The sequence below is a fragment of the Xiphophorus maculatus genome, chromosome 7 (genome assembly GCF_002775205.1).
Source record: "Xiphophorus maculatus strain JP 163 A chromosome 7, X_maculatus-5.0-male, whole genome shotgun sequence".
In the NCBI taxonomy this organism is placed as follows: Eukaryota; Metazoa; Chordata; class Actinopteri; order Cyprinodontiformes; family Poeciliidae; genus Xiphophorus; species Xiphophorus maculatus.
Window position 1 is genome coordinate 28,250,444 of NC_036449.1, and position 72,089 is coordinate 28,322,532.

Here is a 72,089-nt window from a genome sequence, read left to right on the forward strand (position 1 = left end):
AACATCAGCATGCAAACACTGCAGCGTCTAAAAGCACGTTGGTGTGTACATGTTCTGGATGTGTATATTTATCTGCCTGCATGTATGGATGTGTGTCATTTCCGAGCAGCTTGCTTTTTTGTCCCAACCCCAAAGCTAAATAAATAGCTCAACACTTTTCCTGCCTCTCAGGCTCAGTGAAAGACCGCTCTGTGGGGGTTTTCTTGCTGTGGGGTCTGTCGTCTGAGCTGAGTGTTGCCTCGCCTTCACTGTTCCCCGCAATGCTGCAGAAATTAGTTCCTACGCTGCATTTAAATAACTTGTTAGGGGGGGAAAAACTGCACGTGTGAGTGCAAACATCAGTGTAGCACTTGTTTAGACTTGATATGAAATTGATTTTTGCTGCAGAAATGTTGAGACTGAACATATGTGTGGCTTTCTGCATAAATCTCTGAACGTTTACTGAAACTACCAGATTTGCAAACAGAACAAAGTCTGGTCAGGTAGTATAAATCACAGCATTGTGGGGGAAAAAATGCAGACACCTTTTTATTGAAGTTTATTTCTCCTTATTCAGTCAGAGGAAAGTGACTTCACTGCTGACACAAGCTAAACGACGCATGCTGAGTGAGTCCACCTGTTCACAATTAAAGGCAGAAACCCACCAGTGAGTCTGAGGAATCCTCTGGTATCACCATGAACCAGTGGGTGGTTCTGTTAGGGAATTATGAGTCGTCAGACAGAATGCGCGATATTTTGTAAAACAGAGTATACTTCAGACACAAAAACATATTAAAATTCAAAATGTTCACATGAGGTAATGCTATGTTAGCTGATCAAAGCTAATCTTTCAAGAAACAGTTTGTACACCTCTCTCACATCTATTATAAATCCTGCCACTGTTGAAAAATGACGCTCAGACATCACTTTAATGACCATTTGAAATAACCACATAAAAAGTTATTGATGCTAACCCTATAGCGCTAATTATAGACAACAACACCGCATTTAGCAGAAGCTAATGCTAAAGCACTAACTTCAATTCAACTCATTTCTGTACCTGAAAGACTACAAATCTCAAACACCAATTTAATTCTGTCAATACAATTGACATGTTATTGTATTTATGTTTGCATCTCTACTGTCTTACTGTGTTGTATTTTGTTTCTGTATGTTTTTTGTTTGAAATAAAGTAATTGGGGAAAAAAGAGAGAGAAGTGAGGAGAGGAAACAGAAAATAAGAGCTTGAATATAAACATCCAACTATTTTTTATCTGTCATTAAAATAAACATCAAACCAGATGCTGAACTTTATTCAATTGAAAGTTTAAAAAACAGTCAAATAAATTATTGCTTTAGAACTCATCTGGAAAAACTAATCGAGGGTAAGCTAACTGCGCTAACTTTTTAACGTTAGCAAAAGCGTTAAGCAGAAAATTACTCAAGACCAACCAAACTCTCTTTAAACTCTCGTTAGCATTATACAAAGCCCTGACCCCTTTATGAGCTTTAGCATCTCAGCTGCTAACATACATCTGGTGTATGGAGCATCGAAGGTAATCCAAGTAACTACATTTATTATCATCCAGAGTTTGACCGCATGACACTCGTTTAGTACCATTCTCCCAAATATTGCATCCAAGAAGTCCTTTGCAATTGGGATATTGCGTTCTAACACATTGTGTATCTAGAATGTCTGCAAAACCAAAAACCAGGTTTTCCGCTCTAATACCCCAAATTATTGATTTTGCTATTGCTTCAGTTTAATTCATATAATGTGATGGTCTACATTCAAAACAAAAAGAGACTGAAGACTCTTCCTTTTTTCTGCTGCGTTTGGTTTATTTTCTCTTGGCCGGTAATTTTGGGGTCGGGATCTTCCTGAAGGACACTTTGAACTTGTGAGAAAAGAGCAGCTGGGTTTTCAAACCTTCGACCCCGACTCTAATGGCTGGACCCTTCTCCCACCTGAGCCCCTCTGCGGCACGAGCTGCATGTTTTATTGAGCAGCTGACCGAGTGTGTGTGAGGGTGAGAGCGGAGTGCTTCAGTTTCATCATGAACAATCCATATTGTGCAGAATATTTAACATGAAAAGTTCATATTTTGTCCTCTCATTCAGACAGAATATACACACAAACACACACATGCAGAAAACCATCCGCTCACTCCTGGGGCCAATTAGTCAAGTTGAAACATCTTCATTTTTCATTTGAGTGTTCAATGATCAGTATAATTGAAATTAATAAGCCAATTTTGTTTGGCGGAGCTGGGAGTTTTTTGGCACTTGTTTTGAGCCCCATCACAGTTGGTTTACTGGGGAAGAAACCACAAAACAAGGGTCTCATTAACTGGGTCAATTATAGCTGAAAAACATCACCTTATTAATCTTCCACCGCCTGACATAATAAAGATGCTTTGGTATGCTTCTGAGGCTGTGTTTATGATGTATGGTGTTTTCTGCATCCCAAGCCATATGCTCACTCCAGCAAAGCAATTATGCAGGTTTGGATCTTAAGTGGATTTCTTGGTTTTTACAGTATGCATCAAACAGTAGAGGCACGTTTATGGATTTCAGGGCGATAACGGTTTATGGAATGATTCAAGTACCTCGATTTTTAAAATTCCTCGAGCAAATTGTCTGCCTTGATTATATTTTACTGTTTGGGAATGATTATTTGTGTTGCACAACTCTCTCACTTCCACCACTTAGTTGCTGACTGTTAGCATAAAGTAGGTTGACGAAACATCCTCTTTCCCCCAGACATGATCAGTTTCCACATTATGTCAGAGGTAACAGGAAAGATTTTATTGACTGATGAAAATGTTTGGGTTATTATCATTTTTCAGGAGATGAAAGGGATTTCTGAAGGTGACCTCTTATGTGCTTCCTTGCACAGGTAATGGTGGGTCTTTGGGCTTTACAAAACATGTTTGTTACATTTTTTGCACATAATTTTTACATAATGAGATTTTAATCGGCTCACATTTGCCTATTTTGAGCTCCTGCAGGGAGGTTTTTTAGGGCCTCTTGTCACTTTAAAAGCCCCAACTCAACATTTATGCCAACAAACAAAAATGGCTGCTAACAGAAGCACAATTATGCAACCATGTATATCTTTTGAAAAGCAGAAGTGGAGTCTCCTGCACAACCAACAAGAATGCAGCCAGTGGTTTCTGGATGATATGTCAACAACAAAACACTTGTCTTTTCCAGCAGCCATTGTACAGCACACACAGAGGTCAAACCAGCTGACCAAATGTTGCGATGTGTGACGTTACATTCCAAAGGTTTTGAAACTAATTATTTTCAAGACACATAAAAACATAAACCTTTTGTCATTGGCTGCTTTTAGAAGCAGCAGAAACTCAAATGGAAGTATAAAAATGGGTGAATTTTGCATAACATGTCCCCTTTAAACTGATGACACAACAAAATTTCTCCCATAATTTCAGAGTAATTTTTGTTCACGTTGACTTCTAAAGTGAACTATTATTGCTACAGCTTAATTTTCTAAGCTACAGAAGAGTCTGTTAGATATGCACAGACATGAACATTTGGGCAAAAATGTGGACGATTATTCATCCAAATAATCAATTAATTGTGTCAGAAGACTGATCAGAAACTTTCCTTAGCTTTAAGAAAGGTTTTGTTATCAGTCAAGTATTGATTTCAGCTGTTTAATTCGTTGACATCAGTGGCAGGCAGGAGTTTGTTCCAGCAGTCAATGGTCTGCAACCCGAGTCAGATATCAACGAAGTAATTTTAGAAATTGTATTTGGACGCCCCGGAGTCATCCTGTTTGTTTTAGGTAAGTTAGCTCTGATGAGACGGGATGGCGTGGATATGAAGAGATGTTTTAGAGACGAGATGTTGTCGTTTCTACTCTTCCCTCGTTCTTTCATCCTCTTCCTTCCCACACTCCTGCCAATGAAGAACGTGTATCCTCTCTCTTTCTCTCTCACACACACACACACACACACACACACACACACCTGCACTCCCAACATATCTCGGCTCCTACGTCTTTATGAACACATACAAAGGGCGACACACATGTAGTGAAGCACAAACTGTTCCCAGCTCACAGTAATAAGAACAGACATGTTCGCGCTGCTTCTCATTTGGATGCCTCTGCGCGGCCTGGCCTCCTTTGCTTTATTAAAAACTCAATTCCTATCATTGTCAGAGCTACAAACAGATGGCGGCAAATCTGCTTGGCTCTCGCAGAGGTCATGTGAAAGCTGCTTTTTTTTCTTTTTTCTTGCTCGGTTTATTTTGGGGGCTCCAACTTGAGTCTCCTCTCTCTGCATTAAAAATGATGCCTCTCATGTAGAGTGTGACATCTTTGCGAGGGTGCAAGATTTTTTTTTTTTTTTTGCCTCTTCACACCATATTTCTTCGCGCTCTCAGGGGTGGTATTTTTGCACTCTCAAAAACATTATAAATAACCCGGTTTGGAGTGAGTGGATCATTTGCCCATCTGTTGAGTGATCTCATTGAAGACTCTGTCTCTCAACAGTTGGAACTCAAATAAACTCGCGAACGTGTAAATGCACTGACTGTGGCGCAGTGCATTTAAACAGGCATGTTTGTGTGCATGAACCATGCAAACATGGGCAAACACGTCTAAACTGTGACCATGTGGGTGTGATGTTATTGTTTCAGTGACATTTGAGTCATATCTGTGTGTGGTTCATTCGTTTTCACAGTAATGAATCATGAGCAACTCCTTTATATTTAAGTATAGTTTAGTTGTTAACAACTCCCCCGTCGTTGAGGTCGTGCAACCTTGAAGAGGTTTCTCAGCCTGACCAGCTGTGTGAAGAAACTCTGGAATAACTTTGGTGAAATCTGACTGCAGAACTTCAGTGATGTCCGGTCAGAGGAGGCTGGTGATTCAGTGTCATCACTACCAGATACTAACTTCACTGTTCTGTCAATATGTTTTCTGCATGATTTCAACCATTTCAATGGTCAAAATTGCTGTATTTATGCATTGCATTGCATTTTTCCAACGATTTCTGGTCTAATTTCTAGTGTAATTATCATAATTCACTAAATAAGACAAAACTATCTTACAAGTAGCTTTTCAGCATAAGATAGGAAATTATTTGATGTAAATAATGAATTAATATTGATGAAAAGGTAGTGATTCTTTCACTTATCACATGGGAAAATGTTAAACAGTGGAACTAGTTCTTTTTAAAATCTATATTAAGGAATAACTGAGTTAAAATATGTACCTAAATCTTGCTGAAAAATAACTTGTAAGTTAGTTTTATCTTATTTACAGGAAACAAAGGTATTTGCACTAGAAACTAGACCAAAATTGCATGACAAGATTTAGTGTTTTTGCAAATACGTGTTGAAATACAGGGGAGAACGGCGAGGTGAAGCAGTGCACACAAACGTTATGCACTCACATTTATTATATTTCAATCCTGTTTTTTTATCTCTCAAAACTGGAATTATTTAGTCTCCTGAAGGTTTTGCCTCTCAGAGCTCAAGAAATGTTTTGATACTAGTCTCTGCCTCAGTTATTCTCTGTGTTTCTGTCTGCCGGTGGGATGAATCGTGCTTCGATGTGGTCCCAGCGCTGCTCCATCCGTAATGTAACAATCACCATGGCAACCAGCTATTCAGCATTTTCTTGCTCTCTGTCTTGTCTGTGTTTTATGATTTCTTTCTTTCATGTAATTAATCATTAGGTAAGAAGCATTTCAGTAACTGAATTGAAGGAAGTTGATATATGTTGGATTTTGAAGTAGCAACTTTGGCTCAGCTTTCAGAACTCTTACAAAATAGTTATAGGTGAAATAATCTGCTAGTGGAATTAGTATTTTTCCATCAATATTTAGAAATTATTTACTCCAGTGAGCTACTATTTCTTGCTGGAAGTACTTCTAAAATTGTTTTGTCTTATTTCGGGGGAGCTAAGATATTTGCACTAGAAACTAAGTCAGAATCACTTGACAAGTATACTTTCCTTTCCTCATTTCTGAAAACAACATTCAAACTGGTTTTCTCATATCGTATTGACAAATTAGCCAGTTGTAAAAATGCAAAAACTCAACAGGTTGAAGTCACAACTACTCATTTTTACACCCTATATGAAGGACATCTTGTAAAAAGTTGCTCTTATAAATGACATCAACTTAAAACTTAACCCATCAAAGGCCACATTTGCCAAAAATACTGAAAAAATATGAGAAACCACAGTGCTGCAGGACGTCTGAGAGGACAGATTCTGTAAAGCTCTTTGTTCCCATCAGCAGACATTTTGTGGTAGCCAGTGTCTGTGGGAAGCTGTTGCTTTTAGCTGAAAGCATGTCACACTTCATCCACTCGTACTGGAAAACATTCAAACATTCTCGTCTATCTCCACGCTCCTCTGGTCGACTCCTCCAGTCAATATGCATGCCACAGTTTCTCCTCTTTGTTTTCTTTCTCCCCTGGTTCAGGCCTGCCTCAGCTGTTATTGGCAGCCAGGGCTAATCAGCGGCCTCATTGTAGACGATAGCAACATAATGACCACTTCTGAGTATGAAAGAAAAGTATTTTTTTTCTGATTTGAAGGGAGAAGATTGCAACGTTATACAGCACTTAGCAAGAAAAGCACTTATGTCTGATATTTCACTGAGAAAATGACAAGATCATTGTTCCTATAGAAGAGGGGGAAAAATACATTCCTGTCTTTAAACCAACTGATGTAACAGTTTTCAAGTAGAGTTATATGAATATCAATATAACTAAGAGACCAATACTTTAAACATTAACACAAAGTATTTGTTGATTCACTTTTTTAAATATCTTTCTGATCAAATTATTTTTTAAGCAAATCGTAACCACTGAATAATAAATACAACAAGCAAAATCATTTTATCCAAATGACATTTGACAAAGTGAATCAAAAAATACCTAGTGTTGTATCTAAAGCTTTCTTACCCATACTGATATAAATCTACATGAATATTTTATATTTCTACAGATCTACAAGTCTTACATCAGTTTTATTAGTTTACAGACAGGACTGCGTTGTTTTCTTTTCCTTCTGTAGAAACAATGATGTCTTCATTTCTCAGTAATCTTCCAGATCTTTCAGAGAAGCAGAAAGTTGATTTGACTTGGTGAGGTATCTTGATGTGTCCTGTGATTTTGTTGGGCTCTAACAAACAGAGGTCAGTACTCAGACGTATTGATCCGAAGCGAACCCTCACGCTTCCAGACAGCGGTGGCCCTGCTGCAGAACACACAGCTAATAAATATAAATGACAGTATTAATAAAAGATGACCTTTTATTGATATTCTTTATTATGCATGCAAATAGGTTTTAAAAGAGAACACGGGCAAACCGTGATCTAATGTGAAAACTGTAATAGTTACATGGCTGCTGACCTGAGATCATTAATATTAATTAGAGAGATTGTTTGAGTCTCCGCTGCAGCCGATGACCTCAGATACAGGTCAGTTTAATTTCACTTTTCATCAAGCGCAGTCTTTGAACAGATAAAGATGAAGACATGCACAGCTACTCTTTAGAGTGCGACTAAAATTACAACTCTGTAATATTTACACTTATTCAGAAAGACTTTGAGGTGGAAGACGGTAAAACTGATATTATTTTAACCCACCGGTGAACACCGCAGGTGCAGAGAGGACATACATGTAAGCTCAGCAGGCGCACAGGTGAAGATAAATCGACCTAAAGTGCTGCAGATGCAGAAAGACTGTAAAGCAAACGCGTCGCTAACCCCTGGCTAACATGAAGAGAAAGCCAACAAACACACAACAAAGGCCACAGAGAGGATCTAAGAAGAAAGAAAGAGCCAGGAGGTACAAAGACTGATGGCTGTGGTGATAATTGCTGTTCAGGTGGGCTCATTAGAACCAGGTGTTTCACACTGAAAGAATAAAGGGGCTCAGGAAAATTCACAAGGTAAATGCATAAAAAATAAATGCAACAGGAGGTAAAATTAGCTAAAGGGCTGAGATTAATGTACGAGAAATATATATGAAAACGTAAACTCGCTGCAGACTCTGGAAACAAATAAGGATAAAGTTTAAAATGCCCGGCAGAGGCAGATCCTCAGTCCTGGTCGTTGGAAACCTGCTGGTCTGCAAGCTTTTGATGTTTCCCTGGTGAGTTGGAGCAGCAGAGCATCTGAAACCTGCAGCTCCCCAAGGAAAACTGCTGCGACACTCTGAGAAAGCAACGACAAGTCTGAGCAAAAACATATTTGTATTTCTCATTCCAGGCTGCAGGGTGGAGCTCTGGCTGGTGACGTTTCCTCTCAGGGAGGTCCGGCTCCAAATCAAGCTGGATGTTGGGCTGATTTCAGGATCTAAATTGTACGTTTTTAAATGTGAATACTTGTTAGTGTAGTGGATACTGGAATGGACAGATGACATTCACCCACTCACCACTGGTTTTGAATAGGCATGAGTCACACAGCAGCTTATATCATGAACTAATGTTAGGATTAAAATGCTTTGATTGTTTATGTGGATGATTTGTTCTGAGGTAAGGAGGGATGTAAAGAAAAGGAAGAGTTTGGAGTCAAGGATATGATTGGATAAATGGTTTGAACTTCTTTCTTCTCTCTGCGTCAGTGAAGCATTATTTTTGACTCCTCTGGGGTTTGGGGTCAGAGTTCAGGCATTATATGAGCTTTAAAGATGATAATCCACCACTTCCAGTTGTAAAAACAATACCTTACTGACACGGTTGTGTATCATAACAAACGTTCAAGACTAAAAAAGAGCAAAAATCATTTCAGCTGAAACAAATCCAAAACATACGGAATAGGATTAAGGCCTCCAGAAGAAAAGTTGAATTTTGACTTTTATCTCAGAAGATTCAGATTTTTTTTCTCACAGTTTGGAGTCTAAAGTCATAATTACGAGAAGAACTGTCAAAATCCTGAGATTAAAGTCAGAATTCTGACAAAAAGTCATAATTATCAAAAAGTTTTTTTTTTTAAAATTCCAAGTCTAAATTCAGGATTATGAGAAAAAAGTCTATTTTTTCAGAGGCGCTGGTCCTAAAAACAAAAACGTCTTACAACCAGAGATTAATTGTCCTAGCTTCCAACGTCTCATGCAAAATAAATAAATAAAACTACAAATCAGAAGTAACAGAGCTGAACTACATTGTAGAAAACATATCTGTCCAAACATCTGACGGCTTTTCTTTGTTTGGGTTATTTGTGAATCATGCAGATTATCTCAATTTAACGGTCGGGAGGGACGGAGTATGAGCTGCCGCCTTTTCTGCAAGTGTTTACAGAATTCTTCTCGTCTATCTTGCCAATCTTTCAGTCCCACAAAAAGTAGTGACATAACTCCCTGATAACATCAACAAGAAGCTGGAAATGTCTCAACAGAAAAACCTATCAGCGGCAGTAGCAGCACTTTATATGACGTCTTGGAGAGTTTCTGAAATCTGACGGATGATGTTAACAAATCCAACACAAAGACGTTCAATCAGCCTGTTTGAGGAATGAGCAACACAACATGCTCTCAATCCCAGTTTTATTCCAGCTGCTTTCATCATCTCTGCTGGAATGTGATAATGAGCAAACAGAGCCTTCCTGCCAGTTAAGCGACAGCCGCACTCGCACCCACGTTTCTTTTACTTGTACGTATCAATTTGATAATTGGGAGTTTGATGAAGCTCAACACCAAATTCATGTTGGAAATGTGGTAAGCTCCTGCTCTGCATCATGATTTTTACTTTGTTTTTCTATATACCACCTGTCATATGTTTCATGCATGTCAAAAACATTTCATCAGACCATTACCTCACTATTTATAGACTGTGAGTTGTAGCTGACCAGTTCATGAAATTTCAAATGAGTCTAGATTTAACCTCGACTCCTTCTGTGCCTCCAGTTTGGTTATTTTTAACAGCTAAAGATAGAAACCTCAGTTATTGAGTTATCTCCTCATCTTACAAGCTTTGTTTGCTGAATATACTTTGAATGAATGTGTTTACACTTCCTTTTACCGTAACATCAAACAGTCGCCGGTTGACATCATCCCTCAGAAGCAATCCACTTGTTCACAATTTTATCTATAATCAATATTTTATATGAAAAAGACTTTGTAGTATCTATTCAGAAACACACTGAACTTTTCATTATCTGTAAGTCATAACGATCAAATATGCATGAAGTAAAGAGTTAGAATAATTCACTATGTGTAAGGACTCAGAATAATATTTGAGTTTCTCTTTCTGGAATAAGTGACAAAGAATACAGATGTTTTTCCCATGATGTTAAATTTTTTGAGCTGACCTTGACTATTCGTTTTTTGTAACTGAAGACTTTATAATAAATGTATCATGATGAGAAATTTTGATTCCTTGTATAACTCTTATGTTTATTTTGTATCGTTTTTGTGAAAACTATTTCTGGTACCTGACATTTTCATTCTGAGCTTGGTTTCTTACTAAGCAGCAGATATTTTTAAACTATCTATTTTCAATCTGGTTAATTCTTTGAACATTATTTTGTTTCATGTAAAGTGATTATTTTGTTAATTATTACCATGGCGTAGCATGGCCATTGTAGATAGAAAAAAGGATTAAATTCCCACCAAAAATTCAGAAATTTAGAGGTCATCTCAGAAATTTTCTCCCCACAAAAAAAGTATTCAAAAGCTGTAGATTTGCAAAGAAAACATCTGAAATTTTGAGATTAATTTTAAGAAAACTTCTAGAAATAGTTGAAAATTTTTGCCTTAATGAACTCTGACATGCATGATTTTTACGTTGTTTTTTTATAAAACCACCTGTCATAAGTTACATGCATGAAAATTTCTAGAAAATTTCTGAAATGAATCTAAAAATTGTGAAGTTTTTTTTTCCTTCAAATTTTGACTTTTGTACCTCAAAATTTTCCTTATTTTTCCATAAAATGTTTGAGATAAATCTAAAAATGTTTGAGTTTTTTGTCAGAAATGTTCTCCCTTTCTTTCTCTCTACAAAGACCATAATTCACCGTCCTAAATTATTCATCTTTTAAACCCTCATAAATCTTCCAGTGGTTTTATGTGCTTACTCACCAATCAGGTTTTGTATCCCGTTAAATGTGGCCAGAGATTGAAATAATGCGAGTCCTGTGCTGAGCAGGATTTAACAATGCCGTCTGTGCAGATGCTGCTCGACTTCCACCTCCTCAATGAAATATTAACATCTGCTTTCACTTCGATGGCACTCCAGCTCCTGTGAGGTTCACTTAAAAATCTATACTGCCACTAACAGACTGAGGAAAGTCGCGGAGCTGCCTGACCTGCATGCCAGTCTGAGATCTTTGTGTCTGCATCTCTGTCACAGGGATCTTTAACACTGTAGTTGAATTATTCATCAGCTGAGAACTGGATGTGTTTACTGCTTCGCTTCTGTGTTCAAAATATCGAACAAGATATTCGTTGCAAAGTGTTTTTATTGCACTTCCAGCTGCTTTCTGGCTCCAGTAAAAATAACAGCTAGTGCCTCAACAACTAGTTATAATTTCCTCCTAAAATGCCATCATTTACTTGAAGTTTTAGGTAAATGTTTTCTCTCTAACAAAGGGAAAATATGTTTAAAGAATTGCTGCAATGCATTCTTAGGTCGCCTCGACGTTTTCTTGACAAGAGCTGCAGAAAGCCACACACTCCACAACCTGATGAGTTGGATAATAACACGTAAATATGACGTCACAAGCTTTATTTTAAGTGTAGTATATCAAATACCACAAAAAAGAGAAAAAGTCAACTAATCGTCAAGGTAACAAAGAAGCACAATACCACAATTTTACCAAATAAATATCTGTCTGGTATGCTAGCAATAAATAAATTAAAGCCATTAAAATATACAAGTACATGTTTGTATTGGCATTTAAGTTTTGAGCTTCATGTTTTTGTCTATTTTTTCTGACAGATCCATATTATTTTTCCATCAGATCCTCAGACACTTTTAGGACATTTAGACACACGCGGTATGTCATCTGACATGGCTTCAGTCAAGCTGACTGTCACTGACATGTCTGAGATTTAATGCGTCCATCCATTGTCTGCACTTGCTTATCTTTGCAGGGTTTTTTGGGGGTGAAAACAGAACACAATATGGACATGTACAAATATTTTGTCCAAAGTTAAAAGATTGGAAAAACCTTCAGGTATGAATTCTCCATGAACGTGTTCTTCATAACTAAACTCTCACAACTGAATGCTGGCCTGGTTTTTTGTTAGACCTCGAAACATAAAAACGTATTTTTTTTTTCTTTTAAAGGTTTTGTTGGCTCTAGTGGCCTTTATTTGAAAGTAGTTTGACAGGAAACAGGGTAATCAGAGAAGGGGAAGACATGCGGCAAACGTCGCCAGGCCGGGAATCGAACCTACGACCACCGCTACAAGGACCAAGGCCTCAACGTGGGTCCTGCTTTGCCCCTGCGCCACCACAGCACCCTAAAAACGTATTTTTAATCAAATGTTTGAAACTTCTCTGTTTTAAAATGCTTAAATGAATGAGTTCCCTCTCCTGGAAGAAGAGCCAGCTCCTGAATCGTTCGTGCGCAGCCTCACAGACGTCGTCGCAGCAGGTTTAGAGCAACTCAGAAACTCACTAAATGAGAGATCACTTCCCCCTGATACTTCCTGCGTTTTGATGGATATAATTAAGGGGATTTGTTAATGTTCCAGACCACCAACGTACATTTGATCTCTCGTCAATGACTCCAACAGCAGAGCGAAGCGGGAACAACAATTGTTGTTTTGTTGTTCTTGAACATGCTGCCAGAAACCTACATTTTCCCCCCCAAGGACAGATTCCTGCGCCGTCTGCCAGAGCTGTGCTTCGCTTTAATTCACTTAATCAAAACTCTCCCTCAGCACGCTCCTGACTGTGGGAAGAACAGGGATTATGAAGTCAAATCTGAGCTTTGTGGATGCACAATTTTTTTTCCAATTTCCGATAAAGGGAATTACTGTAAAATGTTTCTTTTTTTTTCCTCCTCTGCTTCGTACCTTTTGTTTTCAAGACAATGCAAAGTAATATCCTGCGAACATTGTTCCTGAGGCTAAATCTTTTCACACAGTTGTGTAATCCTCATACCTTTGCAAAAAAGTATCTAATATTTTTCTATCATAAGGATTGCATGTGCTAATCCCCTGTGTAGTACACTCTGTTTACTACAGTTGGAGGGATTCATTCTGACCTTGAAGCCCAAGAAGTCAGCATCTCTCCCCACACACACTCTTTCTCACACCCCTTCATGCGGCCTGCGCTCACTTGCCATCAGTCCACATAAACAGCCTCATAAATGCCCGCCCATATTCAATAAAAACCTCCTGATGAGAGCAAACATTCCTGCTGGACCCCATGCGGCGCCGCGTTGAATAGAACCTGGGTCTCCTGTCACTGCTGCAGGGGAACCTGGCACCTCTTCTGTCCCCGCTGTCAGTGAGGCCGAAGCTTTGGGTCAGAGCCAGAACAGAGCCGCCCTCATCTGGGCTGAGCTGTTCTCTGTCCCAGCGTCTCACTGTACTCTACTGTCCCAGAGTCCGTCTCAGTTCATTCAAATAGCAGACATACATCTTTAGAACAAATTTACAAAAAATAAGATTGCATCTTCCTGTGCATGTTGGCATTTTGGATCATTTCGCTCGGTTTGTTTCAGTGGAGGACTTTCAATCTCCCCAAATCCAAATCACTGTTTGTCTTTTTCAGAAACTTTACAGAGCAGATTAACAAAGACAAATAAATAGAAACATAAATACACCATGTGGTGAGCATATGATACGTTAGCTTTACTTAAGCTAGCATAGAGAGAATGGGAAGGTGAAAAATAGCCCAGACCAAGTTATTATAATTAACTGATAAAAATACTTTTTTGCAGTGTTCGTTCCATGGCTGCTCATGAACTTGTCATTGTCACCTTAGACCCCTCTTAAAAATACAGAAAAGCTGTGAAGTGCGAACAACCTAAAAAAAACTGTGGTTCTTATGAAGTTCTGACGGAGTCGTTTAGTGGCACAATTCATCCTTTGTAAATCACTCCAATCCTTATTTTTGCCAATTCCTCCTACTTTTAACATATCCACGTTCAGGACAAAATGTTCATTTACCACCCAACGTATCCCACCCACTAACGGGAACTATTAAAGACTGAAGAAATGAAAGGAAACCAGCGGTTTTCGCCTGATATACCTGCAATCATCATGCTATGACGTAGTTCTGGAACTGCTCTTCCAGTTCCACCGGAGATCTTTCAGAAACACAGGAGGAAATTTGGTTGCACTTTGGTGATCCAAATAAATGGGCTACATTGGCGGAGCTCCACTTAGCTACAAGGCTACAACTTGGATCTGGAAGGGACATCAAACCCAAATTAACCCTGTTTCAGCTCCAAGTTTAGAAATCAGTGTTATTTACTGATTGTTATGTTCTGTTACCATTCTAACCACTACTGGTAACACAAACTAAAACCCAAGTGTTAGAGCAGTTTGTGAAGTACTCTGTGTACAAAAGGTTTAATGAGATTTAAATAGCCAAAAAGGTCATATACCGTCACTAAATTTTTACCACATGGAAGCGGTTCTGCATTTTTAAGTCCAAGTTCCCTGGAAACTCTGAGTTTTCAGCTCGAAACTGTGACTTCAAGGGATCTTGCTGCTATTCTGTTACTCGCAAACATTAAAACTCCCACGGTGTGAAAGTGAAACACATTATTAAAGCATGTCGTTCAACCAATCAATTAGTGCTTAGAAGGCTATGTATTCACAGAAGTGGTACTTGCTGCTCTGGCGGGTTGGGGCGTGACTGAAACTCCTCCAAAGCAAACATGTTTCTGCTGAGAGGCTTTTCTCCAGAAAGTCGCTGTGGCTGTAGCGAGCTTTTAGAAACGATGAAGGTCACCATATTCATTCCTCATTCATTCTAACTCCATTAACTTAAAAACAGTCGTAATTAGCAGCGTTGGCTCCTGATTGATACAGTACAACTCAATAATGAAAAATGTAAATGATTTTTATGTTTTAATGAGTTAAGACTAAGAGCTGATGAATCCTCATCACTGATTCTATCCAGTCTGTCTGAATGAAGTAATACGATTTTTAATCTCATTCATCTTTAATCGTGAAGGTTTTTCAATTCAATTATCTTTGTCAAAAGCATATTTATAGTGTGTCAATATTTGGCACAGAGTTTTCTTCGACCCTTCCCAGAATGAAGCATTGAGTTTAATCTAAATGCACGTGTGAAACGATGATAGCCGCCCTGCTTGTGGTGGATCTGCACACCGACTCTGCAGCAGCAGAATCGAGTGGACAAAATGGTCTGGTTCCATTTTATCTGATGAATGTGGCTGGGCACACATGGCCGAAATTCTCCTTAATGATAGCAGTTTGTGATGAGAATAACTTACAGCATGTGCAGCCGCCACTGCACCACCAACAAGAGAGAATCTCAGCAAACACCTTTAATAGAAAACTAGAGATCATTACGTTGTTTGGACTCAAAAGTAAATGACTTGCACAGTCTCATCGCAGCATAATCTATGTTCTTAATTACCTGCACAAAGAACAGTACTTTTGCTAAACTTCAAAACCTAATTGGTTCTGTGATGCGGAATTTTCTGCGTACCATGACGAATGGCTAAATGGCCAGCGTATGTCTGTGTTTTAGGGAGAAAAAAGAGGAAGAAAGGAACACAAATGAATCGCAGGTGTTGATCTTGTTCTGGATAATTCAAATGACAACCTCAGGAGAATAGTAATAATATAAAAAACTTCAACATGTCTCTTGAGCTTTCCTTCCATGCGGATGACATTGTCAAAAGACCCGCTGCAAAAGTCACAGATAAGTGCTTGGCATGCTGGGAAGGCCTCTGGCCAGTCAGTTGGCCAAGCGAGCGGTCGGCTCAGAGCGCCCCTGGTGCCACTTAAGAATCATGGGAAAAGAATGTTCTCAGCTCTTTTTGTCCTGATTATATCAGATGTGGAGGAAACGGAGGGACTCTGGGTGGATGCCAGCACCACAGGGCCCTGGGGACCAGGGCAGGAGGAGTACGGGGGAAGGGCAGGGCAGCTGGGAAAGGTGGATGGCAGGGAGGGAAGAAGGGCGATGTGGGGACAGTAAGCATGGGAATGAGAAGACAGTGGTGCTCCGGACCTCCAGGGACCGGAGCAGCATGATTCATCAAAACTACTCAGAGGGATGATCCCTGCACACAGCCGAGGGCTGAAGATGGATGCAGAGGAGGTCTTCAGGAGTGAGACGCAGAGGAACAGATGATAAATGACCTGGTAAATATGTTATATATCTTTTCTTAACTCCTGAGGTCATTTTGTCCTTATCAAGTAAGTCCACAACACCCTGCTCACTAAAACAAGAGCTGAGGAAGTAGTTTAGGAAAAACATAATGGACGATGTGTCTAATTATAAGATTCAAGATAACAACCTCCACATTTTAGATAGATTTTTTTTATTTTTAGAAAATATAAGTACTTTCTGAATTAAGAAAGCAAAGGAAATCAGGCACTCTGTTCTCCCACCCATGAACAAAATCAATAAATGCTTGATTTATCTTTTCTAAGTCTGTGAGGTTGCAAGAAGGCATTCACAAAAAACTTTACCTAAAATATTTCAATATGCTATCAATGCAAAAATAGAACCAAATAATTTTTGTCTAGTTTTGTGCAAATGTCTTTATTAACAATTAACAATATTAGTAATACTGTTTGAAATATGTTTGAAATATGTGCTTCCAATAAGTTGACAGGTCCTGCACTGCAAAAACGAACAATTTCACCAAGTAGTTTTGGTCTAGTTTCCGCTCCAGTTATCTTAGGAACCTGAAATAAGACAAAACGAACTTACAAGAAACTTTTCAACAAGACGCAGGAGTTTCTTTTAAGTAAATAAAACTCACACGGAGGGAAAAGCAGTAGATCCACAGCTAGATCATTTCACCAATAGAACCAGCATCTTTTGTTAATAATAGGGATATATTGATTTAAAACAAGCTCTATTTCTCACTGAAAAGCTACTTGTATGTTAGTTTTATTTTATTTCAAACGTTCTAAGATATTTGTGCTAGAAATAAGACAAAAGTACTTGGTAAGATTTTATGTTTTTGCAGGGATAATTTGAAGGTTAATAGCAGGCTAACTGATGCTAATGAAAAACTAATTGGCCTGTACACAACGTTAGTGGAAAATCACAACATTCACTAAGATCGTAAAGCTAGCGCAATCAGAAAAGATGTGCTAGGAATATTTTCTGACGTTTTCGTAATGAATGGATGTGACATTTAGTGTGCGAAGTTGCTCTGTAGTAATGATCTAAAAAAGCTTTACCTGTCTCACAATAATATCAAATAAGTGAGTTCTATTGATTTGTCTTTCTGAGCTCTACTTGCAGACCGAGCTGGTCTGAAGTTGCAGCATAAAACTCTCACTGACATGGCAGCTTTACTTCAACTCCATGACACAGAAGCTTTGTATGTCAGGCTGAAAGCAAACCATACACACACCAGCGGCTCCTGCATGACTGTCAGGCTTTTCTGATACACATCTATATGCAAATGGAGAATGTACTCCTCAATCTGATACGCTCTGGAGTAACGGCTCCTTGCTGTACTTTATCCTGTTGCATAACCGTCGTAATGGGACTCTGAGTTTGCCCCTTGACCGCACATGTACTGCCCCTAATTTTTAGTGGAAGTTATATTAGTGCAGAGATTTGTACTGACATACATTATATATGTTTAACTGACTTTAATCCAGTTATAAGACCAAGAGTTAAAATATTCTGTGCTGTTGTTGCTGTTTTATTCACTTTCTGCCCAGGATTTGTGAAGATGATGGTGGTACAAAGAAATAAGATAATAAAAGAAATTACATTATAACTTTCAGGCTACATTGTTCTAGCAATATCCTGTTTGTAGAATATAATATGATTTTATTGTAAAATATTTTCACATTTGAACAACACAACCTGTTACTAACATATTCATGTTTGCATATTAAACCAGAAATGTTAACTGGATCCGTTAGCATTCTAACAAGAATATGCAGCTCAAACAAAAATACTTCTGATGTTTGGACCATAAATTAGATTGTTCATACATCATGGATATTATATTGCAAAAACAAGAAAAGGTTTTGTTATGATGTGGTTAATATATACAGTATATTGTAACAAAGTGTTTTTAGATTTGTTGAAAGTAAAATAAAGTTTTCATGTCATTACGTGATGTAGCTCTACTTTTTTTTTTTGGTTGAAAATAGTAAAGTAAGGAGGTATCTGTTGAAACTAACCTAAAAATTAAGAATTATTTTTTTCATATCATCCTTATATTATGGTTATAGCACAATGTTATGCTAATGCAGTAACTCCAGAGATAGTTTTTCTCAAAGTGTCATATTGCAACATAAAATTGCAGAAGTTAGAGGGAGTTGATAAGTAACCAGGGAAAACTAAAAAAAACAGAAGTATGTGAGAATCAACAACTCTTCAGTTTTTTACATCATAGTTTTTCATTTCCCTCATAAAAACTCTGCAGACACACAAGTAGAGTGAAATCAACATGTTTCAGATTATACATGCCTGCATGCACAACCACACATTGCAGCTTTTTGTTATTTAACTTTCACAACACGGTGAGGATGTTGAAAGTAATACTTGCACTTATTCCACAATCCATCAGTTCCAGTGAACTCTGCTGAGCATCACAGAAAACTGAAAACATCACAGCACCGTGAAAACTGAACGTTTTGCACAATGAAAGTGTTGGGGTAATCTCCGCTTTACCTGATTTTAATAAATGAGCAGAAAGTACCATTGTTGGTTGTCTTATTAAAGATGACTCTGAAATATGAGAGCAAGGCAAGGCTGTTTACTGAATTACTGTATGGACACGTGTGGCACATAAAATGTGCCGAACTGAATACTTGGAAGTAAAACAGCTTTTTTCCTGTAAAATGACAGAATAAAGTCTTGTACTGAATGAAGTTCTGCTCTGCCATCTGAGTTTTGGTTATAAAAGGTTTACCTTTCTGTGACACGTCGTCTTTTTTGAAACAAAGTCTGTCTGAGAGTGGAACTTTTCAGGAACACCCCCCGCAGAGGCGTGAGGTACTGTGTGTGAAAGCAAAACCAAACCGAACGGAAAGCTTCAGGGTTTGATCTACGTCTGCACAGGCCGATAACAGCTAAAAGAAATGTACTGTGTGTGCTAATTAATCTTTTAATTTTTACATGAGCACTTAGTTCATTTAATGCAGTCACTGAATCAGGAGGCAAAGAAGAGTTGTTAAAATCACAGCGTCCCATGGAGCCCTGGCATGAAAATTGCAGCGGATCCAGGGTTGCTACGGCGATCTCGTCTAACCAGTGATGGAGAGCCTCTAAATGTGGAACTTTTTCCCACCTGTAACTTCCATAGCAAATATCTTTTTTACATATTTGTTAAAACTATCACAATGAGACAGATAATCTGTGTACATGAGCATGATTGACAGCGCTAAGACCCCCCTCTTGGCTCTGATTGGTTGTTTTTGGTCGAGAATGATGCATTTTTGCAGATTGCTAAGCAGCTCTGAGAGAAGGAGGATTTTTTCACAGATTATCTGCCTCATGACACAAAAACAGATTTTTTATATAAGTAGAATACTGCAGCTTTAATATCTGATAATGTTGTCAGTTTCCAAACAGCAGTCTAGTGTATACAGAGACTAGGTATTGACTATAAACACTTTAAAACTTAGCATTAGCTCACAGATTTCTCTGCTTCATTTTGATTCCTGAATTGCTTTTACTGTGACTTCCCCACTAAAGCCAACCTGCCCAGGACAAAGCCGTGGACAACGCTTCCCCCAGGTCCAGAAGTAATCCAACCCCTCCAACACGTTTCACAGGCAGTTCTGTGGTTGTCACGTCTAGCACACTGTTAACGAGCAAGTCGTAAACTTTTACAATGATGGGAATTTCCCAAGAAAGGAGGAAGAGAGCGCAAGGTTACCAAAAACATTTACATGCCCAGGAGGCATTTCTGATTTTACATCGAAACAGCAACATTTGATTAAAACAAACTCTGCCGTCTCAACATTTTCTGAGATTCATCAATCAGTGCAAACAAATGCGGCGTTTGAAAAGGAGATGACTAAGTTTGTTTAGTATTATCAAACTAACAATGATTTTTCTGGGGTGCTAAAACACTGAGAGGGGACACTTGTTTTCGCTGTGATCAAACTTTAAGAAATGAGTAGAGAAGTTATTTTCTGAATGAAATTGCTTCTGTTTACAAGGAGCCTGAAGAGCGGCAGAAGGACGTTATCTCATAACAGAACTGGGTGTTACAGATCTAAATCTTATTTCATCCTCATGGAGTTTTATTTCACCATAAAGTGAAGGCCTGGAGAATAAGAAATAAAATGTGACAGGATTAAAGCTACAAAATAAAGGAAATAAGTGACCTTTTCCAAATGGATCAACTTTAAAGAAAAGCTAATTAAGACAAAGTAAACAACTCATGACTTTCAGTATAAAACCATCCAAACCAACAACCAGAACAATATGGCTTCATTGTGTTGTTTTCAGCAGCAGCAGGGTGAACTCACAGCCTCTCTCATTTATATGAGATGCATTAATTTGTTTACTGGAAACTCAAAGAGTGCCTTGTTTTTGGTAAGTCCTAATTAAAATGTTGTGAGCAGGTGCTCCAGGAGAAGGAAGCAGCTGGTGGAAGAACCAGGAAAACATCGCAGTGACACATGTGGATATTAAAACAGGAGTTTACATAGGGAGGCTCAACCAAACGCAAAATGTCACAGAAATTAAAACCAAATGACCTCATGCTGAGCTTTATCAGGAAGAAGGAAGTCAACAAAGTCAACAAAAGTTTGCATCACTTTGCCTAACAGCCAACAGCATTAGTAAAATGACAGAATCTGAAAGTAACTTCCTCTGAACTTTATTTAAAAACGATTTTGGACGCAGGTGCAAAAATGTCCAAATAATTTCAGACCTGTAAATATGTAGCTAAAATATTTTGTTGGGCAAAAATGATAATGCAATTAACAATTTTAATGATTTTACATATACTTACACACTACTTAAATAAATGTCAGCAAGTTAAAGATAGACTGCAGTTCTGGCTTTTTATTTGAAGCAGAAATAACAGAACTCCTTTAAACTGGTTACTTTACTGACAACAACCTGACTTTGAGGCAAAGTAAATCCATTTTCAATAGGATTGAGGTGAGAGCCTAGCACAACCTTGGAAATACTAAAACATGCGCGTCACTGTTCACAGTGAACCCAATTATATCACAATAGATTGAGAGAGAGCAAACCATGAAGGAAGCCCCTGCTCAACCTCTGCTCTCATGGAAAAGCCTTTCAAAAAATACATGGATGTTCCAAAGCTTTCTTCAGATGAACTCAAGTTATTATTATATCTAGAAACTAACAGTAAGGCCCGAACTCTGACCTGAACCTTCAGAGTCACATACAGATGGTTACAAAGACAGCCTTCTATCACCTGAAGAACATTTACACGATCTTGAGAAACACATCTCACATAAACAGAACTGCACAAAATCTGCAAGAGTTTGTTAATAAACATTAAAAATCAAATTATAAACTTTAATTGAAGTATATTTCGGGTCAGTTGAGTGAAGTAGCACAGAGCTAGCTCCTCATTCAATCATCTCAGCATTTAATGAGATGCTTTTTGTCACACCTACTCGCCAATCATTGGACATGTTTTCATTAGCTACTATGTTTGAAAATCTGACTTTACATAGCCCATCTGTCCCGACTTTAGATGTTGTTTTGGATTAATCCATGTAAACATGTTGATCCAGGATGTAACACATTTTTTTAATGTTTATTACTAACAAAAGAACCTGAAGGAATAACACACTGATCCCACTCAGTTGCACATTTCTTTGGATTGGAATACAATACATTAAACTTTAGCTTTAGTAAAATAAAGCTACATATTTTTTTAAAGTTTAATCAGTAATACTTTTATAACAAATTTATGTCAGATCATGATTTCTTGGTTAATGTCAAGTTGTCATAACAAAGACATTTTGAATAATGTCAACTTTGTATTAAAAGTGTAATGATTTACCGAATGACACTTTATGAACATGAGTAAGTCATGACAGGTGTTATGTCACGTTTATGACGGTTTCATGACTGTCTTATTCACAACCCATAAAATAAAGTGTTACCCATGCTTCAACGTACCTGTCACTTTGCTACTGCTATCTCTGAATTTCCCTACTGGGGAAGGATAACATTTCTATTCTATTCTATTATTGTGTTTTATGATGCACTAAAGTAAACTTTCGTCAATTTCAAAAGCTGCAAATACATCACCTCCACCCTGAGATCTGGCTTCAGCTTGTTGTGATTTTTCTTGTCAAACTACAAACTGTGAAGAAAAGTGTGTTTGTCCCTGACAGAGGACAGAGATCAGACAGGAGTTGGACATAAAATGAGCTCCGTTCCTTTATAACAACCCTTCAAGTGATTCTGATGCAGCTGGTCAGGTGAATTAAACGAGTTTAAATGCAGGTTTACATGAAGGTGGGCATTATGTGTGTGTACAGCATGAGGCTGGGACTGCTTTAAAACATTTTCCTCCAACAGGAAGCAGGAAGCTCCAGGCCTGAACACACATCTCAGAGTGATCTGTAATTTAATAGCAACCATATCTGTTTTTATCTGCTTTATTTCATTCTAATCTCTTTCCTGCATCTTAATCTTTTCATTTTTTCCAGCCCCTTTGAAAATTTAATTTCTTCCTCTTTGTTGTGCTAATCTTTCCCCACATTTATCTGTATTCATCGCTCAACTTTTTTTTTTTCTCGTAGCTTTTGAAAACTTTTTTTTCCACCCAGCGTCTTTGCCGTTCTTTACATTTAATGTCACAGAGGTGCGGGTGGAGGGGTGAAGAGCTGATTTGATTTATGTGCGATACATCCTCCGCATTGAGATCCATCGATTGCCAGCTTAGTGAAATGTCAGAGATGTGTGATGGTAATAAAACCATACATCACAGCGCCCAGAAACGTCGCATTAGGGGACGTGACAGATCTGCAGAACCGCTCCAACATGAGGACGCTCAGTTTGGAAATGTTACCCCAGCAACCATCCACTTCCCTGATTTAGGACAATTATTTTTAATTAAAGACCTTGTGATTATACATCTGAACACATATCTGTATGTGTGATTTAAAAAGAAATGGCTGAAGCTTTTGCAGCAGTGAATCTTTAGAGTATAATATTATCCGACACAGAGGTTTTGGGTTAGGTGGTGAACATCGGCAGTCAGTGAAACACTCTATAATCACTTATGACAAAAAAAATAAAATAATAATCTCTGTCGCACTCACATTTAAGTAGAGAAAAAAACTATATGAGTGAGATCAGAATGCTGAGATGATTTAATGAGGAACTTTTTTTCCTCTCTTTCTCACACAGTTCATGTGGTGATTAGCTCAGCCTCGCACCCTCATTTAGGCCGAGACAAGGTGATAATTAAAGTCACACTCTTGGATCTGACGTGTGTGTGGGTGTGTGTGTGTGTGTGCGTGCGTGCGTGCGTGCATGGAACGATGTGATGCGTTTGTGTGTGCAGATTGAGAAAATGGAGATGTGCAGCATCAATTTTAAGTATTTAATCAAAGAAAAAAGAAAAGTTTCCAGCTTTGTTGGTAAAATGAAGTTCTAGAACGCAGCAGTTCTTCTCCCGCCTACGTGTGATGTTTCGCATCCCGACAGATGAACTGAAGACGTGCTCAAACCAACTGTTCCGTTTTCTTAGTTTCAACACGCCGATAGTGTTAATTGGCAGTTGGGGAAATGTGAAATTGCCCTCCATGTGTCAGCCATCGCAAGATACAACGACCTCACCTCATTCAAACACACAATATGACTCCATGAACGGCGTGTAACGCTGTCTGATCTGATGAGAAGACATCGTCTCTGTCTGCTGATCTGCTCTCTCTCTGTGCTGACCGACGCTACTGGTGACATTATCAATGCCTCCATTTATCCTTTCTGGAGACCTGCGAGCTCCTAACAAATCAAAACCTTTAGAAAGTCATCGCTTGTCTGGATAAACATCACAATCATTTAAAACCAAACGTTTTTTCTGTGCGTAGAAGAAATTTACCAGAAAATAGGCATAACCATGGATATTATGTCTATAAAATGTGTTTGATTTTCTTCAGAGTGACAACAACAAACATTTTTAGTATCTGCATCTCAGCTAAAGCAGCATGAGATTGGATTACTTATTTTAGAAGTAGATGAAGCAGAGATTTAGGATGTGTATCAAGGTTTGATGTTTAAAATAAAGTCCCTCAGGTGAAGGGAGGATGGTACCATCAAAAATGAAAGTTGCATCAAAAATAGAGTTTTAGAAATAAACGTGGCATTTTCCAAATCACAGAGTGTTTAAAGGGAGGTTGTTTATAGTGCAGGAATCATAATCATTTATGGGATATATCAAACTTTATAGTCATTTACTGGAAGTACAGCAGGCCTGTGGGAGTTGACCAGTCTGGCTCACTCAGTGATTAATATTTACATTATCTGTGCATATTTTCTGGATCGCCTTCAGCTTTTCTGTTTCCAAGAAATGAGTAGTAACTCATTAAGATAGCATAAAACTTAGAAATGAAATTGTTGTTACTCTATTAACCTTAAAAATCACAATATTATTTTATCATTCATCATTGTCTTTATAAGTTAATCCATGTTCCCATAGCAACAAAAAAACTGAGTTTTCTTGTTTGACATCTGATGTCTCCCTATGAGAAATGAGGTCTAAAAGAAGCCATAGATAAATGTTTGCTAGTGGCCCTTTGTATCTTCCACACTGGCATTTTAACAACTGGATTAGAGATACAAAAATAACCAACTAATATATTAAATATAGATAGAATAACAAATGTGTTTTTAACTTTTTTCTGCAATATTTCCAATTAATTTCCACCAGGAATTATACTAAATACCATATTAATTACGTGCTTTTTTAAAATTTTCTCTCACCCACAAGACAACTATTTATATTTTCAAAATTTTAAATAATAAAAATATAGATAAAATGGTGGTTCTTTTTTATCATTATTTGACTAGCCTGACAGCAAAATGGTTCTTTAGGTAATAAAAGCCATAACATTTTCTTTTTTACTTCCCCACTGACTTTTCATTTGTTGATCAGTCACTGGTTAATTTGGTTAGTGTCTACATGGAAATACTTTTGAAAATCTGTCATGATGCATAATCTTGACAACAGTTTTTATTTTTTTACTTTACAACAACAACAATAATACCTGAACTACTAGGGGGTTGGAATGGAGACCTAATATATGCAGAGACCAAAGACCAGAGAGAAAAGGAAGATCAAACTGTATCTATCGTAATTGACAAGAACCAAATCCTCTACTCCAACATCTTTCCAACCATACCGACACACAGACATTTAAAGAGGAACAGCAAAACAAATGAGATGGATTAACACAGCTCTTCAACAACCGATGATGTTATCCAGGACCTGTTGCTATGAAATATCGTCTCTTCTGCTCGAACGCTGAGCTGTTAGCATGTCATGACCAAACACAGCATCATACACCAGCAGCGTCCTGTTGGACGCCTGACTGATGCACAACATCTCTTTAAAGATATGGGATTACACCACGTCTGACACAATTTGATATGCCTCTGGGATGAATGAAGTATTTTAGATTTGAATTGACTTTTTATCACATAAGATTCTGAAAACAAATGATTATTCGTCTGACTAGGAGAGAAAGGGTCATTTGTTTAGGATGTAATCCAGAAAGCTTGTTTTAAAGTGGATTGTCTTGCAGCGGCAACTTTGATGCCAAGATAATATAAGACATTCACGGCTCATCTAGAAAAGCCAGAACTGTATCACGAGACCAAAAGTGCTTAGGCTGCAAAAGAACTAATTCCAGTAAAGCATTCTATTACATCCACAGAGTCATAAACATAAACATCCCCTCATGTACTCCTTAGACATGCGCTGAAAGACAAACACACACGGCCGAGAGTAAAAATATAAGTAGAGAGAAAGAAACAAGCAGACTTCTCATCTTCCCCAAAGAAAAACATATGGATCCACCCACAAGCGCTGGATCTCTCCCATGCACTGTATATTGTTGCCATCCACTAAAACAATCATGGCAGAAGAAGAATGTGCCAAAGCGTTTAAGGCGATCCAGCGGATGGGTAATGACCCATGTGTCCGACATATGGGACACCTCACAAACCACTTCATGAGCTGAGGCCGAGCTGATGTGCGTGTCTGTCTGCGGCGCCGCTCGTCTCTGTGTTAGTGTAATGTATTGGAATGCATGTTATGTGCGAGCGTGCGTAGAAGATGCCAACGCAAGCAAAAGAGGAGCAAAGTCCAACACAGCGGGAGGACAGGCAAACCAGTCAGCAGGAATCCTGTAACAGATAAACTCCGTTTTCAAATTCTCTTATACATTTTCTTCCCTTATAATGTTGTTTTTCTCAGAAACAACTACCTCAGGTGCGAATTGTGACTTTCTGCATATTTTGAACATATATTCAGGTTGATCTTGTCAACCACAGACTCATCTGGACCTCTGAAGGTGTGTTGTATATCCTGGTTCTGTTACTTTTGAGGCAGGAACTCTGTAGATTTGACCTATTTTGTCCTTAAACTACAGATCCTTAATTTGATTGACCTCTCTAGAATATGGAGAAAAGGTCAACATTATCAAACTGGATGCTCTGATCCTTTAGCTGGTCTGGAAGGATTTCTGGTGGATTCTCCTAGTAGATGGATGCTTACAGTAAACTGTATTATTTACCAATGTAGATCTGTTGGTCTGACATTGAAGTTACATAAAACCTTTTTCTTAAAAGCATTTGTCTTATTAATCGTCAGTGCAGTGGTTGTCAGAAAATGTTTAGCTGCTGTCACAACTTCTGATTTTCAGTTCACTAAACTGATTCAAATTACTGATGCATTTTATGCTTTACCAGATAAAGAGACACAAAAGAGTGTCAGTCTGAATGACCTTGATTCTCCTTGTATATTACTTATATTACCCTCCAGTTTATCGTGATTCCACGATCACAGAATTCCACATAAAATCAAAAGGTCCCCACATTTTTTTAATCCTAATGTATAATTGGAAGTTCATTGCAAATTTTACGCAAATATTGTCAAAAACATTGGGATTAAGTAAATGCTAACTCCCTCATCTTTATTCGACGTCAAGCTGCAGTCCGTCATCAATATGGCAAGTAACAAAATTCGAGCTTTTGAATTTCTTTAATAATAAATAATAAAATTGTTTGTATGTCTATTATGTTTGTTCTTTTTTCTGTATGTAGAGTTTGTATCAGGTTTAATGAGGAAAAATATCAAAAAATATCTTGCAAATATTTCTAAAGTATCACCAAAAAATTAGAGCTTTTGAGAGAAAAAAATCACAAAAACGATCATAAAATCAACATTTATTTATGGCTCCACTGACAAAGATCCAAATTTATATGATAAAAAACAAATTAATAAGCTTCATTTCTAAGTGCTCAAGTTTCATTGTATAAAATAAAGTAAACTTAAAGTGAAAGAAGCAGATCCCTACCTCCATTCCCTATAGAGACAAATAGAGCACAGAGGGAAAAAACAACATTTCAGGATTAGTTTCCAATTTACTTCTGTTATCAAGCCATCACAGGAAAACAGCTTACGGTAGAACAGTGAGAGATTGTTTGCAGAGGAGGATTACAGTACTAAAAGGATCAGAAGCACAGGTTCAGACGCAGCCGTAGGATGATGGAGGACCCTGGACTGGAGCTGAAAACACAGTTTATTTATTCATCTGTATACACAGCTATCTGTTGCATTTTATTTTTGGGTTATTTTGACGACAGAAACGCTGAGGAGCACATTAATGGTATCAGGCCTGAGCACAATAACAGGATAATTCATCTCTGAACATATTCAGAATCAGTGATGGTTTGATTTTATTATGAGAAATTATTAAAGGATGAGATTCTTCCTGTATCCAGGGAGCTGGACAGAAGCATGTATTCTTACAAATATTGCAGCCATTGAACACAGCTGGCATCTTACTCTGACATGAACAGTCAGTGGGCTTGTTGCTCGGCCCCAGCAGCCCAGATGACTAACAGATGATGGCATGGTGGCAGCTTTGACTGACAGAGTCCGGCTAAAAGCTGCATGGGGCTCAGAGTCCGGAATGACACCTGCAAACCGCCTGGCTGCAGAGATACAGCTTCGACATGAAGCTGCAGCCACAGGCAAAATGTCAGCCGGCCCTGAACAGAGTCAGAGTGAGCTACACTGAACATGGAGATGTTTCCCTCCAGGGAAACCCGACTCCATTCTCAAATCTGGCTCTTTGAAAAACATCCATCTTTTAAGAGATTTGTTTTTTTGACTGGTTAAAAAGAAGCAGTTCTCATTCAGTCTGAGTATCACATGAACACAGTCTAAGGCAGGTGTATGTCTGATGACTGAAAATTAAGCTCTACTCAGTGATGGAAGGAAAAAAGAAAAACCAAAATCCCAATTGAATATAAGCTGTTCCTTTTATTTCCTTTTTGCTGCAGTAAAAGCTGAATAACCTTGAGCGTTCTGGAGAAAGCACGCTTGAGCTGGATTTACTGGTTAGCTAGCACTCAAGACCATTAAGATTGTAAGGATTAGGTCAGCAGATCAGATTTCATGTGATCAACAATAAAAAACCTCGTCACCCACCAATGCTTTATTTCCCCTTATTTTTCTAAATATTGTGGCTGCAGCTCAGCTGCGTCCAACCAAGCAAAAAATGACCTAAATGGCTGTAAGTGTTTGTTTCCCCTTTGGAAATGCAGCATGGGCCATGGGTGTGTGTGTGTGTGTGTGTGTGTGTGAGGGTTCCTGACGCGTTTTCCAATGCGAGTAAGGCCTGAGAGTTGTGGTGTGAGGTTAGGTTACATGTGATGGTGCCAGGCTGTTAGTGGGCAGCCAAAAGTGACAATAAAAATGGCGTCCGCGGGGTTGCAGTGCACGCTTCACAGTATCAGGAACATTACTCATTCCTTCCTTTGACGCAGGATTCAAAAGCTGCGTTCAGTTCACATGTCAAAGTGCGTGGAAGAAAAGATGACGCTTCATTGGATGTTTGACTTTGTTCCTGTGACCTGAATCAGGCGCTGCTGCTTTCTCCTGCATAGCTAACTAAATGCAACAACAAGATTCTGCGTTTTGACTTTTGCAACCTTGAGCTATTGACAGTGGAATAAAAACGATTCTTCTACCAAACTAAAATAATAAATGGCTCTTCAAATGATCAAAGGAGGAATTTCTCTTGATGAAAACCCTGTTTCTGATTAGTCTAGTGGTTTGTTTACCAGATGTCTGATTATGGAAACAAGAGAACCCTCAGTCCTTTTTCTTGTTTCTAAATGCCTGAAAAGGGGAACATATTATTTGATTAATAACTAAGTCGAATTCAGTCTTCTTTTTACTTGTATACTAAATGAATGTGATCAATAAAAGTTCCTTCTTGGTGTTACTATATTTTAGTGATCTTCTGGTTCCTGTTGTCAGTGGATCATCCTTCTCCTTCTCTCTACTTCCCTCCTCTGTCATGCCATTGCATCTCATCTTTCACTAAATCCATTATCTTTCTCAATGTTTTTTTCTCTTATCTTCTTTCCTGGCGGCTCCACATGTAACATCAATTGTCCAGAATCCACTGTTCTCGAACCACGCATTGGGACTGGTTCCTCTGGGACCCAAAACAAATCTCCTGGGAGTGAGTGACTTCATCAAGACTGGAGAAATATAAACTGTATACTCAAACATCATTAAAGGGGGGAAGTTATGCACTTTTTTATACACATAGTGCACAATCCAGTAACTATGTAACCTTATGAAAATGCCATATTCATCAATAATAACGCACTTTGAATAATAAAAGATCCTGAAATACACCTCTGTCTCTTTAAGAAACTCTTTCCAACACTTTGCCTTCATAACAATGCTCCTCCATTATCCCGTTTACACCGTTTTCATAACTTAGAAGTAGTTCCTATGACGCCTCCAGAGATTCAAACGTTTCTCAGACATCCTTGAACAAATCAACTTGACACTCCAGATATGTTTTTGATGAAAGAATGACATTATAACATCACACAAAACCTCAAAAAAGCTCCAAAAAGTTTACCTTGACAGCTTTATATATACTGCATATATATAGATAGATAGATAGATAGATATATACATCTTTTCTTTGATTTAAATAAAAGGAGTTTCATATAAAAGTGTAAAAAAAAAGTTTCCTTTTTAAATTTAAAGTCCACTGATGAAGAAATAGAAATATCTCAGTGCCTGATCTTCCTCTGCTATCAAAGCTTGCGATGTTAATTTTCAGTTAGAGACCGTTTACTTTTTCATAACGTTTCATAAAACTGTCGTATTTCTAGATACTGTATTTCTGAGACATATTTCGTATTAATGTTTCACAGTTCCAATTTTAGCCTGTTTGGTTTTTTTTTAATGTTTCTCAGGGGCTTCATCTGTTTATTTTTGGCCTGGGTTTACATTTGAATTTGTGGTTCAAAGCAGAGACCTTTGCTGAATATATTTTATTAATTTTGCTCCTGTTCAACATCAAGTGGATATACATTTATTGAATTGTGCAACGCGTCAATTAAAGTGGTGTGAGCGAGTGGGATTAGTCATAAATACTGCAGGAACGGGCGATAATACTGAGAAATTCATCAGCAGCAGAAGTTCAGATCATCTCTGCGCAATCTCTCAAACTTTGTCTCTTTCCAGGTCCTGATAGTCTGAGTAAATGTCCCTGCACTTGTTTTTTTTACCTCTCTTGTGCACCAGTCCTGGTTTTGGAAGGTTGAGTTAAGGTATTTAAACTCATTCACCTTCTGAATCTCTTTATTTTACAGCGCCTCTGTTCCATCTGCATCCCCATCATCTCTCTGATGTTTTCTCCAATAACAGTATTTGTTGTGTCAGTGCATCTTGCAAAAGTGCTTATTCTGAATTCTGGTGAAATTGACAGGTCACAGTATAAATCTACTGAATTTCCCTCCAAGCTTTAGTATTTTTTTGTGTTGTTCTCTTCTGGTTGTGAAGACGTAGCTGAGATTAAATGGAAAACAAACAGAGATGAGTGGAGTACTTTTGGATCCCAGTAGCTGGCACCTTGCTTTAGTTTTAGGAAACCCTACATTTCCTAAAAATCGACTCTTTTTCTTTTTATATTTTTTTCCAAATAATATTTTAAATCTCTGGTATTATAGCATTTATTTGAAACTTCGTTTTAGTCATTTGCTCACCTTACTAAAACAAACGTTTGTCATTTTTATGTAAGAACTGGGCCATGTTTATAATATTTAAATTTCACATTAATTCATTTATATCTGTGTAGGTTTGACAGACAGCGTGACAAGGTGAAGGTCAGGTCAACGTATCCTGTCTGGGCTTCTGTTCGTGTTGCATTAGCGCAGCCATGTTTAGTCCTGGGAAGGTCAGTGTCACATTCCTTCAGAAAGGTCATGAGAGGTCACACATGTAGGGGGCGCAACCTGCAGCTCGTCTCAGTATTTGGACATTTCTCTGATAAACATTTTCCTTCCTGTAACACTGTTCCCAAATTTCACTCTTATCCAAACATCACCTGAAATGGCAACTGACTATTTTTAACACCCAGTATTTAGATTAATCTACACTTAATAATTCAGAAATGTTTAAGTTTGTTGTTTATCAGGTTGCCCTGCGACAGACTGGCGACCTGTCCATGTGACCCAGGCTCTCGCCCGGAACGTTAGCTAGAGATCAGCACCAGCACCACCTGACCCAGTAGGGACATGGGTGTTAGAAAATGGATGGATGGATGCTTATCAGCTGAATTCTCTTTTTTATTTCTTTATTCAGTCGTCTAATAGTGTTAATCCAGCTCTTTGCTACCATCATTCCTTTGTATCTTCATTGTGTAGTTGAATTTAACTTTATAAATTATCTGATTTTCTTGCTAACGGGTAAAGTTGGTGCAATTGGGGGAAATAAACATATCATCTGTTCAAAGAGTGCAGTTTAAAATAAACCTCAGATTTCTGCTCAGCTTTAAGACTTAAAGGTTTTATTCTTTTGTTTTTGTACCAACCTGAACAGCAACTAAAAGAAAAAAGAATGGATGAGAATAAAAGGCTAATAAATAGATTCATAAATGTGGAAACAAAGGATATTATATCTATAATTTAGTATGTTTTGGTTTTTACCAAAGCTCGATATAATTCCAGTTAGTTATAGTTTTTCCCTATTAATTACAGTTTTAATTTATTTCAGTTAACAAAAATGTTTTCTCAATTTGAGTTTTTGTTATTTACAGCCTAAAATAAGGTTTATGTTTTCAACATTTACTTTATCTAATGTAGACGGAGCCCTGGCAATTTTATAAGGCTACTGGACTTTATTTGTTCAAACAGTTTATGATTAAAACCTGTGAAAATGGAAGCGTTAAGTGCAAATAAATACATTAATGAAAATGTACCGTCATTTCCGGACTAAAAGCCGCGACTTTTGTCTCACGCTTTCAACCCTGCGGCTTATACAATAATGCAGCTAATTTATGCATTTTTTCTAATGGCCACCAGGGGCGCTCGAGCAGAAAAGGTAAGAGTGAGACAGGCGGAATATATGTGTCGAGGAAGACGCAAGTTTAATGTAACTTCGCGCTTTGTGGATGAATAAAATTAGCATGAACAGACCCTCATCATGGAAAACGCAAGAAGAAATGCATATGACGCAGCTTTCAAGTTAAAAATGGTTTTTCCTTTAAAAATGTACTGGGTGCGGCTTATAATCAGGTGTGCTCTATAGTCTGGAAATTACGGTAATTACAGTCACTCTTGTTTGCTTTAAAGCCGTCATCAAACTGCTGATTTACTGTCCGATAATCCACCAACTGTAACTATATAACAGGATCTCCCTTACTGAGCCCTCAGCCATTTTCCCTCCTGCACTGCACAACTTCCCCAATGCAATTACAGAGAAACATGAGATCAATTCAGCTGAATAGTGGGGTTTATGTTTCCAGTGTTTTGGGCCTCAGAGTGTACGGAGATACACGTTCCAATATGTTCCTTTGTGCCTGAAGATAATTCAATCATCTTCACTTCCAGTTACTCTGAAGGCCAATGAGCAACCGCCTCGGGTTCGCTCCGATTCTCGTAACTGGACAGAAATGTGATTAGGTTTCTACTCAACAAACATATAAACAAACACGTTATATCTTTTCTTTGTATTTTATTGTTTTAGATAAGCACAAATCTCCTTCAATAAAACATAAGCTTGCTGTTTGCCCAAGGAATAACCAATGAGTTATGACCTTGTCCAGCACTGTCCGGCTCGCCTATCATAAAATCTCCTTCTTTATGTCTTTGTTTGTCTCTCCTCGTGCCGCCTCCAGGTGCAAATTAACTATCATCAATTTGTCAACCCGAAAATATAGAGTGCATGACCAGGAGCTCTGCTGCTAATGCATGGTGTTAAGTAGGAAGAGGAGGAGATGAGACGCAGCCAAAGAGGCAGGCGAAATTATACAGATCCAGAGAGGTTTGCCATTTGTTCTATGCTAACAGCTGCTTCCTGTGTGACAGGCTGCACTTACGGCCACAGAGCCGGCCAAACAACAAGACATTTATACCCGCCTCGCATGTGAACCAGGATGAGTGGCCGGGCAGCCGCAAAAGCCGGAGTGATGGATCCCCTTCCTCTTTGCAAGGAAGCTGTCGCCTATTATATACTTCTGAGACGAGCTTTGACAGCTTTTGGTGTTGGAGGCAAACCAAAGGTCTTTGTTTGCTGAGGGGTCATGGCTGCAGACATGCGGCACGAAAATGAAAAGCTGAACAGGAGTATTTCGTTGCAGAGCATGGTTTTCCAGCGAGATCCCCAGACTATTGTTCAAACTGTCTAAAAGGTGAACTTCTCCACCGTTCCATCGTCATCTGCCCATCCTTCCTCACTTTGTTTGGAAGAAGAAACGGGTGGAGTCGTTTCTGGGTGTAGAGGAGGCTGTGCACTGTAGGAGGGTGGTGATGGATTAAGAGCCAGATTCTCCAAGCTTCGAGGAGGGAATGCGGCCAGAATAAAGAGGAGTTAGATGAAACAGATTGACCCAATTATTCACTGATGTTCACATTAAGTAATCAGTATTTAATTCATAAGATAGTACTTAAAAAACTAATTTCTATTATCACGTACATTATGCAAAAAGACTCATTCCTTGTTGGAGAGTTGGATATCTTCTATTTCTGATATTTTTTTTGTCTTTCTTCCAGTGTAGGCTTTATTCATTAAAGGACTTTAACATGTTTAATACGTTTTTTCTCATCATGATATAAAGTACTTCAATAGACTTGTTAAAATGGAGAAACGTTTAAATGTGCCATGACACAAAGGCAATGTAATTCTTTATAAAGCGGTGAAATAAAGAGAAGTAATGAAAATTTGCAATCTCGACTGAAATTAATCAACATTCCACTTATTATTAATCAAAGGAAGCTCTAAACAAAGGAGTTTGATTTAAGGGAATTCAGTGTTTCAGCAGTTTTGCAGTTTTCTGGAAGTTTGTTCCAGATTAGTGGAGCCTTCAAACTCCTGGTTCTGGGGATGCAGAACAAACCAGAACCAGAACCAGAAGATCTGAATCGTCTGGAAGTTTGATGCAGCAAAAAAACGTTGATGCATTTTGGTGCCGTTCAGTGATTTATAAACTAACACCAGCATTTTAAAGTCTATTCTCTGAGCTACAGGAAGCCAGGGGAAGGACTTTAGAATTGGGTTGATGTTTTCTATCTTCCTGCTTTTAGTGGGAATGTGAGCAGCATTGTGTACTGTACTGTCGACACTGATATGGTTTGTTCTTTTCTCCTTTTAATCCCAATAATAATATAAATACTCAGATCACTACATACACAGACAAGGCATAGCATAGCATAGCATAAAATAGCATATCCACGTATAGGCATGCAAATAACACCAGGTCTTCATCATGTGGTCAGTTGGTAAGTGGGAAACATTAGGCAACTTTTAATTTGTTAGCTGAAGATTAGAGTATGTTCTAAACTGAAGCTGTTGCAGGTTTTTTCTAACCTGCAGTGATGTTTAAGGGAGTGGATTCCCCGAAGGATGTGGCCTCTTTCAGCTAGGCAATGCTGATGGTTTGGGAATGATATGAGGAACACAACAAAGCTGGTGAAATTAGGATGTCTGAGCATTAGAAGACAGATACATGAAGCTAATATGGCCAGGAGCAGTCAGAGTTAGAGAAGGAAAACTGAATGAGAGAAAGAGTGAGTGTAGGAGGTTTGAGCCTGAGAGGTTGAGTGGTCCTCTAAGGAGAAAAAGATACAGTCTGTAAAAGAAAGTAAAGTAGAGGTACAGGGGAAGAGAGATTGTACTACAACAAAGGCCTGCTGGGATGGTCAGGCGAGATTGGATGGGGAAAATACAAGAACAGGAACAGCAGACAAATGAAGGAAGTTGAAAGAACTCAGATCAGAGACAGAAATGAAAAGTTTGGCACCTGAAAGTCCAGTAACAATACTGGCCTGCCCCTGTTGATGACAGACACAAAATGATGTCTTCATCAAATAAGGAAAACTGTGTTAATGTGTGTGTTTGCATGTGTTTAACTGGTCAAAAATATACACTAAGTACTTTGGAAAACCTTCATAGGAGCTTTTAAGAAGCGTGAAAGGTTAATTTATGAAAACATGGCACAAATTTCATTTTGAGAGGTATTTCACCACAAAGTATTTCTTTCTTCTTTTTTGTTCCAGTTTGTTTGTCTTGGACAAACTTCCAGAATGTATCCAGCATAAATCCAGATCCATCCCAAAAACGACCCTCTAAGTGAGGAAGAGGAGCAGCAGCTCGACAGGGGTTGCCATGGCAACATCCTCCTTGTAGTAGCAGTGTCATCTGGCAACCACTGAGCTAAAGGCTACATCTGGAAACAAATTACCAATGTTCCTGCATAAAACTGTGTTGGGTGATGCATCATCCACATTTCATTTACTAAAAACAACAAGAAAGAACAGTTAACATAAGGATCCAAGTTTTAAAAGCATTCTTTACGGAGCATTTAACTTATTACACAATATTTTATTCATCTGACATCCTTTCCTAACATTCTGCTCTGCAGTTTTTCCCTGTAGTATTTAGGCTGTCACTCAGTCCATTAAGCGCTTTTCTCTCAAAGAAATAATTAGCAGCTCCACCCGGCCTGTGCTTTTCATCTCCTATTAAAATCTTTACCCTCTAATTTTGAAATAAATCTGATCCATTTGGTTGCACAGGAACCGAATGCACCAGAATTAAGTTTGAAAAGTGTTAATGTGAAAACTGTGGAAGGGAGCAGGGTTAATTAACTGAGCGTGATGGGATGGAACATTTACGAGGGAAGTTACAGGAAGCAGGTGATGTCTGCAGGCGCATAATTCACCTGAAAATGCACAAAAATGTTAGTCTGAAGCCCCAAACGGTGGTTATTTAACACTTTTCTTTAACTACATATGTTATTAAGAGCAATATAGCAGTCAAAGAGGAAGCACTCAGACTCAGACAGGCTGAATATCTGCCTGCAGATGAAACTGCTCCCCAATATTTTACTTTCTAGGTAATTCTGGGTGTACAATTATGTTTAATGTGGATGCGGCGGTAAAAAGCAAGTCCATCCATTATTGTCTATGAGAGCCATTTAGTACATTAGGAGGTTACGTGCCACCAGATGAATGTAATTATCGATTCAACCCCAACACTGTAATTTGGTTTCTTCCTTTTAAATGTTAGCTGCTGCTGAATTTTGCTCATAAAAGCTTTGAAACAAGTTGCACAATTCATTTCACCACAGAAGGTTGATCTCTTTGGCTTTTCTCTGTTGAAACTTCAACATTGGATATTTCAAAAGAGTTTGACAGAGTACAAATGTTTTTTTCTCAAATATGTTGAAGTAGGGATACTTCAAATCAGTTTCTTTCAATAAAAAAACTTGGAAAACTTTCACAAAAACTGATGGTGTGTCTGTGTCTGGTGAATTTTTGGTTAAAATATGTTTGATCTTCATTCAGTGGATAGAAAATATGAAAATTTTACTCAAATAAGAGTAGGCATAATTCATAATAAAACTACTTGAGTTAAAGTAAACGTACAGCATAGTAGAAAGACTCCCAAAAGTTTTATTTTTTTTTCAAAAAAGATACTCAACTAAATGCAATTGAGTAACTACTTACTTCCCAACTCTGTATTTCAGTAGTCTGGGTTGCCAGTAATTTGGTTACTAATAAGTAAAGAGCAAATTGGTTGTCAGCTCTAAAATGATTTCTGTCCTTTGAAATGAGGCCAGCAACAAGAGTGACCTCAGTTTCAATCCAACATGTCGGCCGTTAACTGCTGTCAGCGGAAAAATCCTGGGGATTTATTTAGATTTCAGGGTTTCTAAATGTTGAAGGGAATGCAATGCACAGCACTGCAGGGGTGTTCCAGCGCGTGTCCAGAAGGATTCAGATGAATGATGGAGACAAATAGGACATGCTAAATGCATTGTGGTTGATGCTGTGTGTAGGGGTGTGTGTGTGTGTGTGTGTGTGTGTGGGTGTCTAAGGGGGTGTTAACTTCAATTTCCTTTGAAACATTTCGACCATTTGTCATCGATTGGTCTGTGCATGTATTCAGCTGTCCAGATCAAGCTCACTGAGATTTACTGGACTCTATCTGTCCTCTGACAGCGTAAAGTAATATCATTTTGCAGTCGGGGCTTAAAAAAAAATCTCACCCAACTTTTTACAGCGTCAGACTCGGCAGCCATGTCTAATGGGGTTGGCACATACAAAACACATACACACACACACCCCTACATATGCATACGAAACCAAATATAAGCACCTCGTTACTATCTCCACCTCATCAACCGGTGGAGTTGACCTATTCCTTCTGACGGAGAAAGATTCAATTGATGAGAAATCTGAAATTAGCGCATCACGTGAAGGTGAAGCACTGTGAGGATATGAAGGACAGACGGAGTTTCTGAGCAGGAGGAAATCTACTTCTTGGAGCCAAAACCTCAGGAAAAAAGCTTCTGATTCTTCACTAAAGGTCCATTAGTCAGTTTTAAGGAACATTTCATAGTCTCAACCTCTAAATCACATGTATCAAAGTCAAGGCCTGGGGCCAAATTTGGTCCACCATAGCTTTATATGTGGCCCTCTATGCTACACAATACATCGATAAGTCCCTCCAGTTTTTCACAAATCTGCAAAATTCACATAAAATCAACAGATCCCCACATTGTTTTCAGATTTTACTGCAATTTTTGGGGAGAAAATTGCAGTAAAATTGCAATCACTTAAATTGATTAATGCGGGCGGCACTTAACAAAAAGTCACATTTAACATCATACAGTAGCGCAAATATTGTAAAAACTCCTTACAAATAATTCTAAATTAGCACCACAAAGTCTGTGATTCTGATTGCACAAAACCCCACAAACAGCTTTTTATTGATATTTTAACAGTTCAGTGGGTTTTCTCACTACCTTCTGGCACAACCGGCCCTTTAAGAACACTCAGACTTTTGATTTGGCCCAAAATAAAAATGAGTTTGAGATCTGAGCTGTAAATGCTCCGGAAATGTAGAGTAGTCAAACTTCAAATGAAATTTAAACACAGTTATTGATTTGCTAAACATTTACTGTCAGTGAAAACATGAGACTCAGACACATAAAAAAATGTGACTTTTCAAACGTGGACTGAATTATTTGAACAGAATGACAGATTTCATCTAATTCTTCTATGACGTCTTCACTACAAAAACACAAAATCTTAGCCAAGCTTCTAGTGCAAATATCTTAGGACACTTGAAATAAGACAAAACTAACTTACATGTAACTCTTCAACAAAATATAGGAGCTTGTCAATAATTTCTTGATGAAAAAGTACTAACTCTGTTTCACTTATGATATAGAAAAAATGTTTGCTGGTTGAACTAACGCTTAAAACAAACTCCTATATCTTACTGAAAAGTTACTTGTAAGTTATTTTAGTCTGATTTAAAGAGTAATAACATGTTGAGAAAGTAGACAATACTTTGTAAAATTGTGTTTTTGCAGTGCAGGATGTTGTCTTAGAAGCTAACCGTTCTTTAAACGTCTCCTCAGCGTTCTCCCTGACCTGCTGCTGCCATCCTCTGTATCCCTGATGCCTCTTCTTCTCTCATGTTCTCTAAGAAATCTCTGAAACCAGAACATCTGCAGTCATACCGAGATGAAATCACACACAGCTGGATTCGGGTTACCAATTAAGAGACCTCCGAAATGGTTTTATTTTGGGTTACTGGAGTAAAGGGGGTGAACAGAAATACACACCACAGTTTCCAGAATTGTTTGTTAAATATCGTAAACACCAGGTATTACTGTCAAACTGTCCTCTACTCTGTTTCAGTTGATATCACTTAAAATAAATAGAATACACTGAAGTCTCTATACGGTGATTAAACGTCAGACTGATAGAAGGCAGTGAAAAGTTTCTCCGAATCTGTTGGATTCATCGGTTCCTCTCTCCTCATTTCCAGGTAGAGGATGCTCTAAAGATCAGACTTGGTGTGACTGGAGTCTCTTTAGCTTTGGGAGTCGTGATCGTAGCTTTGCTAATCTGGAAGACTAACCAGTCAACCAGTAACTGACAGTGAGGATCCATTCTGAATGATCTAGACACATTTTAGGTTCTTCAGCTGTTTTTGTGTCATCCTGATGATGGAAACAACAAATTTCTGATTTGTAATGGTCTACTTGTTACTGCTGCTTTAGGAGTGATCAATCATAGTGGTGACAATAAAAATGAACTACATTAAATATTAAACATGTATTTTATCGTTTTGTTTTAATTGTAAGGAGTGACTGGAGCTCTTTCTATGTCCACTTAACTCCCATTAAAAAATCTAAACATGTTGCCACTACTGCACCTACCTATTTTAACCTGCAGGGGGAGCTTAACCTCATCAGTAAGGAGTACAGCAATTTGTGCATTTTAGAGTTTCTCTAACACCTAAATAACTGTCAACATGTCACTCAGTCATAAGCTGAGAGATAAGATGTACTATTAACTGTACAACAATTATATAGTCATATTCAATAAATCAAGAAATTATTCTTTAAAAAATGTATTTATTTTAATACCTCTATCACTGAACAAAACACATTAGATTAGTTTCATATAAGCTGATGTTTTCAAGCCTTTATTTCTGGTAATTATGAAGATTTTCTCTTTGGAGATAAATAAACATGACATTTAAAATTAAAATACTACATCAGACAAATAAAACAAAAACATTTTAGTTGAGAAATATTGGATAAATGAAAAGTATTTTTAATAATTTGACAAATAAGCCTCATTGGAAACATATTATTATGGATTGAATATGACCGTAAAACTTAGGAATGTTTTTATAAAATATTAACTCTGTTGAATTGAATTTAAATTGACTCATATTGATTTGGCGATAATACAAATAAGAGTTGCATTAATGCTCCATGACCAGAGTCAACCATCATCACTGATGATTAAAAGAAGAAATCCAGCACCCAATCCATTTGAGACTGACTTATGTTTTTCTGAAGTAATCTGTCTATGTTTGCAAAACCTTTTTATTTACATTTATGAAACTCTAAAAGCTGGAGAGATATTTATTTATTTTTCAAATGTCTCAAGTCTAACATTTCTTTTGTAATGGTACTGAATTTATCCTTATTCATACATTATCTGATCTTCAGATTATTCTATTTTCATTTATTTTCTATTAATCTATAAATGCAAATTTTCAGTGGTTTAATCCATTATGCACGTTACGACAACTTGAAGTACTGCAAAAAAAATTTTTTTTTGATTATTTCAATAAACATGTTTTAATCTGTAGGAAACTTTATGACCTTCAATTTGAATTAAAAAACGAGAGAAATGCCAGTAAAATCCTCTTTTGCACCACAGAATATAACAATTAAGACAACAAACCAATGCAACACTCCACTAGGAACACTCTCTCCTGCATAAAACCTGCGTAAACAGTTTAAATAGTCGGAATAATATATCTTGCTTGCTTTCTGCATGAGACGTGCAATGCAATGGCTGCTGACACAGTGTGACTTCAACTGATACTCCATAAGTACCACATTAATAGCATTTGGTGTGATGCTAAATTCCAGCTAAGGACAAAACAGGAATCAAGTGAATCCGCAATAAATGTCACTTTCTAAGAACTGGACTTGCTTTTGACTTTAAATATGAGAAGATTTACATTAGTATCTAATGTATAATTATTTATAAAATGAAATAAAAAACCTTGCAACTTTAATTTGCTTTTGTAATGAATTGTATTGAAATGTTTACATACATTCAGAAATGTTCATTGACTGATTTCAATGAACTAATAAAAATATACCTTCGTCATACTCAGACATGACATAGCCTCTCTCTTCTGCAGTCATACTAATGGAATACCTGATGTACCAATTGAACAAGACTCTTTCCACACTGGCCACAGCTGTATGGCCTCTCTCCAGTGTGGGTCCACTGATGGACTGTCAGGTCACTTTTTCTGATGAAACTCTTCTCACACTGGCCACAGCTGTATGGTCTCTCTCCAGTGTGGGTCCACTGATGGACTGTCAGGTCACTTTTTCTGATGAAACTCTTCTCACACTGGCCACAACTTTATGGTGTCTCTCCAGTGTGGATGCGTTGATGGACTGTCAGGCAACGTTTTCTGGTGAAACTCTTTTCACACTGGCCACAGCTGTATGGCCTCTCTCCAGTGTGGGTCCATTGATGGACTGTCAGGTCTCTTTTTGTGATGAAACTCTTCTCACACCGGCCACAGCTGTATGGCCTTTCTCCAGTGTGGATGCGTTGATGGACTGTCAGGTGACTTTTTCTGATGAAACTCTTCTCACACTGGCCACAGCTGTATGGCCTTTCTCCAGTGTGGGTCCATTGATGGACTGTCAGGTCGCTTTTCGTGATGAAACTCTTTTCACACTGGCCACAGCTGTATGGCCTTTCTCCAGTGTGGATGCATTGATGTACTGTCAGGTGACTTTTTCTGGTGAAACTCTTCTCACACTGGCCACAGCTGTATGGCCTTTCACCAGTGTGGGTCCGTTGATGGACTGTCAGGTCGCGTTTTGTGATGAAACTCTTCTCACACTGGCCACAGCTGTATGGCCTTTCTCCAGTGTGGGTCCGTTGATGGACTGTCAGGTGACCTTTTCTGGTGAAACTCTTCTCACACTGGCCACAGCTGTATGGCCTCTCTCCAGTGTGGGTGCGTTGATGGACTTTGCTCACACCGTCATCATGAATTTCGTTCCAGTTGACGGTGCTATAGCTCTATGGGACCAAATCATGAGAGACAGTGAAGGAAATCTAATAAAATATTCCATCATTAATATACAAGACAGAAGTAAAGATTTGCCATATCATCTTGTGTGTGTGTGGGGGGGGAGGGAACAAAGCTCTTTCAATACATGCGTTCTGATTTTACATTGAAAGCTAAAAGAACACACCCAGTTTTGTTTTGGTTGAGGGTAATTTAGTCCAGATTTAGTAACTTTAAACATATTTGACGAAAACGAATGTACAAATTTCTTCTATCTATCTATCTATCTATCTATCTATCTATCTATCTATCTATCTATCTATCTATCTATCTATCTATCTATCTATCTATAAAAAAGTGAAACATGGCAGTTTTTCACATTATGTTAATATTTCAAGTTTACACATAAAAATTGTGTTTGTTGTGTTTAATTAATTAATTCTAGTAAAGATAACATGATTTTGTCACATGTTAACCTAAAGAAATAATTTTTTTTGTGTGAACACAAAATTTAGTTAAGCGAATTAGAACACCATTACCTCTCTTGGCCAATAAGGGGGCAGTAATGCAACAATAAAACTGCACACACAGAAAAACCAGTTTAAATCAGATTAGTCTGAATGTTCATCCGAAGACAACAGTCGTGAACTTTCGAAGTCCCTTTTGCCGTAAATTTACGTTGGCAATCCGAATTTTCTTAAAGTTGCATCAGGTAAGGATTATTTTTTCTATCAGTTTGCTGTTATTGATGCTTATGGATAATGTACTTAAAATTTGCAATGGAACAGGGGAGAGGGTTGCAGAGACAGGAACAGTTTTAACGGCTCAAATTAAACATGCTGCCTGTTCAACCCGGTAGACTAGAAGAAGTAGTCTACCTTGGGTACATAGGTGTGCAGAGCTGAGAATAGATGGAAAAATTTGTGACGGTCAAAATTAAATCAGAGGAGGTTGGCTAGGTTTACGTGTTTAATGGGGCGAGGGGAAATGGGGCGACAGTTCACCACACTCATGCCGCTGGTCTGTTTTAAGCCAAAAAATGCTTCCAACCCACATCACCCCCCCCTCCTTTTTTATTTTTAATCTCAGAGCGGATCGCCTGCAGTACCTTTCATTTAAAATGACCTATCTGGACGTTACTTTTGCGAGAGGGTTTTGTACCGGAATTTATATTATTTATATTATTCCTCTATGAAGGCAAATTTTCGTAGAATGCTTCACTAATGCGTCAAGTGTAAAAGCCACAGCGCTTGATTGGCTCACGGCAAACGTTTGGTGAACGTTGGTTTAATACTTGAAACAATAATAAAAGCTGTAGGATCTTAATTTTTAAGTCATGGTAGCTAATTTTATTAATCAGCTGTGATAACCAGGTAATTGAATACAGAATCCTGGTGCCAGTGGTGAGTACAAATGAATATTTAAATAGGGGTTAGGGGTGAAAATATGTTAACTAGGGTGGCATAAAATAAAGAACCACTGCTTATAAATATATATCTATATATATAGATATATACACTGTATTTTTCGCACTATAAGGCGCACCACATTATAAGGCGCACCTTCAATGAATGGCCTATTTTAAAACTTTTTTCATATATAAGGCATTATAAGGCGCATAGAATAGACGCTACAGTAGAGGCTGGGGTTACGTTATGCATCCATTAGATGGAGCTGCGCTAAAGGGAATGTCAACAAAACAGTCAGATAGGTCAGTCAAACTTTATTAATAGATTACAAACCAGCGTTCTGAAAACTCCGTTCATACCCAAAATGAATAAACAGCTGTTTTATTATTTTCCTGAGGTAAAGTAAGTGACGTGGTATTTTGGTGACACAGTTTATCTTTTAACAACAGCAAGGTATAACATATAGTGGAGGGGAACTTTTCCTCGATTCAATAAACACGTAAAAAACAGTCTGATACTGTTACGGTAAATCAAACGTTAGTGCAATCACCATATATATCCACTTCCGCACCATTGATTCGTTCATGTTAAATTCTCTGGCTGCCGCTCTGTTCCCCTGTTCTACTGTGTGACTGATCGCCTTGAGCTTAAACTCTGCGTCGTAAGCGTGTCTCTTAATAAGAGCCATTTTGGGGTCTTTACTCAAAACCCAGCGTGCACCGCGCGCTTCTTCTTCTACGGGGGAAAATGAAGTCGGCGGCTGCTTACCGTAGTTGCGAGACCAGTTGTGGCTCAATATTGGTCCATATATAAGGCGCACCGGATTATAAGGCGCACTGTCGGCTTTTGAGAAAATCGAAGGTTTTTAGGTGCGCCTTACAGTGCGGAAAATACGGTGTGTATATATATATATATATATATATATATATACAGTATATGTGAGCTTTCTGTTTTTGTGACTTTTGTGACTCTGAGTTTTTTTGTGCTTAAAAACTACTTTTAAGATTCTGCTAAATGTACTTCTATGCTTATCCTCTTTGCTAAGTGTTTGGAGTTATTATCATAGGATTGTTGCTACTCAGCTGTTTCTCCTCTCTCCACACAGGAATACTGAAGCTCTGACAGAGTGACCATCGGGTTCTTGGTCATCTTTCTGACTTCTATCCCTGATCGCTCAGTTCAGACAGACAGCAGCTCAAGACTCGTGAGGTAGCTCCAACAGCGCTCCCCAAAGTCAGAAGAAAACTGAAAGCCCGGTTGGCCCATCCACCCAAAACCCAGAAGACAGCCAACAACCAGCAAAGACATCTGCAGCACAACCTATTGCAAACTTACATCCAAGATAACTTGATATTTCTTGATGAACAGCTACTCATAATTAGTTTTGTACAATTTCAAGTGGACTAAGATATTTGCTCTAGAAACTAGGCAAATACTTGGTAAGATTTTGTGTCTTGCAGTATATTTGCACTAGTAAATGTAATTACAAAAAACTGCTTGATTCTACAATAAAACAAGAGATGTAGTGATCCTGAAATAACATCTAGAGAATAGTTTGCTGTGATCATTTGAATATTATATTAAAGGTGATTTGAGTTTGAGTGTAGCACTACTGTTTACCATTTTGATTACCGGAAAAATGTAGCTGGAAAATCTTTAAATATGAGGGCATGATTAAAAGCACAATGACGACAGTTTCGGTTCACCATACTGGCAGAATGTAGATACATGATTGCATGGTTTTGTTTTGCATTTTTCAGTTGAGTGAAATGTATTTTTCTTTTCTGTTGTTGGTCTTTAAGGTCATTTTGATCATTTATCCTCAGTGGTTTAATCTTTCTGGCGTTTTGAGAACATACCAGTTCTTTCTGTTTTGTGTGTAATGTTATTTCACAACTACTGAGAGCAATGCCCACAGTATTAAGCAGTAAGTTTAAAAAATGTTGTAAATCAGTTCCAAGTCGTGTAGTGTCGAAACAACCAACAACATGATCAAAAACATTATTATTGTGGGATTGTCAGAATGATTTAATGAAAGAAAATGTTTTTTTTTAATGCACTTTTAAGTTCCTAATACACAGATGATCATTTAGATTAAAGCCAGTCGTTGCCAAGTTGTGTGTGAATATTCAGAGTGTTATTACACCATGTTCTACATTAGTATTTACTGAAGTTTATACTGTGAATTGTCCTTTGAGATTCTATTTCTTTGACCTTGCTTAGGCCTGATGTTGTCAAATACGACATATTTGAAGTTGAAAGTTTGTTATCGTTTGTCAGTTTATGTTCTTGTCACATAAGATTATTTTAACCTGGTTAAAATAATGTAATGTGTAAGATCTCTGGTGTTAAATAAAGAACATAACAAAATTAAGTTAAGCCTAATTAATTCATTTGTGTGGAACCTGTCGACAAAATTGAATTTAGTTAACTTAACCAGAAAACAATTAGTTAACTTAAAAAACATATTGGTTGATGGAAAGCTAATTTTTATTTGTTAAAGTAACATAATTTGTTTATGTTTAGTGAACAAATAAAATATAAGTTCACTGAAAGACTGTTTGCTTTGTCAGACTAACACAAAAAAGTTAAATTAGTTGAACTAAGTTCCATTTTGTCAATCTGAAGTGATTTGAAGTAGTTGGGTTAATTCATTCATTATATCTTAGTTAAACATAAAGTCATAATGTTAGATTGCTATATCTGTTTTGCTTTCAACTAACATAATACAATTATGTGGAACCTGTCGACATAAAAAAAATTATGTTAAGTCCATGATTCATTTCTTTGAGTGTGGTGCCTGTAGAAGTGGGAATTTTCTCTAAGCCAACTTAAACTACCAGTTTGCATCATCAGTGTGAACTCAAGTCAAAAAGACTCACCTCTGGTAAAGACGTCACTGAGCTCCTCATGTGGCTCTCGTCATCCGCCTCAATGTCCTCCATTTGTGGTCTAGCTCTGGTGGAAGCACAACACTGCAACAAAATCAGAGAGAGAATTACAATATGTTGCCATTAGATTTCTAAACATGTTTTCTTTTGAAAAAGTCAACATATTTGGGTTCAGAACCAGTTTGACCGAAAAGGAAAGGAAAAAAACTAAATTCCAAAACATAGAGGCTAAAGTGAAATTGAACACACGTCCTACGTCCTTCAATGTGATTAATCATCTTTAATCAACTTCGGTTTTAACTTTACTTGTACAGCTACATGATTATTAATATTTTTGAAGCATGATAGCATAAAACACAAAGCTACTCCCAGATATTTTCTACTCTAAATTACAGAAAATAAACTCACCGTTCAGCAGTGACAGATGTCCAATACGTCCTCGCAGGTTTCTTGTTTGTTTTGATTTGATCAGTCTGACTGGTGCTTTTGGTTACCTTGGCAACTAATGACAAGTAAAGTTTGTCAAATCAAAAGATTCAAATTTGAGAAGTATTTTGGATACAAAAATGGAATCAGAATCGGCTTTATTCAAGTTTCTGCACACAAACAAGGAACTTGGCCTTAGTTCAGGGGTCTCAAACTCCAGGCCTCGAGGGCCGCAGTCCTGCAGTTTTTAGATGTGCCACAGGTAGAAAACGCTGGAATGAAATGACTTAATGACCTCCTTCTTGTGTAGATCAGTTCTCCAGAGCCTTAATTACCTAATTATTCTGTTCAGGTGTGGTGCAGCAGAGGCACATCTAAAAGTTGCAGGACTGCGGCCCTCGAGGACTGGAGTTTGAGACCCCTGCCTTAGTTCCACTTTGCTCGACATTTTAAATAAAAATGTATAAAAAGCATAAATAATAAAGGATTCTTTTGTAAATATGTGTAACTTTTATATTTCTTTATAGAGCATATTCAAATTCACTTCAAAAATAATTTATTAATCCGAAAGGGATATTAAATGTTGTTGTAACTCTTTAATTTAAATTATTCAGCGTTACTGTACATGTGAGGATTTGAGTTTTCTGTGTTTATTTGAGGTTTCTGTGTCTATTGAGTCTCCGTGTTGTCCTGTCTACCCCTTGATTGTTCCCAGCTGTGTCTCGTTTCCCTGATTACCTTCTGTGTATTTAATCCCACCTGTGTTCCTTGTTCCTTCTCGGGTCCTTGTCAAGCCGTCTTGTCTACTGTCTTGCTGTGTAAAGTCTGCTGTCAGATGTCTATTGTTTACCAGTTGCTACCAGTTTTTGAGCCTTAGCCTTCCGCTCATTTCTGTGCTGCCTGGAATTTGGACTGTTGTTTCTGACATCTTCATTAAAATCATCACTTCTTCATTTCAACCTGGATCCACTGCGTCTTCCTCACCACCTCTAATACCGCAAAACATGACAGAAGATGGTGATGGCTGTTGGCAGAAAAGATCTCTTGTAGCAGTCTGTATTACAGTGAATTTGAAGAAGCCTCTGACTGAAGACACTGTCTCATGAAGAGGATGCTGAGGGCTGTGAAAGCAACACCCCAGGTATGTTTTTGATGACGGAATAGCACTATAACACGATGTAAACCTCCTAAAAGTCCATTTTGGGCACTCATGGGTCTTTTTGTTTAAACATAGAGCAGCAAATATGGAAACAAAAGCTTAATAGGCACCAGCTTCTGTTCTAACAGAGTCACAATGGAAGTATGGTGAGATTTTAGGATTTCTATGGATAAGCCAATATCAACAACCACAGCTCAGCAGAAAACTCTAATATTAGTTATTTTTTCCTATTGAATATTTTTCTGTTATCCTGAGATTTCCAGAGAGTTTTAAAACTCTTGGGGTTGGTGTTTTGGGATTGCTCCGTAGATTTCTTCCATTGCTACAATTCTCTGGATTATTAGAACTGAAGGTTGAATTTGTTTTGATTTAAAAGCTGTTGAGCTATAAACAGCTCATTTTCCAAAGAAACTCTCTGTTCAGGTAAAGATGCCATCGCCCAAAATGTTCAGCTGGAGCGTATTATACAGACTGATGTCCATTTAAAAAAAAACACACTCCACTTCACACTCTATTAACCTCATTGATTGGATATATTTTACCAGCAGCTGAAAAATCATTAATAAGCCTAGATGTTTTTATTGCTCCATGATGACCATCCATCTGCTGCGGTGAGGCAAGGAGATGGATGGCAAGGCAAGAAAAAGTTGCGGTTAATAGATTTTACTTCCTTTCTGGAGTTTGACTTATGGTTTGGAATTAAATTCAATAATTAGATCTGTACTTCCTCACAGAGAATGCATTTGTTTCTAAGACGACTAAATAAAATCCAGAGATGAAGACAAGCGCAGCACCTGGAAAGAGACCATGATTTATGAATTTCCTCAAGAAAGGATGAGACTATCGAAATTTATGGCTAAATCTGCGTTAGTGTGCCAAGTAGTGACTCAAAGTATGTAAGTGTTTGAAAAATGACTCATGGCATTGAAAAGTTAACATGATTTTGCATTAACCAAAACCTCATGAGAACTATAGCTTTTTGGACCTTGAGGAAACAAATTTCCTTTTACCAAGGACAAACCCGAGGCCCGAGCTATTGGATAATTAGGCTAATACAATCCCGCTTCTCACAATTACAACCATGCCGCATTTTGCTCCATGTGGTTTCAAAATCATCTCATCTGCCGTCAGACGCGGGACGAGTGCAGACAAGGCCGCTGGCTTGCGTCAGAAGCCAGTCGCTGTCAGCTGCCGTGGCAGATATTCCTGAAACGCCGGGGCCTCCCCAAGGACACGGGGCCCTCTGCTGAAGCGCCGCCTATCGCTGCTCTGTGATCGCTCACGCAATTTTTCTCTAAAAGCATGAACAAACATCGGCCCTCTTCTTGTTTGTCGGTTCCCTGGAGCTCCGAGCATCTGCCAAAAGTTTAGTGAGTGGGAGCGAGGGAGAAAGACAGAGGGAAGGCTGCAGAAGTTCTTTATCGCTCTGCTTTTTAAAACTGCAGCGATCCTCCAACGGTCTATCGAAGGAGGCAGAAGAAAAACGGTCAAGTGTGATTTCATGATCAAAAGCAGCTTTTGCAGTCCGGGAGTAATAGTTTGTTGATTTTCTACTGGTGTGTTTATACTGTGACTGAGAGGATGGGTATTCAGCCACTGAATCAAGGCCTATTGTGTTGGAGAGCTTCTCCAATCCAATCCACAAACAATCAGCACAGCACACTCTGCGCCCGTGTGATGGAATGGTAGTGAGGCTTGTCGTTGTTCTGGTTTCTTAATGCTTTCCTGCATCTTGTTTTCTACTTTTCTCATTTTCTTTTGTTCTTTTATTTGAAGCTTTTGTGAAGCAAGTAAGTGCAATTTGTACAACTCAGAGGCCAAAGAGAAAGAATTGATCTGTGTCTGTGAATGTAATACAAAAAGAGGCGAGCATCCTGGGAGTCCTCAGGAAGCGCTGGAGGTTCGATTATTGAATCATCCTCGGAAAAAAATGCACAAAATTACAGACAAATAAAAGCTGAATATAGCCTTAACACCTTACTGTCGACATGCACATTGTATGCCTCTATGCACACAGGAAAAGTAGGATTCAGTTGACACTTGTGTAGTCTAAGAAATTTGTGGCATTGACTTTTCACTTTTATTGTTGACTCATGAAATCCTGTTTAATGCCATCAGGGCATTGGAAGCTCTGGAGTGTAGTAAAACTCTAGGAGCAAATGAATAATTCCTCCAATCCCTGGAAATATGTGGAATTTCCCTGTTCTGAATCATACGAACAAGGAGTAAACACAATGAAAACTTTTACATTCCCACCACATTGTCCATATACAGTGTGCTGCAAAAAGTCCTACCCTTTAGGCTTACTTTTTGTCAAGTTATAGCAAAAACCTTTTACGTATTTTTACCTCTGTCTTATACAACCAAGTAGAATCTACGGTACTTAAACCAGTTGGCTTCATAAACGATCTAACTAGTAAAAACATCAGAGGCAAGTTCACAAAAATTCAAGAGTAAATAGCTTCATGGAGACCAAGGAACCCAGCAGGCAGTATAGAAATGGAAAGGGCATGGCTGTCCACATAAACGGACAGGGCGACAGAACATTGATCCTAGAAGCTGAGATCTAAACCTCCAGATCTAGAGCGAGTTTTATGTTAGAGTGTCCTGAATAAAGTCATTGCTGACACAAAACTGTTGATAAAATTCTTGTATTTTAAGCAGCAAACATGTGGAAGGGGCAGCTTTAGGTAGACGAGACCATTCCTGAATGTTTTCGCCTACGTGTAAAGTACTGCATATGACAGAAAACTAACACTGAACTCAAGATGATACATGGTGGGTTCAGAATCATGGTGAGTAGACTGGGTAGCTAAACAACCACAAACGTAAAGCCTGAACCTCAATGCTGTGGTTTATATCAAAGCCAGTAAATCTGTTTGGCCAAGTCAAAGTCAGAATCTAAATCCTCTTGAGTTTTAGTAGCAAAACTTTCAAATCACTGTTCTTAGAGGCTCTGTTGAATCTGATTTAGTTTCAGGTAGAAGGCTAAAAAGACCAACAGCAGAGCCAGAGAATAACATCAGCTCCAGGTTCTCTTGTCACAATCCTGCTGATATTCATGAGAAACGCCCCGTTTCTACGTACACCTTCAGATTTATTAAGGTGGAAACACCAGAAGGATGTTCATCAGCAGCATGAAAGGATGCAAGTTTGCTATCCAGATGGCTGATCAACAGTAACTGTACCATTCTGCAGGCGCCATGCCTGTCATATTAATTATAATAATCAGTTCTGTGAGGTTACCTTGTTAGATCCAATCAGAAGGAATCATGCACAGTGTTTCTGAACTGATCAGAAGCATTAAGTTACTTTTCATTTCCAACTCATAACAATAAGATTATGTCACATCACAGTTGATCTTTATAACACGTCGTCTTTCTCCTGCTTCCCTCCATGACCTGACAGCTACACACTGCACTCAAACTGGAGCATAAAACCTTCTACCAGCAGGTAGAAATGTTGAGCCTGGGGACACTTGGGAGATGTGCAGCCGTCTCTCACAATGGAAGTCCCACTCCAGCAGAGTGTGGATATAATGCAAGAAGTTTAGTGCATATAGGCTGAGCAAGGCACACTCATGTGGTGAGGATGAATACTGGACGTTTAGCGCATGCTCTACGATCATAAGAGTTCACTGCAGGATCTTTTCTGGCTATCAAACATCATGAAATGCTCACTGCATTCCTGTTCTGCCCCGGAACACCTCGCAAAGACCTCAACCCTAAAAGCGTCCACATGCTGCCTGATGTTTAACAATGAGGCATGCTCTGAAAAAAGATACAACCAATGTGATGCCTAAGTCTGCAAATGCTGTACCTGCTATTTGGTTGAAGCACCTTTTGACTTAATTTTAGTCTGTAGTCCTTTTTGATAAAAGTGAGATGTCACTTAGCATTTCAAGTTGACGTTATTTGTACCTTGCAAAGGTTTTCCAAATCTATCCGATGTTCAGGAAATCTTTTGTCCATATTTCAGGTGACTAGTTCTGAACTGTGGCTTGACTATTCTAAAACATTAGTTTTCCTTTCAGTACATCATCCCTTTGATGATCTGAACGTATGTTTGTACTCAAAAAATAAAATCCAGTTTCTGTTTCAGTTTGCCTTCAGAAACCTGAAAGTTTTAGACGAAAACTTTGGAGTTGTTCATATTTTCATCTGTCTTGACAGAAACCCAGCTAAGTCTGAAGAACAGTAACCCCAGATCATGATTCTGTCACAACCACAATTCACTGTGAGGAAGGTGTTCCTTTGGTAATACTTTGTGTTCAGCCTTGGTTTCATCAGACCATCACACATTCTGCCTCAAGGTTTTGAACATTTTCATCAGTCTGGATGTTTTCTTTGAGCAAAGCGTTACTGTATTGTAACTCTACTCTTCAGACCAGGTTCTTGGAGAAATCAACAATCAATTCTTTCCTTTAGGGCGAAAAAATGATACTGCACAATATTTTTCAACCTTTTTCCAAACTGATTACTTTTCACAATCAGATCATTTTAATCATCTATAAACTCTCTGTAAACTGTGGCTTTGGCTAAGTGATGAAAATTGGAAAATGTCGGGAAAAAGTAACTGGACTTGGTTTCTGTTTCATCAGATTCACTAGAATTGATGCTAGATGTTTCTAAAAGAAAATTAATGCTGACGTTAATTCAAAAAATTTGACATAGTATTAAGGGTGTAAACACATGCAAACTAATGACTGCAGATGTTTAATTTTTCCATTAAAATGGTTTGTTTTTCTCTTTAATTGCATGGAATAAATATTATGAAAAGGTTTTAGAATAATTTTTCATGGTCTCAGTTTTTTGGATCACAGAAATCTGTAACTTGAGAAAGGGTGTGCACACTATACAGACAAAACAAAACAAACTCCTATATCTTGCTGAAATGTTACTTGTAAGATAGTTTTGCCTTATTTCAAATGTATTAAAATATTTGTACTAAAATCTGGTCAAAAATACTTGGTAAGATTTGCTGTTTTTGCAGTGTAACTAATGTTAAAACGGTTTTTTTTTTAATGTGGAGAAAAGGGCATTTTTAAGCCATTAGATCCAAAAAACAGATTAGAATATGCAGGTAATAAAATTACTAAAAGTGCAAAACTGGAAGCAAAAGGGACAACATATACTCTCCCCATTTATACTGACATAAAAAAGGAAAATGTGTGTTAGATGAGTCCCTTCCTGAACTGTATTCACACATTCACAACACATTACAAGAGAATTTGTGGTGTCAGGCAGCTGGTAAAACATGGCTGAATTTGTAGTTGACCTGGCAGGTCAAAGGGATATATCATATATCACTGACAATATTATATCTCTATTTGGCCCAATGTAAAAGCGGAACGTCCAAATGTTTAACTGTGGATGTGTTCATCAAAGAAGAATGTCTGTGTATGATTTTCAGAGCTTTTCTGGCCTCCAGCACCTGCATTTGAGGCTTGTTAAAACTTTATGAACAAATGAAAGGTCTGGCCTGTCTTTAATATGACATGGATAGCCCTGTAGAAGTATGATGAGGTTAAGTGAATGTGCAGGGTGGTGTTTTATTGAAAGGAGGTCAGCACTTGTATAAAGAGGTGAGCTTCGTTCCTCTCTGCCTCGTGGACGGTGCTTACTTTGAAACCTGATGGTTATTTTAAAGCAGAAACGGTTCAGAGTGGAAGAACTTTAACAGGAAGCCATAGCAACAGAGAAATATCAATGTTTAGCTGTGTGGTTGAAAAAAGATTTCAACTTACAAAATTTTGTGAATATCTCTATAAAAACATGAGATTCAGCACTTTGCTGATCTTGGGCATAGCAGTGTGTGTTACCACAATGCGCAGATGAAGAGACATCGGCAGGGACAAATGTTTCTGCAAAGGGTTCATAGGACATTTACAACTTTTATTAAGTCTATAATTCTACTCAAAAAATTTATCAACATGTGCAAGACATTAAGGACAGATGCCAGTCTTCTGAGGAATGGATGTCTTGGCAAATACAGCCAATGTGAGGATGTGCCAAAACTTTCTCCAGCTGAACAGAAACAAAACTGAAGTTATTATCTTTGGACCTAAACAGGAACTATCAAGAATCAGCTCACAGCTTCAGTTATTACAGAGAGAAACTGGAGATCAGACCTGAACCTTCAGAGTCACATAAAGACAATTACAAAGTCAGCTTTCTATCACCTCACAGACCTGTGGTATCAACCTTGGTATCAACCTTCCAGAACCTCTCAGGTCTTCTGGTTCTGGTCTGCTCTGCATCCCCAGAACCAGACCCAAACATGGGTAAGCAGCATTCAGCTTGTACGTACCACAAATGTGGAACAAACTTCCAGAAAACTCCAAAACAGCTGAAACACTGAGTTCCTTTAAACACAGGCTTTAACCCCACCTGTTCAGATTTGCTTTTAATTAATAACTAGAACGCTGATCAACCTATTTGATATATATTTTTGATTTTGATGAAGCATTTGGCAAAATGTAATATTTATTTCGTAATTGTTGACTGTATTATGTTTTTTTATGGTATTAAGCTCTTTCATCTGCCGTCTTACTGAAATTAGCTATAAACTTGTCTTGACTGAAATGGACAGTAGATTCTTCACGTTTTAGGACACCATGGTCCTTCAGCTCTGCAGAACTGGTTGAATATTTAGTTTTGCTGTGTTGCTGCATCATAAATACAAAGCAGACGTTGTTCTGGTGCTCCAGACTGTTGGATGAGAGTCTGAATAAAGACCATCTGATATTTCATGTATGACCATGTGTCAGTAGATGATGTCAGGACACGGAGCAGGTCCACGGCCTCGACAAGAAGTCATCAGTCTTTCCCTGCCAAGACTCTGCTACCTTCATCTCTTCCCCATCCTCCTCCTCCTCCTCTGCTCGCCAAGTGGTAAAACCACAAGGCCGGGCTGGTCCAGGTGTTGTGACTTAGAGTGCGTCACTTCAATAACATCACTGAAATCAGAGTCCTACACAGCCGCCACAGCAGGCTGCCTCCTCAGTCAGGAGGCGCAAACAGCCGGTCACAAATTAGTAGGTCTGCACGCCTCATCCATCATCTCCTTCCTTATTTGTTTCTTCTGATTTTCTCCCACTTTTTCCCTCCCAGTCCGACTTATGTAACCGCGCCATATGCTGGCTGTATTAATGCCAAATTAAAAGAGGAAGAAATAGCAGATTGAAATCTTTGTTTGTCCTCACCTCCGTCCTCCTTTTCCGTGTTGCCTGCTGAAATGAGTCCTGAGGTTGCAATTACTCGTCTGATTAAAGTAGGAAATTGCAGCTTTATCAAATGGCATTTATAAATGACTCCCGTGGGCATCGATACTTGGGGATAAAGTGCCTGTCGTGGCGTTAATACGGCAAAAACAAGTGCAATCTGCAACAATCACGCAATCGATATGCAGAGTCATGTGGTCACTGTACTGGGGTGGCATCACATTGATTTATTCAGTCTGCTGTAAAACACTTATATATGCTCACCACTGCCTCTTTCCTTTCTCCATATGCATCACAGTGTGTGTGTGTGTGTGTGTGTGGGTGTGTGCGTGCGTGTGTGTGTGTGTGTTTGTGGTCATGTGTGCTCTCTGTTTACTCAGTTGATTTGGCTTTGTGCCTTCTGAGAGCGTGCCTTTAACACACATGTTTACCAGGATTTCCCAGAGGAAACCGAGGAATAAACACACCATGATTATAACCACACATCTTATCCAGTCACCCCTCCCGAAAAAGCTAAATGCACTCACCCACGGTCGATTTTCCAATCAATAACCTGGATATGTTTGCGATGACACAATGGCTTGCAGATCTCCCGTGCAGGCAGAAATCCTGCAGTGGAGCATATCAGATTCTGCACACATGCACCTGCCTGCGCATTACCATTAACTCCAAATGGATGTTTCTAATCACCTGAGAGGTGGATGCTTACAGCAAAACTTTCTGACACCAATCAATAACTGTGAAAAGCAGAGTTAAGAGAACTTCTAACCCTACTGCTGGAGAGAGAAGGAATGCATGGTTTTCAAAAGCATTTCTATACAAAGATGAGGCATTCAAATGTAGTCAGTAACTTTCACTCTAGCTATGTTTCCATTGACCTTATACTTGCACAATTTGACATGTCTAAAATGAATTTGTGTAATGGAAAGATAATGGAAATTAAAAATTGAGTAAAAATTTTGGCAATAGGACGAAGTGATTTTTTTGGCCGCATTGATTGGTTTATTTCACAAAGCTCCAATGGAAACACTTCTTCTGCATCACAAGAGGCACATGATCAACAATCATGAAGAAGAAGACAACAGGAAGTACTCGGAGGACAATGAAGTGGCATGTTTTTTAATGATTTATCACGTGAACACATTTATTAATGTGTGATTTAATTGTGTTTATTATTTAATGGAAAAACCGCAATTGCGTAATTGTGTTTTTTTGACATTAGCAGAATATTATTAAAGTTTTGCACACATTTGTAATGGAAGCACAGCTACTGATCCATCTAAATAAAAACATCTAGTGCAACTAACTGACTTTGTCTAATTTTTAAATATAATCCTTCTGTGTGTAATTTAATCTTGCTATAAATGCAGTTGTTGTGTGAAGGTCAAGCAGCATCATGAGCGACAAGAAATACAGCAGACAGGTTAAGGATAAAGTTTAACAGGAAATTAAACCAAGGATAAAACATCCTGTCTAAAGGTTATAAAACATCCTCAGCTTTGTAAATTTCGTGGCAATAGTAAATTCATCATCCAAAATGATAACCATGCAGTGAAATACTTGCCTATTCATGCATTTATCCATTCGCAGATCGGATAAATTCATCTATTTGGATTTTTTGGGGATGGTAAAATCCATGCCTGCACAGGCATATGTTCGGAGTATGACTGCACTCCGTTTAGAAACGGAAACCCTGGCTCTGTAGGGAAGACAGAAACAGAGCTAACATGATGTTACTGTGGTGACAGATGTCAACCACCGAGGGTCAAACCTCACACACGGCGTGGGGAGGCGATGTACAATAAAACAATGTGTGACTCATGAAAATTCAAACCCAGATGGAGGCTTATATCAGAATGATAATTTTTTCTTATGTTTTCAAAACTATGTCACAAAAATAGCTAAAACACAAAATTCCTTATAGATACTGAACTACAGGCAGCAGAAGAGTTTCCCTCTGATAAAGGGATGGTGAGAGATGACACCATCTTCCCACATGACCTAAGATGTTGGGTCATCTTGCCGTTACTGGGCGAGAAACGGGAAACACCCTTGCAGGCCGCCAACAAACACAAACTCTCGCACATAAGGACAATTTAGAAAGGCCTATTAACCGAACAGTCTGTGTTTTTGGACTGTGGTAGGAAACCAAAGTACTTGCACAAGCAACATGCAAACTGCATGCAATAAGACCGCAGGTCAGGACTCAAACCCAAGACCTCCTTGCTGCAAGGCAACAATGCAACAAACTGTGTCACTGCAGATCAAAATTAGACTATGCAATTGATGTTTTTTGTAAATACTATGAAACTATTCCACTTTTATTCAAGTTTATATTGCTGTAAGAATCTCAAATCCTAACCTCACTTGTTCCCCAGTCCATTAGAAAATGGCTCCAACACCACAACCTCTAATCCCAATCTAGTCTGATGGGGATTAGAGCGACACCTGTAGCTTTTCATTTCAGCAAACATTCACATAGTTGACTAGCGAAGAGAACCCCAGGCCAAAAAACTTTAATCATACTCCCACTTATTAGTGTGTCATAATTTAAGAGACTATTTGCTTTTCTTAGGAAAAAATATTTTGAAGTATGCTTTATAATGTTGATTGATGTACTTGGCATAAAATCATAAGAAGCTGTCTGACACATCAAACATTTTCAATCGCGCAGGAGAAATAAGCTGAGTCATTCTTTACAAAACGCTGATTTCTCATTGACAGCAGCAGCTCACTCGTCTTCGTCAGGCACCTCTGGGTTCTGTTGTGAGTTAACGTCTCATCTGCCGCATTTCCCACGAGGCTGAGAGCGTTCCAGGGTGGGAACGCAAACCACAATACGGCTGCATCTTCAGCATATGTGTGCAAAATAAAAGCATTCCAGCTGGCTGCCGAGTCTGGATTCACTTTGTAATCCACAAGTCTGTACCTCCAGGCTCACTTCTATTATGTTTTCACGCGTTAACACGTTCAGCCCTGGTTTTCTGCTTTTCTTTTGTTTGTACTCAGGTTGAGTAGGAAAAGAGAGGGAAGCCTGTGGCAGACCACCTGTGTGGGTTTTGTTGTTGCTTGTGTAAATCACTAAGCAGAGGAATTAACTCCTGTGTGAATGTGTGCGTGAGAGAACATGGTCCTAGAACGAGGTGTGAACGACTAGAATCTGTTTGTCTAAGATAATAAAACGAAAGAGCAGCATGTTTGTCTGTTTATCTGTGTTTGTACTCCGGTTTTCTAATCATTTTAAGATTTCCTCATTCCACACTAATGCATCTTACATGCCTCTCTATATTCATCTTCATTAAAGAAGCCCATCTATAAATGCAGAAGCAGAAAATGGGTTTGCAGTTAAATCACAACGTCTTTATTTAATGCCTCGTCTCTCACTGAATGTACATCCATTGCACTTTAAGAAAGAGCAATTTAAGAAATCCATCAGATTATATTACCCCTTTTCAGATAATGTAACAAGGAGATTTTTTATTTACTAAACAACAGAACATAGATTAATCCATTTTTTACAGTATTTCATTCGTTTTAAAAACCTAATTTGAAGGTTATTTATAAGCAATAAAATGTATTCTTTTCTGATACATCGGAGTAAAATGGCCATGGTAGATTTAAAAAGAACTTAATATTTAAGAAAAAATACATTGACATTCTCTGTCAAACTCATACATTTTTACAAACAAAAGGGAAATTTCTTTGACTAAATGCATTAATTTACAGTCAGAAACAAAGGCTAAGCAGTTTCCTACACATTTGCTACAAAAATTCCTCTAAGGTGGCATCAGTAATGTTAAAAGGTTATGTTTTGGAAATTTTCCAAAGTGTTAGTGGTAAAAATTTCCCGAAGCAGCTTCCACAAAATGAGCACTTTAAACTTTGAGAACTGAGTTTTCCTGTTAAAAAGATTCTGATTTTACAATCTTATAAAACTTCTTTTGCATATATTTGTCTTTCAAATTTCAAGATTTGCAACGTTAGACAATATCTTACTGCCTTTAATAATATAAAATGTCCTCTTTATCTGATGTCAAAAAATGTACCATTTTTTGACATCAGATAATGCCTAAGTTTTTTCTTGTAAATATGGGAAGTTAATCTAGAAATTTCAGAGTTTTGGAGCCAAAATTTACTTCTCTATGCCAACATTATTTATTTATTATTTTCTTTTACCAATTCTTTGTAATTCAACCATGTTTCTCATTTCAAACATCTGCTGTGGAGTTCGCCATTTTTGCCTCATTAACTAGTGACTACAGCAAATTAAGCACACAGCCTAATAAAGAGCAATAAGAATCTCCTTTGTTGAAAAATTAAATAACAAAAATATTTTGTAATTCCTCTCAAACTGTTTCACAGATGTGGCTTAATTTAAATATTTTCACGTTAAGATAAACATCAGATTCTATACAAACTAATCTGTAGACACAAATAATGAGTAGATCTTCCAGATTATTAACTATGACCAGTACAACATGGTTAGTCAATGACAGCAGTTACTGTAAGGAATCAAATATTTATCTGTTGACTGATGTTGGTGTGTTTTATTTTTGTGGAGCTAATGGACGACGGAGCATCGACGCTTTTGATACCATCTTGTTGTTGTTGTTAGCCAAGGTTAGCCGCTCCAATTGGATGCAGCTTTGAGCCTCAGAGTGATTTTCCCGTGCAGATTGTTCGGCATGTCACAGCTGCCTAAAGCCTTCTATAGAACAATTTCCCCTCTTGTCTCCTTTTTTTATCCTAATGGTCCAACAAAAGAAAGCAAACACTTTCTCTACTCGGTGGAAATGATGAATTGATTGCCTCGGACGCATCTGTGACTGAAGCAGTTTCATAAGCAATAAACAACAAACGCTAGCAGAAAATACCTTTATCCCAAGGTTTCATCAAACAGATATATAACTTTTTCTTCTTTAATGGGTTGTGGGAGTTACTCATGTACAAGGACACACAGTCTTATTGTAGAAATGATCTTAATGAGCACTTAGTCTGCCACATAGTTAAATGAAATGGGGCTTTGTTCAATGTTTTCAGCAGGACAAATGGGGAATGTGAAGCTTGAAGCATGTGCTTGATATATATTCTTCTGTCTTTATAGAAAGCCATATGCATTTAAAACTAATGACTCCTAGGTAAATTGCTTAATTTGTATGTAGCTGGTTTATATTTACATCTTCTCTTCAGCTTGATTCATATCTAATTCCAACAAGCTGTTTTTTGATGTTGTATTATTCAAACTTTCATCTGAAAGGATAATTTATCTTCAGAAAAACAGAGATCTTCAAAAAAAGGGAAATAATCAAGAAATGCCGTCATGAAGCTTCACAAAAATGAGAAAGTGAATTGATAAAAAGAAATTGACTGTTAAATTAACCTTCTGCACATGCAAGACATTGTTGTACCATAATTAACTGAGTAATGAAACGAGCAGCAAAGAGGTTCAGTTTTACCAAATGTTACCGAGACACACAAAATCAAAAGAAAGTTAAGTGAAATAAGTCGAAAGACAAGAACCTGGCGGCTCAGGGTCAGTTTGTCTCTACATTCAGAGATTTCATCCTTCCTACTTCACTTGCCAGTCATTTGGTAGAAAGTACTTTTGCAAAAACTTAATGCTTCACAGACATTATTAATCCAACTCATATGTAAAATTCCCTTTTTGCACGTTTTCATTCTTCCATTTGGATCTCTACTGCTTCTAGAAAGAGACCAAGGGATTTAAAAAACACAACATTCAGTCATTTTCTGGCCAGAAGTTAATAATTTTTGGTGGAAATCGAGGCATTTCAAACATCTGATGGATATTAAGTCACAATGACCGGGCACTGGGCCGTTACCTAGCAACTCACGAGTTGTTCAAGCACGTTTGGTCGGCTGGTTTTACCGCTGCATGCCGGAAAAGGCAAGCGTTCTGCTCTGTACTTCCAGAAATCACTTGCTTCATTCTTGTTGGTTGTGCAGGAGGCCCCACTTCTGCTTTTCAAAGATGTACTGCTGTATAATTCTGAATCTGTTTTCACCCATTTTCAAATGTAAAGGTTGAGTTGGGGGGGAGCATGGCCAGCAGCGGCTCATTGGATTTAAAGTGTCAGGAAACCCTAAAACAGCTCAAAATAGGCAGAACTAAACCTCACTAAAATCTCATCATCTAAGAATAATTACATAAAGAAATGGAATGATATGTCTCCTTTAATGTATACAAATACACAACTATCACAAACATGTTTTCAGTTTATTGCATTGTTTATAGAGTATTCCATATTTTTGATCATATAGGAGTGGAAGGTGAGTAGACGGTTTTTCAGCCTCTCAGGTGAAATCTGGTGCCTCCAATTTCAGACAGCCGTCTCAGTAAGTGACGCAGGTGGCTGAACAGGCAGATAACAGGGAAACAAAGTCAGCTGTGGGCCACATCTCATTAACGGATGAGCCGAGTGCCTCCCTGCAGGCTCTTCTGACGCTCCCAAACCCTGAAGGTCACTTAATTAAATGTGGCCATGTTTAAAGTTTGATGCATGCCCATCTGTGAGGGCATTTGGTTTTACTTTTCATCTCTTTCTATAAAACAGGAATAAAAAAATTAATAACTGCCTCCTCTTAAAACTACCTTCATTGACAAAACTCCTTTCAGCAGCGTTCGCCCTGAAGTTAAAATTAAACGCTGTAAATTGAGCTCAATCACACGGTCCGAATGCTTTCCAACTATCATATTGTCACATAATTATATGAGTTTTGCATAACTGGGCTTCTTTTGTGGGCACTGGGTCAGCCACATGCGCGTTATACTGGCTGAACATGGAATGCTGGAAGCACCTCTCACTATAAATACTACAGCTTTACTGCAGCTGTGCAGCCATTTGGATAAATACCTTCACCAAATCTTTTGATGCATCACACCAATAATCACTGTCAATTAAAAAGGGCCTATGTGTTTAAACTGAAGCCGGCTTTGTTCCCACAGAGCAGAGTTGCTTATTAAATTACATGTGATCAGTGCGGCTGCTGTAAAATCAGCAGTCTTCATTGTGTTCTGGCCTTGCTGCTGTTAAACAGCCGTATGCTGGAGCTTTTTGAGCAAACTTAGTAAAGCTGCTTATGCGTTTCCCCAGTCAAATGGAGCATACAACACTGACTCTGTAATCACATGAAATTGGACATTACCTCCTGTAGATTATATTAAATAGGGCCATGCTGCGTTATGGCTGTCAGGTTCTCTCATTAGCTGCATCTGATGTTCGAGCTTTGCACATTTTCTGTTAGCATGACTTACAGCAGTGATTTCTGCATGTAGAGGAGCTCTGCTCATTATGGGGTGAGTAAAGAGACTTCACATTTAAATAAGATCATCGAAAACAGCTGACAAGCTTAGCTGTGTTCAGCTGATTTCTTTCCAATAATAAAAAGTCAGTTGAGTTACATGCACGTCTCCAACATCTGTAGCACTAAGTATGAGTAGTAAGAGCATGCATCTGTGCTAAAAGACCTTAAAACTGCCTCGATGGATGAAAAACATCTATAATATTTTTTGTAACACAATAACTAAACATGTTTCTGCTTATGGAAAAGTCTCTTTTCTGTTACTCCGATGGAGTATTAGGGCGTTTATAGATATATAAAAAAAAAAAACGATATTCTGCCAAAAATGTTCAGATTAATGTCAGACTGTGTGACGTGTTGCGTTTATTATTTAAATGGGAATGTTGGCAACAAGCTATAAATGGTTTTAATCTAATTTCTATAGTGAATAAGAGTTACATTCTTAAAGTAACTATTTCTTTAATTGGGGGTTAGTAAAGTGGGCATGTGGCTTGAAAATAACTATAAACTTTTTTCTTTACTCTCCTTCTGACATATTTCCACCTCGTATTTCTAAAATGCTCCTTTTATACATTCGTTGAGCTTTGGTTGGTAACTCTATAGTGGAGCAATAAAAACATCATGTCTGTATGTACTTAACAGTGTGACAAAGTTCAACTTTACAGGTTTGAATCAGAACCTCCACTTTTTCCCTGCAGCTACTAATGCCACTAAAATCTGTCATGTGTGACGGCACTAAATATAATGTTTCAGGTTGACGTTTCGCTAACAACATTTTTCTGCAGAGGCTTAACTCTGTCTGAGAATATAAAACACTAAGCTTAAATTATAGTTTGGCCAAACAACATTTGAATCCATCTAAAACCTCCTGCCAGACACAAATATACAAGAACAATTGAAAAGCAGATTGCGTACAATTTTAAATTGAAATCAAAACTGCTTTGAGGCACCCAGCACAACAAAGAAAGCAAACTGGACTTGGGAATGTTTAGACAACAATTACAGTAAATTACACAAAACAAGAGCCTCCTTCAGTCTGGCCTCAGATTTGCAGAAATACGATATTTTGTTTGCTTGGAGAGATGATGAATAAAGTGTGTTTAATGTGTTTGCTGAAAGATAATGGCAATCCTAAACTGAAGTAGTCTTAGTCCAGGCTCACAGGCCTCAGGTGGAGGAGGGAGTCAGGCTTTCAGGCAGCTTTGAAGCCTGACAGTGTGGATTATCTCCATCTCCTCCCCTGGTGAGAGGCAGCAGAAACGCATGCGGTCTGTTCAGTCTCCGTCCTTGGGGAGAAGGACAAGTAGAGAGACAATAGACTCAGCACACATACATAATTGAATCCCATTTGCCTCATCCCTGGACATCCATCGGGGTATAATGACAGCTAGAAACCTGTGGCGAGTTGCTCCAGTGGTAGACAACCATTTACAGCCTCATCTTCATCATTAGGGATGTAGGGAAGCATAGATAATTGCTCATATATAATGGCTCGATAATTATCAGTGTAAAATTTGACAGTGGTTCTGCTGGTTCTAAAAATACCTGCTGACAGGTGCAACAGACGAAACCTTCAACCTTTGAGTTCCTGTTCATACAGTAAAAGTTCTCTCCCATTTCTCTCTGCCTTGTTGTTATCCACTAGTAAGGATGCACCGATCCACTTTTTTCACTTCCACCTTTTCAAGCGGAAGTGACCAATAAAACACTGAAAAACAGCTAAATTGACATAAAAATTCCAATAACCTTTTGTCCTGCAAAAAAAAAGGGTTATTGGAGACCAAAGAACCAGACTGAAGACGTTTATCATCCCTGTTTTGGTAGAAAGAGCGAGAAATGCAATAAATCATGCAAATGCGAGTTTAAGATATCGCTGCGATTAACTGAAGTACTGGAACAGGCCTAACTGAAGTCCAATTGTTTTTGATCACTCTGCACCAATACAGAAAACTTAAAAGTATAAAAGCCAATGTAAAAAAAAAGAAACTGAAAGAAACTTGACTGACTTGGGCAAACATGAAAAACTGCAACAAACCTTTCAAATTGTTCAGAAAGTGCAATTAAGAATTCTAAATATAATATAAAATAAATAAATGATAAAGGGACCAACATAGAATTAGACTGAATAGATCAGACCTTATGGATCGGTCACATTGTCACCGATATGACTGGATCTAAATCCTCTCCCAATGCACAGCAGTGTATGTGTTCACAGCTGTACACATACGTTTGGCCTGCCCAAATGTATAACGATGATAATACCTTCAAAGAGAATCCTCCACCTCTGTACAAGTACTGCTTTCACAACAAAAGCCTTCGGTCACTCAGTAGCACCGGCATGCTAATCGGAGAAACGTTTATTCATATCAACAAGGTGAATGGGCCAGTCATTAACGATAATAACTTAATGAGCTCCCACCGAGGCAGGAGAAATAAAACGAGTGCTTGTGTTTAGAATTCATGATATGATCGGCCTTTCATTCGAAAGAAAAATGATAAACATTTCCAGCTTCCTTTTTTCTTCAAATTCAAAGCGTAAATTCTTATAATGAGGGTGAAGGCATGGCGGAAAAAAAAAAAAAAGATAGCACGCCACGCTTACAAAACCTCGCAGTGTTCCCGTTTACGACCAACGCATTCTCTTTAGGCACTTTATTTTATTGTTGCGGTAAGTAATGTAACTGCACCAGTGGGACAAGATGGGAGTGAAAACGCAGCAGCATTAACTGGGAGCTGTAATTCTTGCTTTGTACCTGCTCCTCGGAAGCGATGGGAAGAGCTGGGTGCTCATTTAATGGTCAGTTTAGCAAATGCTCTAATAGCTGCAGAGAGAGGATGTGTAATGACTGACTCACATGAGCTGAGTCTGGCTCTAATGAGCGCTCTCCAACTTGTAGCTGAGTCCACCTTCTCGGCACAAAGTTGAGCTCATTCCCAGTTGGACTCCTCCGAAGCTGCCCTGTGTGTGGTGTTCATGGACAGGATCTCAATGTACAGCCGTGTTGTATCTTCACCACATATATCTGCACTATCCAGCTACGCAGTTAAAAGAAGACTTGTTTGGTTTTACTCAATTTGTTTGTCTGGAAATATTGTCTTTTTAGTCTATAAAGCTGTAAACACATTACAAAAACACAAGTAATTTGGTCTGGTTTTTAGTATAAACATCTTTACTTACGTAACTTTTCAATGAGACATAGAACCTCGTTTTAAATCAACAATTCCTTAATATTGGTGAAAAAGTACTGATTCCATTGGCAGAATATTTCACTGATTACTAGACGTTTTTCCCATGTTATAAGTGAAATAATCTGCTAATACAACAAGTACTTGATCAATATTCAGGAATGATTGACTTAAAACAAGATCCTAAATCTTGCTTAACAGTTACTTTATCTTATTTCAAGTGCACTAGGATATTTTGCACTAGAAACTATAGACCAAAAATATCGTAATTTTGTCTTTTTCCTGTGCACACTGAGAATACATCACTCAATAACACATAACAGGAAGTATATGGAAGTTCCTCTGTAAACTAAACTTTTCCGCTGCCTAACTGACCACACACACATAAAGGATACCAAAGTAAAAGTACCTTTATAACCTACATCGATGTTTAAATCAACACATAGCCAGCAGCCTTAATTTACATAACAACCGCCGCTAGCATCTGTTAGCATTCTGCGCTAGCTAATGCTAACGTTAGCATACAGTCACGTTCAAGTCATTATCCAATATGGTTCTAAAACCTAATGAAGTTAATAAACTTTACATATTTATAAACGTCGCAGTTACAACAAAATAAATGGGGACTTACAGGTTTATGTGGACCAAGACTCCGTTCATCGACGCACTTTAGCCAGCAAAGAAACTTCCTCCCGCAAACATAACTTTCACCACAAGAGGGTGTATGAGCATTGTTTATCTAATATTTAAAGATTACATCGATAACTACACCGAGTAAGGTGTCTCCTTTCACGAACTGTTATCCAGGAGATATTTGGCTTGCCCATGTTGACAGCTGCTGATTTCACCTGAGCTTTAACATCAGCAGTTTTGATTGTTTGGTTGGCACCATTTTAGCTCATGGCAATGTAAGACAGACCTACGCACATCTACACCTACATCTTTGGAACAACCAGTGTTCTCATTTTCTGACTTTTACATTAAGTTGTGATTGATTTCCCCCCCCAGCAGTTCCAAGAGACTTTCATTTATATATAAAAAAGGAGCTTATAATGAGACAGAATAAAAAAGAAAATCTTGAGTGCTTCTATGGGCATAAAGGAGTCAAAGAAAAGTTAGGAGAATTTTTCCTATTATCGTAAATGACTACTGTAGCCTTTGATATTAGTCATTTTGAGGTGGAGGTGTTCTGTGCCCTTTAAAGACAGTAAACGCTGTAATTCTGCACTCTTCTGTTCATATTCAAGGTTAACTAGAGTTTTAGTTGAGGAACAGACGAACTGGACGTTTAATTTTAATTGCAGGCCAGATGAAGCTACTACGATGACAGTTGGCTGAAAGAAATCAAGCAATAAATGGGCATCTGGTCTTTGTGGCTGAACTCATTGCTGGGCCAACAACGCACAAAGCAAACGCCCTTCAGTAGCAGACAGAGAAACTAGCAATCAAGTAAGATTAGCAGGTGCATTTGAAGAACAGGCTTTCAAATGAAATCAGTTTTGAAACAGGAAATAGTTAGAATGACCTACAGTTACATTAAAGTGGGAAGAAAATATACGGTTCGCTGAGGCACTCCATTGTTTTAAAGTCATATTCACTTCCACTGTCATTATTCTGCTGGATAAGCTGCGCATTTTTAATTACACTCCACGCTAGGCATTTAAGCTAGGACCTCTTCTTTATCTTTTCCCCTTTTCCTGTCTCTTCTAGACTCTTTTCTTCGTCTGCTGTAAAAGGTTTAGAGACACGCCACGCTTTTTCCAGCCAGGAAAGCACTGAAAACGGGCTAATTTTAGCTTGCCGACTGTCTTGTCATTCAGAGCTAATTGCATGGTTTAGCCCGGCTGTGGCAATTACAGCTGCCCTCCTTTTGTGTGAGCGTGATAGCTTTCAGGGGTCTGGCGGTTAAAGAAGAAGATTTTTCTTTTTTGAATTTTTTTTTTTTTTTTGCAAGATTCAGTCTGATGTTTTCTGTGGATGCAGATTTGTTACAAAAGTCGCAGAGCAAGGTTTGGGGCCAAATAGCTGGAAAGCTACTGAAATTAAATATAGAAATCAAAGTAGATCAGGTCATACAATTTATTAGGGAAGCTACGTTGGGGCAGAAGCTGTTATGTTGTACGATCAGATAAGGTGAATAACTTAATCTACATGAACAATGGTGGGCTGGAAGTGATGAGTTGAGAAGTCATTTAAACGATCCGTGAATGTGCCAACATCAGCAAGTGCTGGGTATTTCTTGTGAACACACACACACGCACGCACGTATACATCAGCAAACGTGGAGCCTCAGGGGTCAGCTCTGTCTGGTGAAAAGGTCAAGTGTCTGCTCTGTCTTGTTTTTAAAGACACGTGGAATGCTAATACAAAGTTTTGTGTGTGTTCTTGTTTTTAGCGGCGCTAATTACGTGATTCAAGGTATTACTGCTGCTATCTACAGGAATATTCACAGAGCAACCCGTGGACAGTCAGTTTTAGATAAAAGCAGGAATAAACAAACATAAATAGCTGCATCCAAACAGCAGAGCGGGGTGAAAATGCCAGAGGCGTTCGCTGGCAGGCGTCTCAGAAACTCTCACATGCTAAACAGAGGAAGCGCTGACAGACCGTGAGCACGGAGCGGCGGCGGCGGCAAACACTGGGCACCTCCCATGTGGCTTGGAAACAGACGGAGGTGGTCCAAGGGCACTTGGGTTGGAGCCCACTCAAACAAGACTAAAGCTAATGACTCCTTCGTTGGATAAACCAGAAGCTGATTGAATCCGTTGTTTTAGTCAGACAGCCAAATGTAAATGGATTACAAAGGAATGTGGCTGTGATGAGGGTTGACTTGAGATGTGGAGGGCCAATTAAAAGATCATATTAGCTGAAGGTTCAGGAAATGTTAGCAGGATACGTTGAGTATAACAGCTTTTGTCTTTACTGAGGAGTATTATTAAGAAAAGACAATTACAGACTGGCAAGTAGAGGCAGATTTAAGTTAAAACTTGCAGAAGTTTGTACAATAAAGTCTTGCATAACAAAGAAAAAAAGTTCAATGAATCAAGACTTTTAACAAAGTAAAACAGTTGGTATTAAAACAGAAAATTTAAAGTTTATAAGACATTCTTTCAATGTCATGGCCACTTGCAGCTCTCAACTGACTTCAATTTAACGTTAAATGTTTACACATTGGTAATATATGCATACATAAATCTTAAAGACCATTTAGTTCAAGTAGTCTAGCTCCTTTAACTATTCATATATGTAGAAACTGAAGTTTTGCTTGAAGCTCAATAAAATGCTATCATTGATTCCTATTTGATGGTGAAAAGTGTAGAAAAGTAGGGAATTAAATGTTTGTATTTTACAGGTGATGAATGCTTTTTTTCAGACTTTTATTCATTTTTAAGGCAAAATATGAATTCTTAAAAGTTTCTATCAATAAGTTCAGTTAAATTCAATCTATAAAGCACCACAGCGACAAACATCATCTCAAAAAAGCATCTAAATATGAAAAATATAATTTGATTCAAATCCTATTCTAGTCCATTCCATTCAGTAATACTCAATCATATTATTACATGTCCTAGTTAGAATACAGCCAAAATGTCCATCTACAACGTTTTAGCGTTTTGCTTACATCCTGGACATGGTTGCCATGGTGACAGTTTTTTCTTCAAGTCTTGGTTTTAACGTTGAACATTTACAGGTTTTGTCCTTAGCTAATCAGGTAATAACAAAGGTGAATCATGAACCCATTAGAAAAACTTTAAAGTTATTTTCTCTGATTTCTTTTATCACATTTTACTTGAATTTCAACCGTTAAAAATGAATAGCTATGTTTTACATTAACATTTTTTTTTTAAATGAATCGTAAAAACTCCGTCATTAAAAATTTTTAATTGTAGCTGTTGTACACATTTGGACATTTGTTCCTGGAAAAAGTTGTGCATTAAGATAAAAATGCGCAAAATCTATAAATGTCAGAACACATAAAGTAAAGCTTGATATAATGTATTTTAATTGTAGCTTCCTAAAAGTGCTGCACAGGTTTTATAGCATTTTTAACTGTCATCCCAGATTAATTTTTTAATCTTTTTTATATTCAGGAGTATAGCTAAGCTAACTTTCACTTTAAGACTCGGTGTATTCTGACTTTAGTTAGAATACAATAAAGTGTCTGAACAATTTGAAGTGCTGGTCCAACCCAAAAAGGTTCGGCAATAAAGTTTTAAATAATTCAAAACAAAGTGGAGCTCTGTTGTCTAAAAACGTATAAATCTTAACGACTCAGAGACGCCGACTTCGCCTCGAATAAACATTAAGATTTAAAAGCTGGCAAGTTGTCATATTTAACTGCTATCAGTACAAGGTGCTGGAACAAGTGTGTGATCTTGTCTGTGTATTCATTTTGGGAGTTAGTGGTGCTATTTCTAACACAATCGAAGACAAACTCCTCTGGCACATTGGCGAGTTATACATCAAATGCAGAGTTGTTGGAAAAATAATTGAGCCAGCAGGGATTAGCAGAAAGTAGCTGCAGAGTGGGGGTGCTGTTGGCGATAACTGGGATTGCTGAGAGTTTAAAGTAGATATGCATACTGATAAGCAGCGGTATGAAGGATGGAGGTTGGGCGTTGACTTTGAAGAGATACGTGATCCATCAGGTCCCATCTGTGAGTGTGATGTGAGAGACGCTGCGGAGCTGTGGTGGTTTGCTGATGTTGTGCCAAGTTAGACACAAATTCACTCTGTGCTATTAAGCTGCAGCAATAAAGTTACTTCTAAAATGAGTTGAAACAAGATATTCATGAGGCTCAGATGATTGGCGTAAAAATGTCTTTGTCAGTTTAAAGGAACTGCATGATCTCAAGTAAATGAAAATTGTTAATTTGGCGAAAAGATCCAAAGCTTTTTGAACAGATTCTGATTCTGAATATTCAATTAATTTACAAAATTTCACACCGCTTATTGTTGATCTAATTATTTTGTTTTACACAAATGTTTACAAAAAAATAGATGCAAATTTTCAAATGTTAAAAATAACGTTTTTCCAAAAAATACTAACATTGTCACAATAAACATATAAATACAGTAAAACACAGTACAACGTAAAACAATCACATTTCTCCAACTTGAATGTCATGGGATCCATCATGATCTTTTACCATGATCCCAAAAAAACACAAAAGCCTTCAGCAGAAAAGGTTTTATGTTTAGATGAAGCAAAGATTGAAATTAAACAATGAAATGAGGAATATTTGGAGAAGCTGAGGGTTTGGAGTCGTGTCTGTGGAAGCATCATGCTGTGGGTTTTCATGACTGCCAGTGGTACTACTGCTTTGCAAACACATGTAAAGGATAAAGACGGACTTTGCACACATTCCTGGACTTCACTTAAAATCAGTTTTAACTTCAACACAGCTGAGTGTTTCAATTTTCACGAACAAATTGGTTTAAATTAAATCAACCAATTTTGCTGAATGATCAAAAAGTATATCTCCAGGCAGACTGTTGGCTCCAGAATGATTTGAAACTCATGGATTTAACTTTCTCACAACAGCTAAATCTAAATCATGACTGCAGATTGGGAAAACTGAATTTATTTGGACTGTCTAATGTAGTTTGAAAGATACAAACCGTGTTGGTTCTTTATTAAATTTGGTGGTTGAAAATTCCTTTGGATTTGGGTAATCATTGATTACATTGGCAGTGATATGGAGCATGGATTTCCATTATTGAGCTGGATATTGTTTTTCTTGTTTTAGTTGTGAAATTATTAGAGTTGGAGTTGTGACTGTAAATCATCTGGGCCTGTTCATGACATCGAAACTCCTTAAAGAAAATAAAAACGCTGCTGTGTTTGGAATTCGTTTGTTAAGGATCCACAGCAGATGATGAGGAATATCTGTTACAAATCCCTAAGGTATCCCAAGTTTGATGGGGTTTTTTTCATCATTAAAACATAAAAACGGTTAGGTTGTTATGACAACACCCACACACCGGACCTCGAATATTTTAGATCCGACTGAT

General features: G+C 38.1%; 1 protein-coding gene across 1 annotated transcript; it reads right to left on the reverse strand.

The window, feature by feature from the left end:
• Positions 1-41,556: 41,556 nt before the first annotated feature.
• On the reverse strand, positions 41,557-56,123 carry LOC102218521 (zinc finger protein 25-like). Its single transcript, XM_023337487.1, has 4 exons — positions 56,093-56,123; positions 47,167-47,260; positions 46,750-46,842; positions 41,557-42,469 (listed from the first exon to the last, which is right to left on the reverse strand). The coding sequence occupies exons 3-4, from the start codon at positions 46,810-46,812 to the stop codon at positions 41,795-41,797; spliced, it is 738 nt and encodes a 245-aa protein (XP_023193255.1). The 5' UTR covers positions 46,813-46,842; positions 47,167-47,260; positions 56,093-56,123; the 3' UTR covers positions 41,557-41,794.
• Positions 56,124-72,089: the final 15,966 nt, after the last annotated feature.

Coding starts and splice junctions, on each gene's coding strand:
- LOC102218521 (XM_023337487.1), bottom strand. CDS start 46,812: ATGGAGGACATTGAGGCGGATGACGAGAGCCACATGAGGAGCTCAGTG. Junction 42,470..46,749: donor CAGTGACGTCTTTACCAGAG/GTGAGTCTTTTT, acceptor TTGGTCCCATAG/AGCTATAGCACCGTCAACTG.